The sequence below is a fragment of the Lissotriton vulgaris genome, unplaced genomic scaffold (assembly GCF_964263255.1).
Source record: "Lissotriton vulgaris unplaced genomic scaffold, aLisVul1.2 SCAFFOLD_303, whole genome shotgun sequence".
Classification (NCBI taxonomy): Eukaryota; Metazoa; Chordata; class Amphibia; order Caudata; family Salamandridae; genus Lissotriton; species Lissotriton vulgaris.
Window position 1 is genome coordinate 1,140,622 of NW_028246227.1, and position 72,089 is coordinate 1,212,710.

Here is a 72,089-nt window from a genome sequence, read left to right on the forward strand (position 1 = left end):
GCATACCGTATTAGTGTGGGAGTGCTCCCAGGATATCCGGCGCAGACTCCCCATCCAACCAGGTCTCCATTAAGAAGAGAACATCTGGCTGGTGATCGATTAAAAGATCAAAAATTTTGAGTCTATGTTTCGTTAGGGAGCGACAATTCACCTGTATCAGGGTTAATGTCTCGCCCTCCTTCTCATGCCCCAAAGCTTCCATTGGATTATATATGCAGACCTTGCACCTATGGGACATAGATTCAGCCCGCAACCCATGCTTACAGGCCGCCTCCATGGGCGGACACATAAGTTCCATCTGTTCTTTAGAGTACTTTAGTCTTATGGGAGCGTCAGAGGGTTTTTGGGCAGGGGTTCGGGCCCCTAGCCCCGTCTGGCCGCAGACGGGCTTGCCTTCGGTGCGCCATCGGCATGGCCGCTGTCTTCCCTGTTTAAGTAGGGGGCAGGACGGCGAAACTAGACCGCTAACCTCCTTCATGTAGACCCGGAAGTGATGGGCTCCTCATCCTCCGCAACAAATGGACGCGGCGGAACGGGGCGGGCAACACAGGCACAGTCAGACAAACCAGGTAAAAATTCCCAAAGCACCGTTAATTTCCCCACAGACAGTTGCAATTTCTGAGCGTTACAATTAAAAAGGTCATTAAAGTTTAAAAAGCGTTTCCGAAAGTCTCCAGCGCTCCCGCCCTGACACAGCTCATGGAAGGGACGGGGATGGTTCGGCAGATGCGAGTTCACACTAAATAAAAATAAAAATATATTAACGATTTTGGAATGTGGGACATTTTTTAGGACTGCCCATGCCTAACTGTGATCCCAATTCGACACTGGTGGCCCAACCACACCCAATTTTGGAGATTGATTCTTATTTTTCCTCCTCAGACTTTCATCCAGAGCAAGTGAGGATAAAACATAATAAAAAGGGGAAAAGACAAAGAAAACAGTGAGCAAGTAAACACTGTTGGAAAGGTCCCTGGAAGAGTGAAATAATGGGGACCCAGAGTGACAGGGGTGAATGAAAGGGGCGTGAGGTGGATTCAAGACCTGGCACCCTTGGTATTAGCCTTGGGCCCCGTCTTCTGAACAGAGCATTGGGCCCTTGCACCTATCCTATCACAAATTAAGCACTGGAAGGGCCTACCGTAGTGATGCTCATTACATGCGAGAAGTGGTTGGCTGAGTGGGTTGAAGTAAACAAGCCCTCTCCCCTAGCTAACCCCATGTGTTACAAGCTTCTGCCTGCTAGCCCGCTCCACTTCCGGTGGCGCTATTGTTTGGCCTTGGCACACCAGTGCAAACCCCCCTACCTCCCTAGACTAGTCCCAAGCCAGGGTGTATGGAGGACACCCCGACATAAGAACTGCCACAGTCTTTCAAATGACGGGCTCCAGCTCAAACAGTGACACCTCCGTGGCATTTCTCACACACCCTTCCCATCTCACTCTATGGGTGTGAGGTTTAACACCCGCCCAGTCTAGAGGCGGCTCGCCACCTTGGCAAACCCTGGCAGCTGATTGCCGCTGGAATAAGGTTATCATGTGGCTATCAGTACCACCAGCGAGCCTAAGCTCCAGTCCGGACCTCTCATTTAACAGCCTGTTGCATTCTGGGGGCCAATTTGCATCAATAGTGACCCAATATGCCTAAAGATTACAAGGGTTTGCAAAATGTAAAGGTGTTGATTAGCCACTGTGGCATCAGTAATGGGTCTTCACCAGAGAAGTTTGGTGCCAGTGTTATGCCAGCCTCTGGCAGCCATTGTGCCTTTCACCCTGTAACGGGGTCGGGACGGGAGGCCGGGAAGACTGGTGGACCCCTGATTATACATACCCTTCTGCCCTACAGACCGGAACATCGAGGGATGAATGGGAACCACAGCAGGAACCGACGAGGAAATGTTCACTGGTTCCTTTAAGTGGGCGTACGACGACTGCGGTGAGGCCCCGCCTACTACTGACGTGGACATTCCTGGATGGGTGAAGACGGGGGAAGCCCTATACGCGGTGTGTGACGTCACCGACGGATCGAGGAACGGAGAACGCGAGGAGAACCGAACAGAGAAGGAAGGAGATGACGGAAGACCCGAGAGCGAGGAGAGCCAGGAGGCCAACGACCCGGTGTTCCGCCGTGCCACACTCCAGAGGGAGGAATGTGGCTTAGTCAGGTACGGCGGCGTTGGGCGGCCTGGGTGGGGAGAAAGAGTGCCCCATGTACATAGTGCATAAAACCCCGTGTGTGACTTGCCTCTGTGTTTTCCGACCCCCGCTTCCCCTACCTTCCCCTATTCCTCACTTCATTCCTCCCCTCCCTGAGCACCGAACACGAGTGTGCCTGTATACAACACCGGTTTTCCCTCACAATCACTGGGTCCCATTGGGTGTAGAGCAGCGTCAGATAAGCGACTAACGGCCTCCCTCTGTCCGTCTTCTTTCCCTTGGGTACCTGCGACGCTGCACCTGGGAAGGCAACCCCTGAGGACGTCCCGAGCATAGTACCACCCGCGCAAAGAAGACCTCCACCACGGATAACCTAGACTTTGCCAGGGAGAGACTAACTTATCGAACCAGACGTACTATCAAAATAAAGCCAAGCTTAAAGAAGTATACAGGTCAGATTGTTACTGCTGCTGCACCTGTTACCATCCTAGAGAGTGTCCCCAGCCCCCCTCCCACGCCTACAAACCCCTCAGTCACCAAGTGAGAAGCCAGCGCCTCCTGGAAGTTGTTCTTCCGGTAATCAGGCCTCATCGACATCAGCTGCTGATAATCTGTTGAGCTCAGGGCTCAACTGCTAGCTGTTTTTAGATAGCCCCAGTCATCAACATAGTTAGTTTACTTCTGGAACGTGTTCTTTACCACTTAGTGGCGACATCAGGGCTCAATTAATAATGTTCTGGGAAACTTCTATAAGCCAAAATAGGGGAGGGGGATGGGAAGCTGTCAGGATCTAAGCCTGGACTTTCTGTCTTGTGGTTTGGAAGACAGAAGGAGGGAAGAGCACCTACAGCAGATTAAACAAGTGTATTACAAACGCATTACAGCTAATTACCACACAAGAGTCTTACGATGTCTTATTGCTCGGTGGTTAAAGGTACTCTCTTTGTAAAGGGGGAGGGCAATCTCGAAATCTGTCAAGCAAAGTATGCTTGCAAGTCCAAATGTATTGGGCATCGGCTCCAAAGACACAGACCGCATCTTTTACAGAAGGATCATGATTACCGCTTCTTAAGCAACAACACATTTAAAGACCGCCACCTTTACCAATATCATATGAAGCACTCTGAATCAAACGGCTTACAGAAAGTACAAATGAGTAAAAAACACCTTCCGAACTTTAGGGATGTTGCTTAGAAAAAATTATAATTTCCTTTGCTCCACAGCCAGCCCCACCCATAGCAGGGCCTCCAGGCATGTCTGTTTCAACACGTGGGCGGTGCATTGCTTCCCTGTGCCTCTGAATACATTTCCACTTATGTAAAGGCTCATGGCCCTTTAGCGACTTCCCTTTGTCCCACTTGTGCTAGAACACCTGTTACATTCTCTATTACCTGTACATACTTTCTCTATGCACCTGTTTATTATTATTCTGTACCTTTAATTGTCTTGCACTTCTTGTTATGGTTTGAGTTCCATTTAGAACTATACTGGCTGCTAGGCATCTGGTTGACTGTCCTTGCCTGAAGAGTAGCTGTCTTCACCTGTTGCTGTGCCGCTTCTAATAAAGCTACTAGAAGTCATCCTACAGTTCCTGTGTGATTTGTAACAAAATTTGGCGATGAGGGAGAAGAACCACCATTTAAGCGGCACAGGCGTGGAGTTTTTTAAATTTCATTATAATTCCGACATATATTGAATTAGTACGAAGGGTAAACGGACTATACTATCGTTTTAAGAACATTCTAGGATCTGTGGACTGGAATTCCCTTCTCTCTCCAACAGTGAAAGGCTAATTTTGAAGCATTTTAGGGTAATATGATTGCTGTTTACTTTCAAGTTATCCTCACCAGCAGCTTGAGCGAGATGAGGAGCGAGAGCATTCTTCTCTGCCAGATGTAGGTCACCAAATACTGGTCGGTAACGGCCGATTTTGGCCGTTACCGACCGGTATTTGGTGATTGAGATGTAGGGGGCCTATATTTGACAGAATCGGTAAATTTACTGATTCGGTAAATCTATATGAAGGTGGCACTGGAAACAGTGCCCCAGGCCTCTAAGAATTCGTTATTTACCATCAAATACTATTGCATGGTAAATAACGAATTCCTGTGTACATGCACATCTGTGCCGTGTGTCACATGGCACACAAGCATGAATCAGGGGTGCAACAGGGTGTCAAAGTGACACCCTGTCCCCCTTGTAAATTCGGTAATTTTACCGAATCGGTATTTACCGATTCAGTAATTGACATTAGTTTCTATGGGCCTCAAGGCCCATAGGAATCAATGGCAATTACAGAATCGGCAAATACCGATTTGGTAATTACCGAATGTTACAGATTCGGGAAAAAAATAGGTAAAAATACCTACATAGCATTTACCGATTTGTAAATACCGAATCGGTAAAATTCGGTATTTACGAATCGGTAAATGCCATTTACCTACATCCGGCCCTAAGGTCCTTATCTATACATTGCAATTTTGGAAGTGTGTGATGAAATGTTGAGAGACCAAATTATTGTTCATGTTAAGAATAAGAAAACGCAGGAACGCCTTTGGGAGTTAGGGGATCCAAAACTGTCTGAGGCCATTGTCATTGCTAAATCTTTAGAGCAATCTGAAAAGTGGATGCTGACAGTTAAAAAATACAGTGAGCATAAATCTGATTCTGCTGATTAAGTTAGTTTGCTTAAACATACACATGGTCAAGCCAGTGAAAATCCACATTCTGGTCAAAGTTCTACTAGATTTAATAATTCGGGGAACTATAGAAAATTTGACAAATCTATTACGTGTTTTGAATGTGTTAGTAGGGGGCATGTGGCTTCATATGCTGGTTATCGTGCAGGAATTGTGGAAGATTGAGACATTTTTCCACAGTTTGTAGAGATGTCAGGAAATTTGTTCAAAATCCCAGAAGCAAAATAGCTTATGTAACTGAAGAGACACCCATGGCATGAAAATGGACTTTTGGTAGTGGTATTGAGTGTAATGAGGAAAAGAAAGTATTTGTGGTTTTTCTGAGTGAAGGTATTTCCAATGTTAATGACTATTCGGAGGTTGATTCCATTAAGAAACCCATATGTGAGATGTTTGTTTTGGGGGTCAAACTTGATCTCATGGCTGATTCAGGCTCGCCCTGGACGATCATTTCTAAAGAATATTTTGTTGAGCGCTTAGGATCTGTATTGAATTTTGTGAATATTTTACCATCTGACATTTGTCCTGTGAGTTATAATGGTTCAAAAATTGACATGTTTGGTTTTTTATTGGTCAACATCACTTTTAGAACTAGGTGTGTTAATGTCATAGGTTGGAAGGATCAGTGGAAATTTGGGATCATGCTTAATCCCCGTGCTAAAGATCCTGTTTTGTTAGATGAAACAGTTGTTGTTGAAAATATTTCTTCTGTTATAACTGAAGAGAAAACTGAGTGTATCAGATCTGAGTTCAAAGATGTTTTTCTGATAAGTTGGGCATGATTCAGAATTATTCTCACAAGATAAAGCTTAAATCTGGTGTGATTCTGGTCAAACAGAGATTAAGGGGGGTGCCGATCAACGTTAGAGAAGAACTCAAGGAAAATTTGGAAGGATTAGTTTTAGAGGGGATCATTGAACCCATAGATTCTGCGGAGTGGGTTTCTCCCATTGTTTTGGTGAGGAAACCGGATAAAAGTTTGAGAATGTGTGTCGATCTCAGGGCTTTAAATTCTGCCGTTATTGTGGACTGTCATTCTCTTCCAAATATAAATGAAGTGGTTTCTATGTTGGAGGGAGGTAAAGTTTTTTCAACTCTCAATCTTAGGTCGGCCTATCATCAGATTCCGCTGACAGATGATTCTAAATGTCTCACAGCATTTATTACTCCCCAAGGCTTGTATCAATATACAAGAATAACGTTTGGCTTAGCGTCTGCGGCTTCTGTATTTCAAAGGGTTAGGTTTAACATTTTTAGGGACCTAGACCAATTTGTCAAGTGTTTTCAGGATGATATCCTGGTCTATTCAAGTACCAGTGAGGAACATCTCTTACACTTCCGCTGTGTATGTGAGAAGTTGAGGAAAAGTGGTTTGACTTTAAAGTCAAACAAGTGTAAATTGTTTCAAAACTCAGTAGAGTATCTTGGTCATACATTATCTGGTGATGACGTTGTACCTAAAAAGTCTAATGTAGAAGGTATAAGTGGTACTCCCTCTCCTTGCAACAAAGAACAGTTACTTTCTTTCGCAGGGATGTGCGAATATTATAGTAAATTTGTAAATAATTTTGCAGCTAAAATGGAACCTCTTAGGAAACTCCTCAGACATGGAACTTCTTTTGAATGGGGAGAAGAGCAACAGTCTGCTTTTGAGCTTATTAAATCAGAGATATTACATGCTCCAACTCTCAAGCCTCTCTGTTTAAATAAGACATGTATAATTACTGTTGATGCCAGCATGTATGGTATTGGTTCAGTTTTATCTTTGACATCTGGCAGAGTAGAATGGAATGTGTGCTCTGCATCACGTACTTTAAATGAAACCGAACGCAGATATGCAGTTATAGAAAAAGAACTTTTGGCTTGTGTTTGGGCGATTGAACATTTCAGGAACTACATTTGGGGCTGTAAAACGCACATCACTTGACACGTTTCCTGCTTTTCCAGGACTTAACCATGACAGTGCAGAATAGATCGCAAGCACTGTGACATCACAACATCGCTGCCACCTGAGGCGCTTCTTGCATCAGTCAGCGGTAAATGACAGCTGCTTCCAACCACAGTCCACCATGTCCCCTGAGCAGCCACAGACTACAGGATGAGGCAAGCGTGGGAGCCTGACCACGCATGCCTAGACTGGTGAGCAGCATGTGTGTGTTCATCCGTACAGAAGAAAGCTGGCTAGAAAGTGCATTACAGAAAACTATTAGCGAGGGTGTGAACCGATGAGGCGTGTAGAAAGGATGGATACAGAATAAAACCGTCCACTCTCAGGTAAGTAGTGCCAACAGCTAACGAGAGGTGCAAAATAAAGCTGACCAATCGCAGAAATACGAAGCCAGCTATTAGGATGGGTCCAACATTAGACCGCCAGAGCTGCCCCCCGCTGTGGTGTGTTTGGAAGGGTTCCATGCATGGGACGCTCCAGTGAAGCCAGCCACCTCATGCAGTGTAATGCTGAGCAGTCCCAAAGAGGTTCTGCCAGCGGCCAGGCCAGCCAAGACTACAGCTGAGCAAACAAAGTAGGATTCCTGACGTGTTACAAACATTAAAATACAAGCCATCTCCGTGGAGCCGACTGGGGAGTGGCGCAATGTGCGCACTGTGTGACGCCAGCCCTACACGGGAAAAGTGATGTGCACGCGTACGGAGTGCACATCTCCTGTCCGCCCGTGCCACCTCCTGTTTCCCTTCGGGACAGAAAGCGGCAGCAATAGAGTCTCGTTAGCGATGCAGCTGCGCTGCATTCGCTAGCAAGACTTAAAAACATTGCACTAGTACAGTTTGATTGCCCATTGCATAGGAAATCACTGCAAGCAGTTACACTGACTGTTTTGTATATTGTGTAGTAGCCCATCTTATACAGTGTGCATTCTACCTTATACCGTTTATAGTACATGTTCAAACTGTGACAAGCCGAATATATTTTTTAAGATATGAATTACATATTCACAGTGCTTTATGTCAGAGGCTAGAACTTCATTACGCTATAAATACGCACCATTATTCTACAGTCCACCAACAAGTATTCAGACCAATGTCCTTTCAGTTACACACACAGGCATCTGAAGTGTTTGCATTAACCAACTGAGCTTTCCTGTCAGCGCAATTGATTTCCCATGGATTATTTAACTTCCATTTATTTTCTATTTAATGTTCATGCATTCCATGTTATATGCAGCCATCCGTAGCTGAAGGTCAACAAAATAGTTAAAGAATATTTTGTTATTTTTAGCTATGCCCCCAATTAGTCTGGGGATCACAGTTATGACTGGTTTGTGCACATCGAACACTCACCCCAAAACTATTCTACAGAATGAAGTCCCTTAGTTGGATTTCTATTTTTAATACAAAACATCGTCTGCCATAAACTCACTCTGCAGCCCTCTTACCTACCACCCACTCCCTCTGGGCTGATAAGCAAACTTCGTTTCCCACAAATCTTTCTGCACTAGAAAATGGTTTTAAATCTGTGGCCTTCCTGTGCCCATTTAAGTGGCACCCAAATGTTTTCCTTCCCCTTGGCTCCTTCTCTAAACATTCTGCAGGGTCTAAGAGCCATACGACAATAGGATGACTTTCCAAGACAGCAAGCACAAACTCCTTCAAGGCACAAATGCATGACAGCACTGCTCCAGCAACCTTCACCCCTCTTCTGTCTCCTGTCTCAGGACATCTTAACATCCCCTCCCAAGCCAGGAAGCTAGGAGTACTAGTAAAGTCTAACATACAACTGGAATCCTGATAGCACCCACTGCCACTGGGTTGAGGATGGTAAACACCAACCATTTAAGTGGAGATTGCTGATAATCAGTAAACAACAGCAGAACACTTTATGTATGAAACCAATGGCGGTGCTTTATGTAAAGAGACTGCAATGGACTCGAGGTCTAGTGCACACATGATCATTTATTTATATATATATATATATATATATATATATATATATATATATATATATATACAGACGCGCACAGAGTGCAGCTCAATAGTTCCTTTTGTAAGTCTAGGCAGGGGGGCAGCCCCCAGGCCTCCTCGTAGAGCTGCACTCCATGCGCCCAGGTGCTCTGCCGCACCAGCACCCTCCAGACCGCTTGCGGGACCTGGGCGCTGTGGACCACCAGCTGGAGGCAGGTGCGGCCCTCCTTGTTGGTGGTATTTTCTATGGGCGCTCTGGGCCTCCAGGATGGCCTGTAGCGGGGCAGGGCCGGCCCGCAGGACCTGCAAGCGCTCCGGGTTGAGGCAGACGGTGACATAGATGCCCACCCGGCACATGCTCTTGCCCAGGGCCAGGTCCACGCGCTGCAGGGCTTGTCCTTCCGTGGCTGACGTCAGCCAGGCCGGGTAGTTCACCTGGAGGTGCAGGGGGGAGGCAAGTAGGGTCCCTGGAGCAGGCCCTCCAGCTCTTGGTAGACGGCATAGCTCAAATAGCCCTGGGTGGCCAGCAGTAGCCAATCCTGCACCACGGCCTGGTGTGCGCTGCAGGGCCACCTTGCCCGCCTGGCTGAGCGGCAGAGCACACGCTGGCAGGCCTCCTCCAGGGTGTTGCGGAGGAAGATGGGCACAGCCCAGGGGTCGGTGGGGGTCGCCGCTCCAGCCATCGAGAGGACAGAGGTGGTGAGGCTGTGGAGCACGAGCAGGCAGGCAGAGAGAGGTAGGCAGGCTCAGTCGGTAGGCAGCAAGGTCGGTCATCACGGAGGCAGGCAGAGAGAGGCAGGGTCAGTCTGCAGGCAGCAGGGTCGGCACGGTGCAGCATGAATGAAGCAAGTTCATCTGGGCCTTTATATGCCGGTAGAGGCCTCTTACACTTGCTGGTGCTTTTACTTTCAGGCCTGTCTCACACCTGCGGCGGCTTCTCTTCATTTCCAAGCCTGCCGTGTGATTGGCGCATTTCGTCTATAGCCGAGAGTTGCACTTTGTGCGATTGCTGTGCGGGGTACACGTGTGAACCCCAGGCCAGCTCCACCCGTGAAGGAGTGCAGTGAACCCTCAGCTCTGGATACTCTAGGACTGAGGGACCTAGAGCCCCCCTTGACTGGTGAGGAGGGCCCCAGACACACCTGGCCCCCCACAACCCTGGGACCAGAGACACCCAGGCTCCGAGACGCCCTAGGCTCCAAGACCCCCCCCCGGGCGTGTGATCTCCATCGAGCCTCCCTCGGCCGCAGGACGGCGGTCACCAGAGGTGGTAAGTGTTTTATGGAAAGACGGGGAGAGGCACAGTGAAAGCACGCAATGCTTGATAGCACCCACTGCCACTGGGTGGGAGAGGGTAAATACCAGCCATTTAAGTGGAGATTGCTGATCATCAGTAAACAGCAGAACACTTTATGTATGAAACCAATGACGGTGCTTTATGTAAAGAGACTGCGATGGACTCCGGGTGCAGTGCACACTCATTGTTTATTTTTGAACACACAAAGAGTGCAGCTCAATAAGAGTTCGCTTCACCAGTCCGGACAGACGGCCACGATGGAGCCCCCACCTCCCGAGGGCAGCTCACAGGCCTCCGCGTAGGCCCAGTTGCTGTGACGCACCAGCAGCCTCTGGACCTCCTATGACCTCGGCGCTGTGGACCACCACCAGCTGGCAGGAGCGGCCCTCCTCCTCCATGGTGACTTCTCTCAGGCGCTTGCTCGGTCGGCCTCCAGGATGGCCTGTACCGGGGCCCGGCCAGCCCGAATGGACTGCGCGTCCTGGGGGTTGAGGCAGAAGGGTAGATGCCCTTCCGGCTCCTGCTCTCGCCCAGGGCCAGCTCCAAGCGCTGTAGGTCTTGTCCTCCCGTGTTGGATGTCAGTCGGGCCGGGTAGTGCACCTGGAGGTGCGGTTGAGGCAAGTAGCGGCCCCTGAGCAGGCCCTCCAGCTCCTTGTGGAGGGCATAGGTGAGGCCGCCCTGGGTGGCCGGCACGGCTTGCAGCGCGGGCAGGCTGCGGACGGCCGTGCGCTGCGCTGCAGGGCTTCCTTGCCCTCCTGGCTCAGAGGCGCGGCTTCCTGGTGGCGGCGGAGCACCCGCAGGCAGACCTCCTCCAAGAGGTCCCTGATTAAGAGGCGTTGGCGGGGGTCGCCGCTCCAGCCATCTCGGGGGCAGAGGTGGTGAGGCTGTGGAGCGCAGATAGAGGCAGGGTCAAGGTTAGGGTCAGTCGGCAGGGTCGATCACAACGGAGGCAGGCAGAGAGAGGCAGGGTCAGTGTGTAGGCAGCAAGGCCGGCACGGTGCAGCATGAATGAAGCAGGTTCATCTGGGCTCGCGCTGGGCCTTTATACACCTGTAGAGGTCTCTCACACCTGCGGGTGCTTTTACTTTCCTTCCAGGCCTGTCTCACACCTGCAGCAGCTTCTCTTCATTTCCAGGCCTGTCGTGTGATTGGCACCTTTCATCTATAGCGAGAGTTGCACTGGGTGCGATTGCTGTGCCGGGTACACGTGTGAACCCAGGGCCAGCTCCACCCGTGAGTGAGCGCAGTGACCCCTCAGCTCTGGACACTCGAGGACTTAGGGCCCCAGAGACCCCCTTGACGGATGAGGAAGACCCAGGGCCCCAAAGACACCCCTGGCCCCCCACGACACGTGAAAACCCCCTGGCCCAGGCTCAAAGACCCCTCCCCCCGGCGCATGATCTCTGTTGAGCCTCTCTAGGCCGCAGGACGGTGGTCACCAGGGGTGGCGAGTGTTTTATTGAAAGACGGGGGAGAGGCACAGTGAAAGCGCGCAATGCTTGATAGCACCCACTGCCACTGGGTGGGAGAGGGTAAATACCAGCCATTTAAGTGGAGATTGCTGTTCATCAGTAAACAACAGCAGAACACTTTACAACTGAAATCAATGACAGTGCTTTATGTCAAGAGACTGCGATGGACTCCAGGTGCAGTAAACACACATTATTTATTTTTATACAGACAGAGAGTGCGGCTCAATTATAGTTCGGTTCACCAGTCTGGCCCGACGGCCACGATGGGGGCAGCCCCCAAGCCTCCTCATAGAGCTCCTCCGCGTAGGCCCAGTTGCTGTGACGCACCAGCAGCCTATGAACCTCCTGTGTGACCTCGGTGCTGTGGATCACCATCAGCTGGCAGGTGCAGCCCTCCTCCTCCATGGTGACTTTTCTTGGGGCGCTGGCCCGGCCAGCCCGCAGGGCTGGCACATCCTGCGGGTTGAGGCAGAAGGTTATGTAGGTGCCGTCCCGGCTCCTACTCTCGCCCAGGGCCATGTGCTGCAGCTCTTCGTGGAGGGGTAGGTGAGGCCGGCCTGGGTAGCCAGCAGGGCCTGCAGCCGCCACTCCCGCATCACAGCCTGGTGTGCGTGACCCACCATCTGCTGGAAATGGCGGGCCTCCAACTGCCCAGCAGGTGGCGCATCAGTGCCTGCAGCATGTCCGGGGGCAGCAGCCTGCAGCCGCAGACCTCCAGGAGCAGCAGGATGACGGCCTGGCACGGACAGCTTCCAGGAGCTCAGCGGCGGTGCGCTGCAAGGCCTCCTGGCTCAGCAGCGTGGCCTCCCGGAGGCGGCGGAGCGCGCGCAATGTTTGAGAGCACCCACTGCCACTGGGTGGGAGAGGGTAAATACCAGCCATTTAAGTGGAGATTGCTGATCATTGTTGGACTTGGCCCTTCTGGCAGGTTCACCCCTGAACTTTTTGCCTTGAATTATAGTGATTTCTGGTCTTTGCGCACTTTGACACTGTGGCGCAGTTTAAAGTGCGTGCTGTCCCTGAGTGCGTGTGTGAGGTTGGCCTGCCCTCCCATAGGAATGCATGGGGAATGTCTGTGTCCCTGGTAGCCCCTGATGCGTGAGGCGTGCATGCTAGAGCTTGGTATATGCAAACTTGTGCGATTGAATGTTTCGCAATGATGTATGTGGCATGCTTGTGTCTTGTGCGGTGGTGTCCCTTCTAGGAGTTGGCATATTAGTGTAAAATATGCCTGGCGTGTGATTGGCTGGAGCTGGCTGGGATGCCAGGCTCCATGAGTCTGTGTGGGTCTGCCCTGGTGGTGAATGGAGAGATTAGCATGCTGATGTGAGGGGAGGGGCTGCGCCTGTGTCCTGAATGAGGCTGGGTTTTCCCCACACATTGCTGGCTCTGCCCCCTGTGGTGCGACTGATGACCCTAGCCTGCCTGGTGAATGAAAGGGGTGGTTGAGCCATCAAGGGTGCTCCAAAGCCAGCTGCGACTGGTTCTCCCCCCACCCTGCACCTGAAGACAAAGGGAAAAGGTATATAAAAGAGGGGCTGTGACCCCATGAAAATGTTCTTGTTCTGTTTCCTGACTAGAATCTACCAGGGGCGTGCTGCTGCTTGGGCCCAGGGGAAGGCTTGCCTCCCTGGGCCCTGCCCAGCCCCTGGCTTTCTGTTGACTCCCAGTGCTTTAAATGGGCCGGTACTCACTAATACCGAGTACCGGCACTTTTTCATTTTCTCCCCTTGGGCACTTTTCCTAGCACAAAGGAGAGTACCGGTACTCATGGGACCCGACTTTAACCCGGGCAGCCCCTTTAACGAGCACTGCAGGGAATGAATCACTGGAGTTCTTGTCACCAGGACCCAGCGTGAGCTGCTTTGGAAGTCTTCAGAGCGGGGAGGGAGGGGGGGCTGCAGAGTGGTTATCTTATCCACTGATCTTTCACAGTGGGGCTGAGAGGGGGCTGTACAAACAAATGGGTGGCGGTGGGACGCACTGTCTAGGATAGAATATTCCGTGGACAGAACAAAAGAAGGTTTGCTAATGCTTTCACTACTGCCACACATGTGAATTGCCTACACTTTCTGTGTTTGTCTGTGGTTGAAAATGTTAGTCATCACTAACCAGCAGGCAGCGTTTCTTTTAAAAGTGGGTTTATGCTCCAACGGACCCACATGTTAAAGCACCGCACACCAAGCTCGCGACCTGGTGCTCACGTTATAAGAGGTAACTGTCGCTTTCTTTGTGGACTGTGAATGTGACACTCTTCACAGCCTCATGAATGGAGTGGGTGCGGTGAGAGCACTGATGGAAGCAGCGTAGAAGATTCTGAAATAGGCATTCATCCCGCGTTTGTTTTCAGCAGCAGCCATTTCAAGAAGCAGGTAGTTTCAAGGATTCTAGAATTTGTTGCATATTTTTTCTAGTCTTGTGATAAACGAAAAAAATGAAATGAATTCTGTTGTCCTGCGGGGGGGGGGGGCGGTTACTAATCGAAAGAGTTGCACTCAAAGTCGATATAGTGAGGGTTTTAAGCATATTTGAGGGGTGCAGAATGAAGGCTTTTTGGAGCACTGTGTTCATGTGGGCATGTTTTCTGCAGTGTGCGTCCTATCAACAAACTATTTGACTGGAAGAGATAGCAAGCCATTAAATGTGTTGCATGACTAGGTATGTGCGTGTTCTTCACACTCATGGTTGCAATTTATTGCACACAGTGATCGAATGCCAAAAGCAGGAAAACTTAATTTTTTTTATTTTGTTGTGTGCTCCCAGGTGATCGTCTGTACAAGTACAGAAAACATATTTAAATTGTAATAAGCCCCATCTCCTAACCAGGACTTTACATCATTGGCCATATTTTGATTCAGAAAGACCATCTTGCCATTTATAATGTGATTTAAACGCCTTTTACTTGTCTTTTTAATATTTACTTCATCCACAAATGCTAATGTAAGAATTAACTTGGTATTTAGTATAGCAAGTATATGAGGAATATAATATCAACTATTAGCTGAATTTACACGGCTGGGATCATGGTGTGTGTTTTTATTACAAACAGTGCAGCCAGATCAGCCCAGTAGATACTTTATTTTTTGGGATATCCCATCTGCAGAGTGTTTACTCCTTTCACCACTCCTTTTCAACCTCAGAAAATGGAATGTTGAAAGGGTGAGCCACCAACTGCAATATCGCTAGTGTCTGTGTGTCAGCATTTCTCATCCAGTAGCAGGGAGATAGAATATGCTGCTCACTAAAGTTATACACAGTATGTTTCTAAGAAAGCAACTCTTGTTTCCAGGTTTGACAGAAACACCCACTAGTAGCGAGAATGAAAATAGTGCCAGATGAATTCCTCCCTTTTTGAGAACCAGAAAACGGAGGCCCTTCCCATAAGTAAGTGAGCTCGGTGCATCATAAGTACCAATAAAGTGGATAACTCTGGAGGTTAATGCACTTGCTAGAAAGATCTGTGTACATTCTAACCAAGGCTTTAACTTAACCATAAAAGTGCATAGAGGAACAATGTGTCTGCTGGAAAGCACAGCATGCAACATGTAAGTCACAGATTCGTTTTTTTGTGTAGAAAGCTTAGTTTATGACTGCTTTTGATGCATAGAGCTGTGTGTAACCTGCAGGTCAAATGTTAACATCTTTGTAATGTAGCTCAGTGAGTTATGACCCTGCAGCAAGGACCTGCCTGCAAACAAGAAGGCACATATTTAGAACCTTGTTGTTTTTTCCTCAATTTTTCTTATTTTAAGGATGCTAAAAAAGGCTTTTTGGGTAGTAATAAACACTTATTACTAAGTGCCATGTACATAGTTATTAGTGAGATAAATAATGGATATGCATGCAGATTTAATGCATACAACCATGGCAAAGTCAAAAAGTTAACCCCGCCCCTTTTTGCACCATAGCACCTGCCTAAACTCCGCACACTGCTCCTTTTGGTGAGTACCTGCACTTATTTTTTTCCATTTAAAGCACTGTGGACTCCTGGTGGACCCCTTCTTCCTGGCACTGGAAGCCTTGCCCCCCCTACCTGCTGCATTTCTTGAAGGGCTCTTGCTGTACTTTTGGAGCCTCTAGCGCCTGGAAGCGCTTCATTGATTTTCTGCTAAGCGCTGGAAGCGCTGTAACCGTCCTTAAGCACTGGGAGCGCTTTACTTCCCCTTTCGCGGCTGCCCACGCCGCTTTTTGCAGATTTTAAAGTCCTCTGGCAGATGCCCACCCTGCCAGGAACCTTACCTCTGCTTGTGGCCCCCGAGCGAGTGCCCACCTCGCTTTATAATTTAATTGAAGCCGGTGCCCACCCGGCATTTGCCCCGCAAAGTGCGCAAAATTGTCCCTGTTGCCGCCCGGCCGCGACTAGGAAGTCACGCAGGCCGGGGGCGGGACTGCGGGACACCCCGTGACATCATTTCCCGGGCTACATTTAGGTTTTGGCGCAACCTGGACCCTGGACTTTTGATGGAAGTTCTGTGCCAATGTAATTTATGCGAAGTGTTCTTTGCTGTCCCTCTGAATGCGTTGTTGATGCATCATGTGCCTTGTTCCTTACACCTCTGAATGTTTTTAGGCATCATGTGTTCTCCTGTGCTGCACCTCTGAATGTGTTTTTATGCGTCATGTGCCTTGTCCTTACACCGCTGAATGTATGTTATGCATCATGTGTTTTCCTCCCCTACACCTCTGAATGTATAGTGATGCATCATGTGTAATGTGCCTATGCCCCTACTTGTATTGTGATACTTAGGTGGTGCTAGTGAGGTCATGGTTCCATGCGCGAACTGTTCCTAAGGTGGTTAGGATTGCGTAGGTGGTACTTACCGGTTACCAGTAGTTACTGGTTATGTGCTACATGATTATTTGGTGTTTAACTTTCTCCAAGGGCTTGATACTGAGCTCCCCCCCTGACCAGAGTCCCAGAACCAGTGGACTCTATTGTGCCTTCACTGACAAATTGCTGGGACTTGTCTGATCTCCCTGGGCCACTAGGGCCGCGCTGAAGTGTGCCTCGCTCACTCCCCTCGGCAGCTCGTGTCCGGCCGCCCGTCCAAGCCTCGAGCCGCGCCGCCCGCATCCTGCCTCCCCCTCCTCCTCTGAGCCGCACACATTGGTGTAGCTAGACGGCCGCCCGCTCAAGTTTACTAAGGAGATCACTCGCATTATTCCGCGCAACCAGGACGGAAGGTACAGTCCGATAGGCTTTATGTTCTAAGTTCTAGGCCTACAAGTATTGTATTCTAAGTTCTAAAAGTGCTGATTCCTGACTGTGGTCCATGTGGCCCTGTCTTGTACATGTCTCTTGTAAATTCTGCCCGTGCCTGTTGGCACATTGTAAAGTGTGTGTTTTGGTGTAATACAAAGGCTATTTTTATATAACCTTGTGTGGAGTTTCCTTTGTGGTGGGCCTTGGGTGTTGTTGCTGGGGTGCCTGCGCAAATACTTAATTCATATCGCCTCCAAGTTTAGCCTTGCTGCTCGGGCCACGTTACCTAGAGGAGTGGTGGTCTCTGACTGACTTTGGTGCAAGCCCTGGCCTGCCAGGGATCCCATTTCTAACAATCATCAGTAAACAACAGCAGAGCACTTTACAACTGAAATCAATGACAGTGCTTTATGTAAATAGACTGCGATGGACTCCAGGTGCAGTGCACACAGTATTATTTATTTTCATACACACAGAGTGCAGCTCAATAAGAGTTCGCTTCACCCTTCCGGCCAGACGGCCACGATGGAGGCCCCCACCTCCCGGGGGACAGCCCCCAAGCCTCCTCGTAGAGCTCCTCCTCGTAGGCCCAGTTGCTGTGACGCGCCAGCAGCCTATGAACGCGCTGTGGATCACCACCAGCTGGCAGGTGCAGCTCTCCTCCTCCATGTGACTTTTCTTGGGGCGCTGGGCCGGCGCGTCCTGGGGGTTGAGGCAGAAGGTTATGTAGATGCCCTCCCAGCTCCTGCTCTTTGCAAAAAACACAGTTGATGGACAGAATGTAGAACAATGTCATACATTCACCCCAGTACAAGGATCTGGGCCTAAATCCATCGTTTTTTTGCACTCCACACCACCCTGGGTTAGACACTGGCTATATGCAAATCAGCTCTGACCCTGTGCCCCATGGGAACAGTCCAGTCCAAACTACCAAGCCATGTCTTTCCCAGACCGGAATCAAGCATCCTAGGACCGGTTTCTGGTTATCAGCCGTCTTCAGTCTGGATAGCTTGACTCCAGTGGTGTGGAGAGCCTGGCACTCACGTCTGAGTGCTTGCAGGGCTTGTCCTCCTGCGGCGGATGCGGCGGATGTCAGCCGGGCCGAGTATTTCACCTGGAGGTGCAGGTGAGGCAAGTAGCGGCCCCGGAGCAGGCCCTTCAGCTCTTCATGGAGGGCGTAGGTGAGGCCGCCCTGGGTGGCCGTGACCCACCACCTGCTGGAAATGGCGGGGCTCCAGCGGCCCCAGCAGCCGAAGGCCTCCTGGAGCAGCGGGCTGTGGACGGCCTCCAGGAGCTCAGCGGCGGTGGGTTGCAGGGCTTCCTCACCCTCCTGGCTAGGCAGCCTGGCCTCCAGGAGGCGGCGGAGCACCCGCCGGCAGGCCTCCTCCAAGAAGTCTAGGATGAAGAGGCGCACGGCCCGGGGTCGCCGTTCCTGCCATCTCGGGGGCAGCGGTGGTGAGGCTGTGGAGCACAGGCAGAGGCAGGGTCCGTCGGCAGGCAGCAGGGTTCTTCACCACGGAGGCAGGCAGAGAGGGGCAGGGTCAGTCTGCAGGCCGGGCCTTTATACACCTGCAGAGCAGGCTCACACACCTGCAGGTGCTTTTACTTTCCTTCCAGGCCTGTCTCACACCTGTGGCAGCTTCTCTTCATTTTATAAAGAAAAGAGAGTACCCTCTGGACCCAAGGGAACTGGGTAGAGTAAGTCAAAAAATATTTAAGTATTCCCTGGGTTGTTTTATAGTTATCTCAAGAGACACTCTGTCTCCACATTCAACAAGAGGGCTGTCCCTCACACAGTCACTCTTAATTATTTATATACACAATGTTGGTATATTGCATCCCAAATAATAGTAGAACCACACAAAGGCAATAATAGTTTGGCATAGACGTATTTGTTAAAATTCATCAATTTTTTATTTTTATTTCTTACTTAAAAAACAGTTTATATGTGTTTGAACACTATGACCATCAACGTTGCAATTTTTAATACAGTGCCTAGTGCTCGTTACTTCCACATCACAAATGTACACAGTTTACACTACATATCAAAACAACTGAAAAACACAATTCAATATAAACAAAGTTTAAAAAGGCTTTAAAAACCCTAAGTCAGGGTGGCATAGACAAATAGGTCTATGCCAAACTATTATTGCCTTTGTGGTTCTACTATTATTTGGGATGTGGGGCGGATGTGGGCCGGGTAGTGCACCTGGAGCTGCAGTTGAGGCAAGCAGCGGCCCCGGAGCAGGCCCTCCAGCTCCTTGTGGAGGGCATAGGTGAGGCCACCCTGGGTGGCCAGCACGACCCGCCTCAGCAGGTGGCGCGCCGGTCCTGGCAGGCTGCAGCCGCAGGACTCCTGGAGCAGCGGGATGACGGCCTGGGGGTGGCAGGGGCTGGCAGGCTGCGGACGGCCTCCAGGACCTCAGCGGCGGTGCGCTGCAGGGCCTCCTGGCTCAGCGGCACGGCTTCCTGGTGGCGGCGGAGCACCCGCAGGCAGACCTCCTCCAAGAGGTCCCTGATTAAGAGGGGTCGGCGGGGGTCGCCGCTCCAGCCATCTCGGGGGCAGAGGTGGTGAGGCTGTGGAGCACAGGCAGGCAGAGAGAGGCAGGGTCAGTCTGTAGGCAGCAGGGCCGGCACGGTGCAGCATGAATGAAGCAGGTTCATCTGGGCTCGGGCTGGGCCTTTATACACCTGTAGAGGTCTCTCACCCTGCTCTAGGCCATCCTGAAGGCCGACTGTGTCTTCGCCCCAAGAGAAGTCCCCACGTAGGAGGGCCGCACCTGCCAGCTGGTGGTGGTCCACAGCGCCGAGGTCACTGGTGAAGCAAACTCTTATTGAGCCACACTTTCTGTGTGAATAAAAATAAATAATGTGTGTGCACTGCACCTGGAGTCCATCACAGTCTCTTTACATAAAGCACCGCCATTGATTTCAGTTGTAAAGTGTTCTGCAGTTGTTTACTGATGAACAGCAATCTCCACTTAAATGGATGGTATTTACCCTCTCCCACCCAGTGGCAGTGGGTGCTATAAGCATTGCGCGCTTTTACTGTACCTCTCCCCCGTCTTTCAATAAAACACTCACCACCTCTGGTGACCGCCGTCTTGCGGCAGAGGGAGGCTCGATGGAGATCACACGCCGGGGGGGTGGTTTCTCGGCCGGGGGTGTCTCGGAGCCTGGTCCCGGGGTGTTCACATGTTGTGGGGGGCCAGGGGTGTCTCTGGGGCCCTCAGTCCTCGAGTATCCAGAGCTGAGGGGTCACTGCGATCCTTCACGGGTGGAGCTGGCGCGCGGTGCACATGTGTACCCAGCACAGCAATTGCACCCAGTGCAACTCTTGGCTATAGATGACAGGCGCCAATCCCACGGCAGGCCTGGAAGGAAAGTAAAAGTGCCTGCAGGTGTATAAAGGCCTGGCCCGAGCCCAGATGAACTTGCTTCCTTCATGCCGACCCTGCTGCCTTCAGACTGACCCTATCTCTCGCTGCCTGCTGAATGACCCTGCCTGCCTGCGCTCCACAGCCTCAACACCTCTGCCCCCGCGATGGTTGGAGCGGCGCTTCTGCAGCGCACCGCGTCCAAGCTGCTGATAGCTGTCCGTTGCCTGCCCGCCCCTCCAGCCCCAGGCTGTCATCCCTCTGCTGCTGGAGGCCTGCGGCTCCAGGCCCTGGCGCGCCGCTGGAACTGAGCTGTTTCCAGCAGGTGGTGGGTCACACACACCAGGCCATGGTGCGGGAGCGGCGCCTGCTGGCCACCCAGGGCTATTTGAGCTACTCCGTCTACCAAGAGCTGAAGGGCCTGCTCCGGGGCCACTACTTGCCTCCGGTGCATTACCCGGCCTGGCTGGAGTCAGCTGTGGGAGGACAAGCCCTGGGCGAGAGCAGGAGCTGGGTGGGCATCTATGTCACCGTCAGCCTCGACCAGGAGCGCTTGCGGGCCCGGCCGGGCCCTGCTCCGGGCCAGCACGCCCATAGAAAATACCACCAAGGAGGAGGGACCCTCCAGCTGGTGGTCCACAGCGCCCAGGTGTCGCAAGCGGTCTGGAGGGTGCTGTCGCGGCACAGCACCTGGGCGCACACAGTGCAGCTCTACGAGGAGGCCTGGGGGCTGCCCCCCCCCCCCCGGAGGTGGGGTCGCCATCGTGCCCATCTGGCCAATCTTATAAAAGGAACTATTGAGCTGCACTCTGTGTATATATATAAATAAATGATAATGTGTGCACTACGCCTCGAGTCCATGGCAGTCTCTTTACATAAAGCACCGTCATTGGTTTCATACATAAAGTGTTCTGCTGTTGTTTACTGATTATCAGCAATCTCTACCATCTTCAACCCAGTGGCAGTGGGTGCTATCAAGGATTCCAGTTGTATGTTAGACTTTACTAGTATTCCTAGCGTCCTGGCGTGGGAGGGGGTGTGAAGAGGGGTGAAGGTTGCTTGAGCAGTGCTGTCATGCATTTGTGCCTTGAAGGAGTTTATGCTTGGCGTCTTGGAAGCCATCCTATTGTCGTGTGGCTCTTAGACCCTGCAGAATGTTTAGAGAAGGAAAACATTTGGGTGGCACAGGAAGGCCACAGATTTAAAACCATTTTCTAGTGGATGAACAGTTAAGTGCAGAAAGATTTGTGGGAGACGAAGTTTGCTTATCAGCCCAGAGGGAGTGGGTGGTAGGTCAGAGGGCTGCAGAGTGAGTTTATGGTAGACGATGTTTTGTATTAAAATTAGAAATCCAACTAAGGGACTTCATTATGTAGAATAGTTTTGGAGTCCTAAAAAATGTCCCACGGGGCGTGGCCAAGATGGCGACGGAGTAAGACGTGCATGCGAGCTCCTCCGGCACCCCGAGCCCTTCATAGCTTTGTGTAGCGGTACCGGGGCAATTAAAACCCCGGCTTTGATTCTCCTGGGTCTCCTGAGGCGCCCTGCATTGGTTTGTCCCTTCTCCCGTCGAGCTACGACACGGGACGGCGGACTTGGCCGAGGTGTTAACTTGGTGACGCACTTGCTCCGGAGCGGCCTACGGGGCTTTGTCTGGGCGGCTTCGACCCTTTGCGAGAGGGGACTTGAGACTTTGGCTGGCGACCGAGTGAAGCTTTTTCTGTGCGTGTCCCCTACATTGGCGCTGTGACGAGCCCGCCTGTGGTTCCAGTGGCCCAGCTGGCGACCATCGCCGTACGGAGGTGACAAGGAGGCGCCGTCCTGTCTGGGGCCTTGCTGGACAACGTCATCGGCGATCGATCGGTGCAGTGGTGCCATCTTGCCTCCTATCTTCGGCATTGGGACGTCGCACCATGTCGACGAGGAATCGCCTGAATAAACCGGGGAAGGAAGGTCCTGGGAAGGGGGCGTCTGGTTCGCCCCCAGGCCCTAGCAAGTCGCCGACGCTGACGGCCAGGTCACGAAGGCCTTCCTGATCGAGCTTTTTTCCTCCATCAAGGAGGATATCACGGAACTGAAAGCGCAACTGGCCTCCGACCTCCGTGAAGTCCGTCGTGATGTAGACGGCATTGGCGAGCGTGTGGCTACCCTGGAGGACCATGACTTGGGCCTCAGTGGGGATGTCCATCAGCTACAGCAGGACCTGCTCCAGCTTCGTGAGCAGGATCTGAATCTCCAGACCCACTGCGAGGACCTGGAAAACAGGTCCTGTCGCAATAACATTCGAATTAGAGCGGTGCCCTCAGATGGAGACGGTGTCAATCTGCGGGAATATGTGGAGGCTCTCTTTCTACACATCTTGGCGGAGGACGAACGCGACGAGATCAAGCTGGACAGGGTACATCGGGTGGGCGTGGCACGCGCTCGCCACCCCCCGACATCTTGGCTTGTGTCCACTACCTTCAGCTGAAGGAGACGATCCTGCGGAAGGCGAGGGACACTAACAATTTGCTTTTTCGCGGACACAGCCCCCAACTTTTTCAGGACCTGGTGGCCACCACCCTGCAGAAGCGATGGGACTTTCGCCCAGTCACGGCTTTCCTGAGGGAACACGGGGTGTCCTACTCCTGGGGTCACCCCTTTCGGCTCATCTTCCGATGGCAGAACAGATTGGTGCAAGTGCGAACTGTGGTGGCTGCCAGGGACTTGCTGGGAATGGAGGAAACATCTGCTTCGGCGGACGCTACTGTCTCACCGAGAAGACGTCGCCGCACCCGATCCCCCCCTTGGCGAAGAGCGGGCCGACAGCGCACAACGGAGGGGCCCTCCCCGTCAGCGAGCCAGACTGAGAGGGGTGATGCTTTGGCCTCGGTGGCTCAGGTGACTGAATCGAGCCGAGTGGACAGCTCCTCGGCGGCCTAGGCCCCGTCATCAGCGGCTAGTGGGAGCTGGAGGGCTCTACCATCTCAGGTACTCTAGGGACTTTTCTCCAATGGAGGGTTACCCCGGCCCTGGAATTGGGGGGGGCATTACCTGGGTCTTCTACCCCCGACCCTTACGGTCATGTCTGACTTTCATTTTTCGTTTTCCTCTTTTTATGGTTTGTTTTTGAGACTCCTGAGGGCTCCTGTGGGCTTGTTGGGGATGGACCCCGGTGTGGCTGTGATGTGTCTGGTGTGTCTTTAGAGTTGGGCTGCATTGATGGAAGCGATGGGTGTGGAGGTTGGTTTCGATGTTGCCTGTTACGATAGGTTCTTGGAACGTTAAAGGCCTTAACTCGCCTCAGAAGCGTCAAAAGATTTGGAAATATACTCTGGATCATCACCTGGATGTGGTGGGCCTGCAGGAGACTCATTTGGCCCGCAGAGATGAATCCAGGCTCAAGCACAGGCAGTATCCCCTGATTTATAAGTCATCTGCCACTACTAAGCACCGTGGGGTGGCACTTTTGTTCCGATCTGCCCTTCAGTTTCAACCTGTGGGGGGACAAAGAAGGGAGGTGGTTGATGGTGAAGGGGATGCTCATGGGTAAACTCTGCACATGGGTGGTGGTCTATGCACCAAATACGGGGCAGCATGGGTTCCTTGAGTCTCTCTTGAATATGATTGGGGACTTTGGGGAGGGAGCGTTGATTGTACTGGGGGATTTCAACTTGGTTTGGGATAAAGATTTTGATTGTTCGCATCAACAGAGAACTGAGACGGGTCTCTTTTCCCCGGAGCTGCGTGATACTTTGTTAAGTTTGGGCCTTATTGATGGCTGGCGCTCCCTCCACCCCCGCACTAGGGACTACACGTTCTATTCACATGTTCACCACACATACTCCCGTCTCGACCATATCTTTGTGCATCAATCTTTACAAGGTGACCTGCGGGATAGCAAAATTTTTCCACTTTCAGTTTCGGATCATAGCCTTTTGGCAACATGCTTGAACTGGGCCCCTGATTCGTCCCCTCATCGCAAATGGTATTTCCCGGCATCCCTCACGCGAGGTGAGGAATCCTGCAAGAAGCTTCGGGCGGCCATTGGGGAGTTCTTTGAGCTGAATAAGATTGGCGACACCTCGATCTTTACCCAATGGGACGCCTTCAAGGCGTCGACACGTGGTACATGCATTGCTCTGAACTCCGCCCTGAATAGGCTCCGGCGGGAAGAGAGGGAGGCGTTGGAGGCGGAACTGACCACGTTGGAAACTGCACATAAGCAGAATCCTTCTAGAAGAACGCTTCGCCCTCTAGCGGCGGTGCGTGGGAAGCTCAGGGCGCATTATAATAACCGAGCAGAATATACTCTACTACGCTTACGGCGCCTCTCCTACGCTCAGGGCAACAAAGTGGGGAAGCACTTAGCACGGCAGCTCCGTGATAAACGTGAGAGAGAATATGTGGGTGGTATTCGGAAACCCTTTGGGGTAGTGGAGCATAAGGACGCGGATAAGGCTGCGCTCTTTGGTGATTTCTATGCTGCTCTGTACTCGGCGGATCGCTTGGTGCCGTCCGCTCAACGAGCATATCTGGAGAACCTGGCGCTACCGCAGGTCTCCAAAGAGTGGAATGACCTTCTGGAGGCCCCGATTACTAGGGAGGAGGTACTATCTGCCATTCGGTCTCTCAAGCCGCATAAAGCACCGGGCCCGGACGGCTATACAGCCTCCTTTTATCAGACGTTCGCGTCCGAGCTGGGGGACCGCTTGGTGCTCCTCTTCAACGCCATTAGGGATGAGGGCCACACCTCGGGTTCTATGGCGGAGGCTATGATTTCGATAATTCCCAAGACGGGGAAGGACCCCTCCAGGTGTGAATCCTATCGACCCATTGCCCTCCTGAATATTGGTGCTAAGTTGTATTCTTCTATCTTGGCCGCTCGCCTTAATCCATATGCCAGCTCTCATTCATCCGGACCAATCAGGCTTTATAAAGGGTCGCCAGACCCACGATAACACTAGACGCCTAGTTCACCTGATTGAGAAGGCCGAACGCTTTCGGATCCCGGCTGTCCTGCTCGGCCTTGACGCCGAAAAGGCATTCGACCGGGTGGACTGGAACTTTCTCTTTAGCACTCTGCAGGCGTTTGGCTTTTCCCCCACGTTTATAACTATGCTTCGGGCCAACTATCACGACCCGCGCTCGAGGGTCATGGTGAACGGCCATGTCTCTCCATTTTTTGCTCATTCTCGAGGCACGAGGCAGGGCTGCCCCCTATCCCCCTTACTTTTTGCTCTTAGCATAGAACCTCTTGCTATTAGGATTCGTAAGGATCCGGATATTGTGGGCCTCCCCTTTTCCGGGGAACAGCATAAAATCTCTTTGTTTGCTGACGATGTCCTTCTGTCGCTAACTGACCCCGGGACCTCCATCCCGCGGGTGCAGGACGTGCTGTCCCAATTCGAAGCGGTGGCAGGGTTCCGTGTGAACCCCGGCAAATCATACATACTTAATCTCACGCTTCCGCCCTCTGAGGTAGAGCGCATCCGACCGCTCACTCCCCTGGCCTGGGCGGGCTCCTCCATTCAATATCTTGGGGTCCAGCTGACCTCTTCCATCGCCACCCTATATGCGGCTAACTTCCCTCCTCTGCTGTCTCAGATACAGGCTGAGTTGACTCACTGGAAGCCTATGTTTATTTCTTGGCTTGGACGTGTAAATGCCGTCAAGATGACGCTGCTCCCCAAGCTTCTGTACTTGTTCCAAGCCCTCCCCATCCCCTTGGACGGGGGTTTCTTTCGGCGACTGAAAACCATGATTCTGCGCTACGTCTGGCAAGGGGGCCGAGCCAGACTTTCCTTTCTTACGCTTCGCCGACCTCTGAGGAAGGGTGGGGCTGGCCTGCCGGACATGCTCCTTTACTATAAACCAGCACAACTCCGGGTGTTGGCTGAATGGACTCAAATGGAGTCGGAGAAGCATTGGTTGCACATGGACAGGAGTGTGGCGGGTCGCTCTATTTGGGACCTGGTTTGGAAGGCGAAAGGGGATCGGCCTCGCAACGCATACATTAGCACCCCTACTAGCACCACTCTGAAGGTTTGGGACTCGGTCTCTCATGATGAGCGATGGACTTCCTTTCCTTCCCCCTTCACACCTATTCACTTTAATCCTGCATTCCCGCCGGCGCTAGTTGAGGGGCCTTTTGATAGATGGAAGGCGGGAGGTTGCCATGCACTTACACACTTGTTTCATGGCTATGAGCCACTCACCTTCCACAACTGCATGCGCGATTATGGTGTGCCACCTACTGAACGCTACCGACATGCCCAGCTGCTACATTGGGCACTGTCTCCTGAGGTGAGGGACGCTGCGACGAGGCCTCCCACTGCTTTTGAGTCCTACATTACTCGCACATCCTCCATGAAGGGAGTGATTTCCTTTCTCTACGACTTGCTGTTAACCACGGCTGTTTCACCTCGCCCTAGATACATGGAGTTGTGGGAAGGGCACCTGGGAAGAGACATCTCCGACGCAGAATGGTCACATCTTTGGCGCGACCTACACACATTTAATCATTCAATCGATCTTAGGGAAGCGCATATGAAAACCATGTTAGATTGGTATCTATATCCGACCCGATTGAAAAGGATTTTTTCTTCAGCTTCTGACAGATGTTGGCGGGGCTGTGGACTTCTGGGGGACTTCCGCCATATCTGGTGGGACTGCCCCATCATACGCCGCTACTGGGAGGAGATACTGTCTCATATTAGGGAGATCCTGGGCTACCTGGTCCCGGATTCCATTGGCTTTGTGCTCCTTGGCCTTCGGGACCCGCTTCTGGAGCACCAGACCAGGGCCGACAAGCACATCCTATGGCTCTGCCTGGGGGCGGCTAAACTCACTCTGGCTGCCTCATGGAAAAAGAAGGAGGCCCCGGCTCTTTCCCTTTGGTTTGCTAGACTCTGGAGGCTACTGAGTGTGGAACGGATGGCAGATATCTTTAGGAACAACTTTAAGAATTTTGCTTTCAGATGGGGCCCACTGGTCTGCTTTCTTTCTCGTGGGTTGCCGTCTGCGGTATGCCCACCCACTATACGTGCTTTACATCTGTTTCAAGTGTGATCCGGGCCTGTATGAACGGTTGTTGTCTGGCTGCCACCATCGGGGGGGGGGTGGGCGCACTGGGGAGGTTGGAGTCTCTGGGGAGAGGGGTTTTTTCTTTTTTCGGGGTTTGCTTTTCTTTTCTGCCAGGGGATGTGGACGATTGCTTTTATTGTTTTGCACAATATGCTGATTTCCTTGAGGCCGCACTGCAAGGAGGCGTGCACGGACCTGGTCGACCTAGCCTCTGGATTGGATTGACTTGCCCGATACCATGCAGGCTTTCTCCTCCGGACTTCTCAGGGGGCTTGACGCTCTTCCGAGCTGCATTTTTTGGAACTCTTTCTTTTTTGCACCATTGCATTCTGCCCTGTGTGTTGACGCTGCTCAGCCCTTCATGAACGTTTCCTGCTGCCTGGCCTCTTTGCATTGACCCCTGCGTGGGTGCCTCTCTGTATGGACCCCTGCGTGGGTGCCTCTCTGATTCACATTGCCTGTGTCTTCATCCCCCCTTTCGTTCTATTGTTTCTGTTCCCTGCTGCCTGGCCTCTTTGTATTGACCCCTGCGCGGGTGCCTCTCTGATTTACATTGCCTGTGTCTTCATGAGCGTTTCCTGCTGCCTGGCCTCTTTGTATTGACCCCTGCGCGGGCGCCTCTCTGATTTACATTGCCTGTGTCTTCATCCCCCCTTTCGTTCTATTGTTTCTGTTTCCTGCTGCCTGGCCTCTTTGTATTGACCCCTGCGTGGGTGCCTCTCTGATTTACATTGCCTGTGTCTTCATCCCCCCTTTCGTTCTATTGTTTCTGTTTCCTGCTGCCTGGCCTCTTTGCATTGACCCCTGCGTGGGTGCCTCTCTGATTTACATTGCCTGTGTCTTCATCCCCCCTTTCCGTTCTATTGTTTCTGTTCCCTGCTGCCTGGCCTCTTTGCATTGACCCCTGCGCGGGTGCCTCTCTGATTTACATTGCCTGTGTCTTCATCCCCCCTTTCGTTCTATTGTTTCTGTTCCCTGCTGCCTGGCCTCTTTGTATTGACCCCTGCGTGGGTGCCTCTCTGATTCACATTGCCTGTGTCTTCATCCCCCCTTTCGTTCTATTGTTTCTGTTCCCTGCTGCCTGGCCTCTCTGTATTGACCCCTGCGTGGGTGCCTCTCTGATTCACATTGCCTGTGTCTTCATCCCCCCTTTCCGTTCTATTGTTTCTGTTTTTCTGTTTCCTTAATAAAATATCTTTTACAAAAAAATGTCCCACATTCCAAATCATTGATATATTTTTGTAGTTTTATATAGTGTGAACTCGCATCTGCCGAACCATCCCCGTTCCTTCCATGAGCCGGCCGGAGGTAGGTCAGCCTCAATATATGTTTGTAAACCCTGTAATAACAGCCGTTTAAGGTGTGCACTTGCAGTAGAGACCGCGATTGCCCTGGCTGATTGGACTGCTTAGTCCACCCTAAAACGACCCACCAACTGGCCTCGGTAACAGGCCCATCGGCTCATTTCCAATTGCCCGCCTTGTCAATCTGAGCCAGCCTGTAACCTCGCCTCAAATTAAGCACTGACGCTTTCTTCCTTGGAATAATAGGAAGGAACTTTAATTCGTGAAAAAAGACATCTGTTCCTTGGCAGGAATGAAAGAGAATTACCCGGACTAGAGGTCATGAGAGATGAGGCACCAGAGGACAGAGGCAAATAATATCTAATAACCTTTCCTAATAATATGGTGGGCAGAGTCAGCCTATTAATACGCGACTGACCTTACTCCAAACCCACTCAGAGCTGCCAAGTAGCTCGTGTCAAGTGTGACCAGATGTCACTTCAACACGACGTTTCTATTCCTATAAAATTGTACTATAGCTCCTAGAATGCACCGATATTTCACATCAAAACCTAGAACTGGAAAAGTTGTGTCACGGTGTGGAGTCATCTGGCCACCTTACCTATGCTCTGTGATGCATTTAGTCCGTCCTCACTGATTAGCAAACAGTGCTTTGCATGCCGGGGTGGGTAGTTTCGCTGTCTCTAAGGTTAGGCTTCTGCGTACAGAAATAACAAGCATTTGCAGTGCAATAGGTCTCGCATTTATGGTAGTTAAAGCCATTGCTATTGTAAATAACAATGCCTTTTATTTATGTTTTATAAACCAAAACATAAATAAAAGGCATTGTTTACAATAGCAATAGCTCAAACTTGTGTAATTGCGAGACCTATTGCATTGCAAATGCTTGTTTTTAAAGGTTTCCATTTAAAGGCCTCAGTCTAGAACTGATAGCCTCCAGTACCTCCCAAAAGGAACAGCTATTTGCCACCTTGACGCTCCACGTGATTATATCCATTAGAACCCGCATCGACTGAAAAGCGGACTTTAGATCTGCTGATTAACCAATTGCCACCTTTACATTTCCTTCAGGGTGGCAGCACTTCGGAGCGAAGGCTTGTGTCACCTTTAGCTGCCGGTCCCTTCTCTCACTTCACAGCATGGAGAACCCTTTGCTTCCCTTTCAGCTTGAGACAATTCAGGGTGGCATTAGCATCCACGCAGGAAATATATATATTTTTTAACCAAAGTATGGAAATCATTTAAGTGAAATCAAAAAAGTTAGGGAATGTCGTTCCTAGTAGATTTCTCCCACTTTGATCTCAGGGTTTGACTGAGGAGACGCAACTAAGGTAGTTCACTGATGTGGAAGAGGTCCAAAACACTTAAGGGCATCAGTTGAGAGACGTGATGCTCCCTGGTGCATGAATTTTGCCATTTGTATTCATTTGTGTCTTGAGGGCAATGGATTGTAGTTTGGTGCTGCAGGTGAGAGGCAGATGGAGAGCCGGTGCAGCTGGGATAGTGGAAGGTGAAAGCTGCCTTTGAAGAGAAGGTACATTCTTTTGCTGTTGTGTGGGGTAAATTGTTCCTGAATCTGCTGATGGGGCTACAGATTGAGGCAGCTGGAGTGTTCCTCGCAGAGTAGAGGTGGAAGATATATGAAATAGTGTTGAATTGGGAGTGGTCAAAGGGAGACAGCGTGGAGTGAATTGGAGAGGAGGATGAGAATAGGTAGACTGTCCTCAGATAGAGCACATGCATTAAATGACGAGCGATAACGTGATGAAATACGACTCTGGTCCAACAAGAGAATAAGATGTTGGAGCAACTCTAGTCTGGAGTCAAAGTGCTTGCAAAAAGGGATGGCTGGTGTTTGGCAGTATTAACATGTGAAGCTGGAAAGTTGCACTAGTGTGATGGGTTACATCTGCTGGTGGGAAGTGTGTAGGTCTGGTGGCTCAGTGGACCAGTGCGCGACCTGATGGTCACAGGTTGAAATCCCGGCTGGGTGCCTTTCATCATTCCGAGGTCTAAAAAATGAGTGCCATTGAGTTGGGTAACAAGACACATATGATATTCAGCTCCAAGATGCCGACGAGTGAACGTGTGCTATAGAAATACACTTTATGTTATGTTTAAGCCGATCCCAACAACTCGGATGTTCTTCGTATGTGGCGGTGCCAGTTTGTAGGACAGAAGTGCAGCTTTGTTCTTTGGAGTGACCTATGCTTCACTGATAGCAATGGAGCGAACAAGATGGAAGCGGGAGTACAAGTCTTAAAATTTGATGTTTTTATGCATGTAGTACCACTGATCCACAGTCCGCATGACACACTGAGATGGATATGCTGAGGAGTAGTATGCTATACTATTCGTTGCAGTGAGATCCAGTAACACCACTGTGGTACTCTATGCATTGCTGCGGGTTGCTGTAAAATACCTTGCAACGTGTGCAGTTAAACTACAGTAGGTTTTTATATCTATATTATAATTGACTTTCAGTATTAAATACATGCGGACCATAACTTGGATTTTGGGAATTTGACACATATTCATGACGGCTCAGATTAAAAGTCCTCTGACTCAGATATTGTTATACATTACCAATGTCATATGCCATGTGCTCAGAGGTGTCTTCCAAAATCCACAATCCACACTGAAGTTCATCTCCAGGCCTGCGAAGCAGCACACCCTAGAGCAACAGGGATCCAGTCGCTGCGACTGTCACCGAGGTCACATGAACCGTGACAAGGTTAGGGCAGTTGAACGGTGTAACCGCTCTGGGTACCTATATCGGGTGGGTGAGTAGTGTTTGCAAGTATATTATGGTTTTTAAAAAACTTGCTACCTCCTTCTTGGCCTCCAGCAATTTTCAGCTACAATAAGAAGGTCATGATAACTTCGCTGATGCATTTTCTTCCTAGAGAAAGATTGGAGTTTTGTCTAGTGGACGGGTTGACTCCTGGAAAGGTAGCACTGAGGGTTAATGTGCCTGCTGCAAGGAACATGTACCATGCAGATCACAAAGTGCAAATAATGTTAACTAGGTTAGTGGGTTACTGCTTTTGTCAGAGAGATCCTTTTGTTACTTGCAGTTTATAAGTTAAAATCCTAACATAGAACAGTGAGCTATTAAACTATACTGCATACTAGTGTGGTTGTAATGTGGCTTCTACACCTTGTAGTCCTTTGTCTTATGTAACATTTCCTATACAGGGATGTACACATATATAAATGATTGTCTCTGTGTAGTGTGTGTGATGTAAAGTGCTCTGACACCATACACTGGTATGAGTGGCACTGTAAATCAAATTAAATGCATCTGAGAAACAGTGTGGTTATGAGACTCGAGGGGGACTGTTAAAGGGTGGTAGTGAGGGAGTCCGAGGCGTAGGTGATCATTGGGGGCGCCACCAGCCATAAAGCCGGCCCTGCCATCAAGGCCAGTGCGCCTCACCCATTGGTACCTCCATTGACCTTGTTTCAGCAGTAGTAGCTGCAACTCACCAAGGATCGGCAATGCAGGATTTGCGCACACGCTCACTAAGGTTGCAAACTTCACAGTCCCTCTGCTTCATGCCACTGGAATTATGAGGCAATGGGGTAAAAATGATGCCGCAGCGTAATGCAATATATTTCTTATACTTTATTATTTAGACATTTTTAACATGTCAAGTCTCTGCAAAGATCCTGCCTCATTAGTATCAGTATAACATACAAATACAGCAGTGAGAAAGGTGATCAGTCAACCTTTGCAAAGGGCTGTCCACTTTGCAGCAATTCAAGTAAAGTTTTTTAGTTAAAAAAAATTACGGTTTGAGCTACAAAAATGATAAGTTAAAATTGTAAAATTATGCAGTGGATGATGTATTATGTGACAAATATGGCAGAGCCAAAATTATATAGAAAACATTGGCAAACTAAGATATTTTGCCATTCTTGTTTGACCTGCTCTTGTGGAAGAAGGGAGGAGAAGGGCTAATAAGAGAAACGGCATGGCTTGAAGACAATAGGCTTGTGAATCCACTTTTAAGCGTATTTGGGACATTGTGTGATTGGAAATATATCCCACTTTGTGAATGTATTTAAATGCCAACTTCTATTAAACCTTAAATAATAAAGTGTATCCTTTGGTTGAATTAAATAACACAATAGGCTGTAACTGGTCGGTGAAATGCCAAACAAATACTAAAAATGTCCTGCATCAAAAGGGGGTAGAGGGAGACCCTCGGGGGGTTCAGTACATTGGTAGCGACTCACGTTGGAATCATGGCCAAGCAAGTATCAACTAATTCCCCAGACATTTTGTGTGTCCTACTATCATCACGGGGGAATAAGCACTTGGCCATAATCAACATCTACTCCAGGCCAACGCAGGGTGGCCAGGAGTCCCTGGCCATTGAACAGCTAAGGGGATTCATTAAGTCCTTAGATCCCGAGGCTGGCATCATTATTGGGGGGGGATTTCAATTGCCAATTTGAACCCCTCGATAACTTAGGTACCGAGGATCCCGGCGAGGAAAATTTACATTGGAACATTCCGGAGCCCGCAATCACTACTGTAAAAGCATGGACACCGTTGGTATTGCAAATTCTCTCCCTTTCATTTGTCTTTATCAGTAAGGCCTGGAAATGTGACCTTTAACAGAGTGGGCCAATCGTTGATTATATCATGATCGAATGTAGGTCCTGGCACAAAGTCCAGGACTTCAAGATTTATTATCGGAGGACAGTGACCAAAACGCACTGGTCATGTCCTTGAAGCCTGGGAGTTGGGGTATGAGAAATTCTGTACCCGAGACCAACTCGCCCCGTATCCTCTACTCTTGCATAACGATAGGAGGAGAGTTAAATGGCCGCATATTGCAGGTTCCCCAACAAGGCAGTCTGAAATATATCGCCAAATCTTGCCCTACCTCAGCAAGATGGCTGATGTGGGACTTGAGGGGGCTGTAGTTGGAAGGGACAGTAGGCCGGTAGAAATTCACCAACAGTTAACCTCAATATTTTTAGAGGTCTTTTTTCCACTTCAGGTATTCAAGGAAAAATCCCCCAAGACCCATCCCTGGTACACCGCTGAATGCCGCAAAGTTAAAGGAGAGCTGGTCAAAGCAGTCACAGCAAAAGATGGACCCGAAATTAAGTTGTGAAGGGTGCTGTATAAGCATGTCCCAGAGAGGGAAAGAAAGACGTGGGAGGACGGCCAATGGGAAGATCTGAGGGAGGCACTGCAACGCAGAGATTTTAAATCGTTCTGGGCAATTGTTAGTTCGGAGGGCAGGGTTGTGTGACCTGCCGTATGTCCTAACATTATGGGAAGAACATTTTAGTGGCCTTTATGCTCAACGGGGCACTGGCGATTCTGGGTTGGAATCCCTGACCCTCCTCCATGAGTATCGATCGACTGGAGGGGGCCCAGGAGATATCGATCTGAGAGGTCGAGTCTGCCATTTCTAGGTTACTACCCAATAAAGCACCGGGGCTTGACAAAATCCCTGATGACCTGTACCCGGTCTGAACCTAGAATCTGGGCCCCTTATCTCTGCGTTTTATTCAACGCAATACTAATCAGTACAAGTCCCCCCGAGACTTGGAGAGGGGCTGAGATAGTGCCCCTTTTCAAAAAAGGTTGTCCCCCTGCAACCCTCAAATTACAGGCCTATCAGCTTAATAGATATTCCGCAGAAGGTTTTTGGGAGGATATTACTGGACATGGGAAGAGGAAAACCAAATCTTAAGCAATCTCCAAGCTGGCTTTACATCTGGTATTTCCACCATTGACCAGATCTTCCAGTTACAAGTCCTCTTCTGGAAAACAGTGATTGTGGAGGGCTGGAGTCTTTACCTCATTTTTGTGGACTTGTGGGCCGCGTTCGATCTGGTCCCCAGGGATAAGCTCTGGAAAGTCCTCCAGGATCTTGGAATGCCCAACTATCTATTGGATGCATTGATCAGGCTCCATTTACTTAACTTTGCTCAGGTCAGATGTGGAAAAACGGGAGAATTGTCAGCACGGTTCCCGGTGCAAAGGGGGGTACGCCAGGGGTGCCTGCTGGCTCCTACCCTCTTTTGCCTGTTAAACATCTCTTAGCCATAAAGGACTTGGATGTCCCAAAGTTATCTACTGGAAGAGTGCCCGCATTAATGTTTGCGGACGACACTCTACTACTGTCATCCAGCGTGTCCTTGATGGATTTGCTGATTTCTGAGCCTTAAGTGGACTGGAAATCAATTTGGCAAAAACCAAAGGCATGATTTTCAATCCACCCAGGTAAACGCGCCCTAATCCTACTCTGAATGGCATACCTCTGGAGAGAGTTAAAACGTTTGTCTATCTAGGTATTACTCTCAAGGGAGACCTGGGTTGGGATGCACAACTAACTAAATCCACTTTGAAATTAACAGACTGTTGGTGGGTTAACAAAAAGGTTTAGAACATCTATATTTAAGCCGGCTGCCCCTATTGCTGAGATATATACAGTCCAAGCTAGAGCTGCAGCACTATACGGGGCAGAACTATGGGGTCACTGTCGACTGAAAAGTCTGGTAAAGGCTGAAAACACATTTATGAGGCAGCAGGAAGACTGACTTTTGAATTCCTCAATGTAAAAATGGAATATAAGTGTCATATTGATATGCGTTGCATATACACTGTGTTAAGTTAGCATGAGCCTATTAAGAGTTTAACCATCATGGCTGCTGATGGAATTCCCCTCCTGTGCTGGAAATTGAAATACCCCATGGATCATGATGAGCTCAGCTCGTCATAAGCACACGACCAGTGTACTGCATGACGAGCTGAGCTCGTCATGAGCGGGAAGGGGTTAAAAGCCATTTTACCTTTCTGCTGCTTTTGCACATGACACACATCTGTTGCTTTAGCTTTGAGCCTTGCAGAGTGTTTTGATTCACGCGAGAATAATATGTTACACTGATATCAGCCTTGCTTGGTGAGCTGCGTATGTACAGTGAGTGCTGAAATCTTCAAGGATATCTCAACACAGTGGTTGTTGTGAGGTCTGATCTTCGCACTTTCCTAGACATAACATACATGCAACTGCGGCCAAGCTCTGGCTTTAGGCGCGTTTTATATTGCTTTGCACAGAGCGCGCACACACACACACACACACTTGATGGTGCTTCGCATGCAGAGAGCTGGTGGAAGATGATGTGATCCCTTACCACTAGGATCTTGAGGTATGGGGCCGCCCTGCTAAATCCCAGAGAGACCTTCTTAGATATAATATACTAGCAAGGGAGGGTGATAATTAGGTGTTGTATAGCCTTCTTCGTTCTAGCATTCTAACAATGCTTTCACCGTTTGTATTCTATGGACTAGTAACTATGCTGTTTGCTTGTATTAGCTAAGATACTGCGTTTGATACCACGGCATTAGAAATAAACATTTCAAATGTGCACGTGTCCTCATTTACTCCTTGTTCTGGATGGACATGATTGTTCATGCGTTCCACGTTACCTGAGGTGTACTAAGTCCATGTTCTGGTTTGTCTAAACATTGGGAGTTTGTGAGAACCAATGAAACACTGTAGCTAGTCTGGTAGGGGATTTGGGGTACTAAGGTGAGTTCTGGGACACTCTAATTCACTGAGGTTCCAAGTCTCTATGCACAGTTCTGTATGAGAATGGAATCCCTGCGACATGGCGTACAACCGTTGGTGGTCTTATTACATGACACTCGAGTAGTGCAATATTCAGTCCTTAACACCTTCACTATTGTTTCTGGTTAAACCTACCTATATTTACATAGGTCGGTCTTTTCAAGCTTGAATCTTTCTAAACGGTTTCCTTGAATTACTACCCAGTTGTGCTACAAAGTGTCTTTGTGCCCTTTTCTTTCTGTGTCACTATGGCCGCGGTGAACATTCCGCAACATAGTCGAATTGCGGTGCGTAATCATTTGCAGAATTATAATGTTCCCGTGGATGGCATGGCTGTGATAATGGTGGTGAGTGCAGAGGTAGCTTACCCGTAAGAGATCTTTTACTCATGGGTGTGGACGCAAATACCAATGTGTTCCACGAGTACACTGGAATAAGCTCCATATAGAGCACAGGAAGTTCCTACTGATGCGCCCTACCCCACTCTTTGACAGCTCCGAGGTTAGGTCCTTTGTCCATTCCAGGCGCGACTTGGCCTGTTTTGGCTGGATTTACACCTCATCCTCAGCACGGGGCATGTTCCGTGGTTGAGTTAAGACGACTACATGTAGTCGCAATTAGCGTGATTAGGTCATTAGTGCAATACATAACCCGGAATCTCCCAGGCAGGGCCCCAGGAGGTGCGGCGCTTCCTGCCGGACAGGGCGAAATGAAGCTTAGTCCTGTGACGGTCAACGCTGTGATGGGAAAGCGCCCCCAGGAAAAATATGATTTTCCGTTCTGGCAAGTTTGACCAACTGGAAGCTGTATTTCCTAACACAACTCCTCGTGAAAAACACAGGATTCTGACAATTAGCTTACCGAAAGACTTGACTCCTGAAATTGGTGACTGTGAGACCTGGGGTAAAACATTTGCAGCAGTCTACAGGAGGTGGTACGGCACTCCGTCTATGACTGTCCTGCCGACGGTCCTTAAGCGTGTTCAAGATGAGCACGGACCTGAGCCTGCGGTTGAATTGGGTATCCGCCTATGTGGCTCCTTTGATGTGGTTTCCAATCCCGTTCTTGCTAATGTCAAGGGGGATGCGGTTAACTTTCAGGTGGCCAATGCTTTGCTGGCGATTCCCGATGCCGAAAAACCCCAACAGTTGGCAAGGATTATTGTGGCGGCATATAAAACCGTGGGGCGCAATAGTAGGGGTCTCAAGCCATTTTCTACTAAAGAGAAATAACAACCCCAAGGGCAGAAGTCTGAAACTGAAGACCAGCCCAAGTCCAAAAAACAAAATTGGCCTAAAAAGCAAAAACAGGGAAAGCAACAACAACAGGAGTCTCGTCCTGCATCTCCTTTGCCTGCACCCCCAGAGAGAGTTTATGACTTGCGCGATCGCACAACGATTAAATCACCTGATCGTTTTCAGGCTTCTGAACAACGCTCTCCTCGTTCTTTTCAGGACTCATCCAGCAACTGGAGGAGGAGGAAGGGGTAGAGGTGGCCAGCAAGGATGCAGCCAGCCTCGCATGCAAGACGGTAAAGGCAAGCAGGACGATTCAACTCCGAAAAGACCCCAGTTTCAGAAAAAGAAGGTTGCCGCTTTAACAGCGAGATATGCCACAGATAGTGAGAACGCAGCTTCGAAATCTGACATGGGCTCTGACCTTGCTGGACAGCGCGGCGGAGACTACCATAGTGCGAGAGGCCCTGCGTCCGCGACTGATACATTTGTTGTTGTGGAGACGGCTGATGCTAGAATAGCTCCCCCGATAGACTTTATGAAATAGTCCTTTTCATTAAGGGTGACGTACAATCAAAGGGGTATTTTGGGAAAATCTTACGACTACATACGACATTTTGTTAGCAGAGTTCAAGATGAGCACGAACACCTTTTGTGCTCGCAGCTCCGAGAGTGAAGGAGGTAATCCTCCCTAGTTTCGAGCACACAGTCTCGAAAGAGCATGCGCTGAATTTTGCAGAAGAGTGGGCCAAGGCTCTTGCGCCGGCTTTGTACCGTACACACTGTGGATGGGATACATTTTCTCCACAGCACGAAATTCCTTTATGGTCTATGCCACAGCCTCAACCTCAATATCCTATCCGGCGAGAAGCTAAGGCTGCCGTTGCGGAAATGACTGACTGACTGAAATTCTTATTAAGCGCACGAATGCCGCGGCGTCTTGGCGCTGAGTACTAAGAAGCACAATGGGGCAGATTTAGGACTGGGTGAAGAGCCAGAATTTTAAGGACTTTCTAAAGCTCATTTTAGATTTTTGTGCGCACAACAGGGGGGCAATGAATTCCACAATTTTGCCGCTTGATGGGAGAAGGATTTGCCGCCCATCGAGCTCTGTTTATTCTGGGCTGGCCCACTAGGTCTTGATTGGTTGACCTCAAAGTTCTGGAGGGTACATAACGAGGTAGAAGTTTGATGAAATCATCTGGTCCTTTACCATACAATGACCTGTGTACCAAACAGAGGGCCTTAAACTGAATGCGGCGCCTAGTGAAGCTACTGAATGCCTTTAGAAGTGGGGTGCCGCTTGGGGAGATTAAGCAGTACTCTAGCCGCTGCATTTTGGATTGCCTGCAGCTTGGTCAGCTGTTTCTCTCCTGCTCCCAGGTAGAGGGAGTTACAGTAATCTACCCGGGTCATAACCAGGGCTCCCATCACCGTCTTTCTTAATGCAGTTGAAATGTAAGGCAATATTTTTCTAAGCACCTTAATGCTATAGAAGCAGGCAGAAGTCACCTGGTTGATCTGAACCTTGCCTGATAGATCCTTGTCGAATAGGAAACCAAGGTTCCTGACCTTATCAACTGGGGCAGGGCAAGACCCTGCCTCAGGAGGCCACCATAGATCACTTCAGATGGACGGCTTCTGGCCGAATTCAATGATTTCGGTTTTGTCCGTGTTTAATCTAAGAAAGTTGTGGCTCATCCACTTTCTCACCCCAGCTAGGCACCGACCCTTCCACATATTAGTCACCCCTATGGTAGGCCTGCGGGCAGGGTGCGTTGTAGGTGCAAGGTAGGACAAGCCCTGAGATGCGTGGCCTGTTAGGGTTATTACACCCTATAATCCCCGCAGGCTCAAGGAGCATGGTAGCGAGTCAAAAAGGAGGTGACAAGAGTCAAAATATTGCTGGTGAGGCCTAGAGTAACTAGTCTTTTTAGCAGGACGGAGTGATTTACAGTGTTGAAGGCCGCTGTCAAATCTAATATGATCAGGGCCGTCCGACCACCCTCGTCCATAGTCTTACGTATTTTTTCTGTGGCCATATTGAGAGCTGATTCAGTGGAATGATATGGTCTGAAACCATGTTGTGAGGGATCTAACAGTTTCTTTTCATCCATGTATTTCTTGATTCATGGCCTTTTCCAGGATTTTTGCAGGTAGTGGCAGACCGGAAATGGGGCGGTAGTGTTTAGGCACGGAGGGATCCAGATTCTCCTTCTTAACGATAGGTCTAATAGAGGCCTTCTTCCAACTGCTGGGGAATTCACCAGTATCAATAATCTTATTGAGTAAGGGTGTTAGCATATTCTCAATGCTCTCTGGAACCATATGCAAAACCTAAGGGGGGCAAGGATCTAGAGGAGAGACGGGTTTCATCTGGGTAAGCAGATCGTACACTTGCTCTTTCTCCAATGAAGGAAAAACTAAAAGGGATCGCGATGGAATGTTCCACCTCGTTGTCGACAGTATCTGTTACCATGGTGCTGAGCTCGTCATACACTTTTTGTACTTTAGTTTGGAAGAAGGTAGCGATACCACTCATGAAGTTTTGGTCTGGAGCAAAGATTTTGTCCCGTGGAGTTTTTTCTAAGTGAGCTACTACCTTAAAAAGCTACCTAGCAGAGTTGGACGACTTTTGGATTTTATTCGTAAAGTGGGCTGTTTTTGCCTGAGCAATTGTCAGTTAATACTCCTGTAGGCTTTTAGTATAATTAAGTTTGTTTTCCTGACTAAAGTCCTAGCGCCACGTCAGCTCCAGTCTACGACATTTTATTTTGACTGCCTTTACCTCTGCCGTATACCATTGGGCAGAGGCGGATCGCCTTCTGGGTTTCTTTGTTCCAATTGGGGCCAGCTCATCCACCGCCTTGTTAATATCTTAGCTAAGGGCTCGGGTTCAAGCTTTTTCCAGGGACGTGTTTTTTTGGGAGGGTACGAAATTCCTACCCTTATTTACAAGGTTTTTAAGTTGTGAATTAAAAAAGATGGCACTGTGGTCTGACCAAGGTATGGGAAGAACGGAGGTCATCTTAATATGGTAATTATTGGTGAAGATCCCATCGAGGATATGCCCCGGTCTATCAACTACCTGCTTCATTCCAAAACTAAGGAAATTATCCAGTAACATGACTAAGTCCAGATCGTTCTTCGCCTCAAGATGGAAATTAATGTCACCCAGGATAGTATAGGTGACTGAGTCTGTGGTACTTTCTAAAAAGGTGTGTAATGCTTTAATAAAAGAGCCTTTCAGACCAGGGGGGCGGTACACGAGCAGTCCTTCAAAAATCAGACAGTTATTCTCTTTAATTTTGAAGGTCATGGCCTCTGCCTCTAATTCCTGCTGGGGACAGGCATGCAGTTTAAAGTGTGATTTGTAAATTATTGCTATTCCCCCGCCCACATTTTTGGTTCTGTTTACAAATTCCACAGAATAGCCTTCTGGGGTGGCCATATTCCAGTCAGGTCCAGAGGCATCATTTGCCCATGTCTCGACCCCATGATCAGTTATCAATGCTTCGATCTCATGCTTGTGTTTAGGTATGGATCTAGTGTTCAGCAGGATACATTTCAGATTACTGCTTCTGCCGGTCACAGGCTTTTGATAATTGCTCTGAATGGTAGTCTACTGATTGTTATTTAATGCAGTACCTTCAGTTCTATCTCGAGGAAGCACCGGCATATTGGGTGGGATATTAGGGAGGTTATTAGGGATTAGGAATCCGCAAGAGGGGCATCTGGGATTAACATAATTATTCTCAAAATTGGCTCTCACCGGATGATCACATAGACGCTGGTTCAGGCCACACAGCTTGACTTTGGAGTAGCGGGGCCCCTGAAAACGGACAGCGTTTCCAGCGCTAAGCACGGGCCCGGTGCAGATGGGCGTGCCTTCGGCGCGCCCGCTGCACCCGTCCACTGCGCTTCCAGTGGAACATATGGCTTTGTAGCCTCGTGTCCCTGACAGTGCTAGAGCGCGTCCTGCACTCCCACCACACCTAAGATGGCGGCGGAAATCCTTGAACAATTGGAATATCAGGGTGTGATTGAAACTTGTGCTTTACCAATGAATAACCCTCTTTTTACTGTAACCAAGCCTGACGGGTCATATCGTTTGGTATTGGATTACCGGCATTTAAACTCGCATTGATGAACCTGTGCAGTACAGAATACTCACGGCTCTGCCTTTGTGGATAGTCTTGTGCGTAAGCGGTTCAAGACCACGCTTGACATTTCTAACGGTTTTTATGGCCACCATTTGGATGGTCTGAGTTCCCAATGGACCTTCTTTACTTGCGGCGGTGTCCAAAAGCAATTTCGGTGTTTACCAATGGGCTATAAAAAACAGTCCAGGGGTAAATGCTTGAATCTCACCTCAATCTTCATCTCTCCACCTTTCTGGATTCATCTGGGTTTCTCGACAGCTCCCAGCATGGATTCCGAAAGGCCCATAGTACGGAGTCAGCTTTGACTATGGTGGTAAATAACATCCGCATGAAGGTGGACTCAGGCCAAACCACGGTGTTGGTCCTATTGGACCTCACAGCAGCCTTTGACACCCTGTCTCCCTCTACTCTTACATCTCGGTTGAGGGAGGATGGGATTGCCGGTTCGGCTTTGAACCTTCTGCACTCCTTTCTACATCACAGAGAGCAGAGAGTCATGCTTGGCGAATTCCTTTCCCCTGTCAAATCCTTGCAGTGTGGGGTGCCACAAGGGTCGGCCCTTAGTCCGACCCTATTTAACATTTATGTGGCCCCCCTTGCTAGGTTAGTAAAATCACAGGGGATGGAAGTGGTGTCATACGCCGATGACACACAAATCATGGTGTCACTGGCCCACTCGGTTTCCACCTCCGCCACCAACTTCAGGATCTGTATGCAAACAGTCTTGGACTAGATGCTCCAGAATTCCCTGAAGTTGAATGGCGACAAAACTGAGATCCTGGTCTTTGGCAAAGACCAGGATATCTGGTCTAATGAGTGGTGGCCGTCAGCACTGGGATCCTGTCCATCGCCCTCCCAGTCAGCTAGAAACCTAGGCGTAATTTTTGACACCTCTCTGTCCATGACTCTACAGGTCAACCGAACTGTGGCTACCTGTTGGGGGGGTCTTAAAAATCCTTAAGAAAATCCTTCACTTTCTCTCTCCTTCATTACGCAAGCAGACGGTGGTGGCATTGGTGGGTTCCAGGTTGGACTACTGCAATGCACTTTATGCAGACTCCAACAAGGGACTCATTCATCGACTTCAGGTCGTGCAAAATGCGGCTGCCCGATTTGTCCTTGCACTTCCCAATGCATCCTCTGCTACAATGGCCAGAAAGAGTCTACATTGGCTCCCCAAACATCTGAGGATCTCTTTTAAAATCTTATGCTTAGCTAACAGAGCTCTGGTAGACGGGCCACTGGATCCTCTAGGTGCCCTGCTGACTCGTTACTTGCCCTGTAGATCTCTTAGATCCTCGGAGATGAATTTGCTGGTGGTTCCTCGTGCCAAATGGGTACGCTGGGGCAATAGGGCATTTTCCATTGTTGCCCCCAAACGATTAGGACCCAACCATCTTTGTCCCTTTTTAAAAAAGCGCTGAAAACCTGGTGTTTTATCAAGGCCTACCCACAGTAAGAGTATACTTTAATAGCTGGTATCATTTGGTTAGGCGCCTTGACGCCCATCGGGCTTAGTTGCGCTATAGAAATTTATTTTCATTTTCATTCATTTTCATATTGGCTGCCCGCATAATCTCTCTCTTGGAGAGAGTCGACCCCGATGCATGTTCGTATGTGGATGACATTTATCTCACGGACGACGAACCTTGGGAGCATCTGTGTCGAGTTGACAGCATAATTTCTAGCTTTGCGGATTTCGGTTACAAATTCAACTTTGCGAAATCGCACATTGCAGAGTACACAGTATTGTTTTTGGGCTACGAACAATGAAGGTAGAGGTTTGGCTCCTCACTTCTTGGAAAAGTGCGCACAATTGCGCGCTCCAACAACTCTGGAGAAATTACAATCTTTGCTGGGTTTTTTGAATTTCGGAAGAACATACATTCCGGAATATGCCCAGCGTATCAAGCCTTTGTATGCTTTGATACAACCGACTTTTACCAAATCGTGGTGGCTGCCAGAACACTCAGCTATTCTGCTCGCTTCTAAATACTTACTGACTCGTGATAACCACACCAACCTGGTGATAAGAATCATCCCTGGGACGGTGGGTTTGACATACTTTACTTTTAACGAGGGAGACACAGTACCTATTGCCTACAAGTCACACTTGTACACTTTGGCTAAAATGCGATTTCCCACTGTGAAGAAGGTTTTAACGGCTGTGCAGATGGCGATTCTTAAGGAACGTGCTCTGTCACAGGGAAAACGCATGTTGGTTGTTACCCCGTGTCCTGCTTTAGAGGCATTTACGAAAGCCAGTGTACCTAATTCTAAAGCTTTGCACCCTCGGTGGATACAATGGGCTGCTTCTTTGACATCTCCGGATGTCACGTTTGTTTTAGATGCCTCTTTACGGTTGCAGGAGTTTTTGCAGTATGAATTTGTTCATCCTGCTCCGTTGGCTATGCGGCCTTTGGAGGATTTCCATTGCATCATATACACTGATGGTTCGGCGCAGGTTGCGCGTGATTCTAAAAACGCCTACGTTTCCGTATGCGCCATTGTGGTAGGTGCTGTGGTAAACGATGAGTTCAAGTCCAGAGTCGTGCATACTCAGACTCTAGGGGACTGCACCGCACAGTTAGCAGAGCTTCGTGCTCTGATGCTTGCATTGGAGTACGCTGATCCTAGTGTGACGACTCTTATTGTAAGTGATTCTTACTACTGTGTCCAGTCTTACAATGAAAACTTGGTCTTTTGGATTCAGAATGATTTTCGTGATTCCAAGGGTAGCACAATAAAACATAAAATGATCTGGGTCCGAGTGGCTGAGCTTAAAGAGCAGTTGCCACTCGTGTTTGTAATTCATACTCTCGGTCATCAGCGCGTGGGGGTCCACGCTGTTGGCAATTCGCTTGATGATGAGGCAACGAAATCAGCAGTATCGACATATTTGGTTGCAGCAGTTACACGGTCCAAAAGTAAGATTGATGATGATATCTTGGCGGCTGTTGCTGCCACTGAGAAGGGAAGTAACTATCCTAAGGGGTTCCCTTCGAAGTACTCATACCACTTAAGTCCTGATAAGGTTCCTTATGTGAAAATACCTGACGTTGGGGAGAAATGGATTCCCAACTCGGATCGCAGTAATACATTGATCACAGCGGCACATGAAGGTGTTGCGTCTGCGTACGCGGGCGTTTCTGCCACTGTGTCTCAATTGCAACAGCGTTTTTGGTGGTGGGGACTGTACAAGCAGGCGCGCGATTATGTCCTTCAATGTGACATTTGTCAGCAGATTAAGCCTTCAACTGCTGCGCGTCCGCCCCAAACACAGCTGTTCATTTCTAATAAACCACTAGGTTGTGTTTATTTAGACCACTGCGGTTCTTTTTCTTCTGATACTGCATATAAGTACATCTTAGTCGCAATTGATTCATGCACACGCTTTGTATGGGTTTGGCCTCACTGCAGCGCTGATTCACGGACTGTCATTAGAGATTTGCGGGTCTTTGTAGGGATTTTTGCCTCTGGTACCTTCCATTCGGATCAGGGTCCTGCTTTCGCCTCTAAGACGTATAAGGATGCCATGGCTTCATGGGGTCCAAGTCAAGTTTTCGTCTCCATACAGGCCCAAGGGCAATAGTGTTGTGGAGCGAATGAACCGTGACTTAAAGAAATCATTGACGGCTCGAGTTATAGGCACTGGCTGGCCCATCTCAATGGCGTGCAGCGTGCTCTTAATAATCTCCCTAGAAGGTCTCTGGGTGGGCGGACCCCATACAAAATGCTCTTTGGTATCAAGATGTATGTCCCGGACCTTGACAGTCTAGACTCGGTGGCTCAAGCCGCCTTTTTTGACGTAGATGAACATTGCAATGTTTTACAGCCTCTACAAAAGACGAGAGACAGTCTTGCGAACGAACATTTGCCCTCCACTTCGGATGATGCGTTGCAGACCCCGGTAGTTGGCTGGCTACCACAAGTTGGAGAACTGGTTCGGGAAAAGATCTTGGTCCATCTTACCGAGCTCCGAAAACAGAAAATAGGTATATCTCCATTTACAATGTCAAGATACACAGAGTGGCCGATTCTTCTTAGCATGACACCAGCGGTCTCCTTTCCTTCGATTGTGAGAAATTTTGTTTTAGCCACTGCTTCAATTCCTGAGCCTGAGGTGACCCTCAAGATGCCTGCAATTTCTAGCCCTTTATTGAGTACATTGCCTGGTACTCGACTTGATGAAACTGACTATACTTGCCCAACTGACTTATCGATGCCTGATTTGCGAACTCGTTTGGCCACAGAATCCAGATTTTCATTTGACACTGTTTCGCACACATCAAGGAAGCCTTCAAGAATTGGAGTCTATGCAGCTTTATTTGAAAAATTTATTATATATTATTTAAAAAACATTTTTTGATTCCCCCTTGGACATATATTTGGCCGGTACTTTTTCTGTTTACCTTTTTATGTCAATTGGATTTGTGTTTTATTTTTTCAGAATTGTCAAAGAAAGAACATGCATTCGACATTTAAATAGAACATTGGCACCCCATTCCTCATCGCATACTGCACACAGATTAAAGAGAGACTTGGCTTTTGTTAACATCACTGCCTGGGATGCTGTCAAATTTCAAATCCATGGCCCCACTGAGGTTATTAAAGTCCCTAATGTGCTTAGAGTTAACATGGGGGATGTGATTAAACAAAACATACGTTCTGATGATTGGGATCTTCAGGCCGTAGAGGCATTGTTTGCTGATTTGAAATATTATGCTGCTTTTGATGCTGAAGATTTGTATTTAGAATCTGCTAATTATGGTGATTTATTTTGTTTCCAACATTTTGGCAACCATTACCTACATAAAACTAACTCCAGGAGGAGTTCTGTAAATTATACACAGTGGGAGCATTGCCCAGCTCCTTTGCTGGGCAGTTCGAGTACCTTTTAGAAAAAGTACACCTACTTTACTGACTTTAATCAGTCCAATCCCGTATCATTTTATTTTAAACTGACAGAAAAATCCATGTCCAAGGTTATACTTACGGATACTAAATTATTGTACTGGAAGTACTTTCTAAACCAGCTAGCTGTTGGAGGCTACGAGTTGTGGAAGGAAACATTTGACCTTAAATCGGTTTGGGGTTCTAAAAGTTGGCAGGTACAAGGCACTGAGTATTTGCACCGTGCATGTCTCATCCCGAATCATATGTTTTTGAATTCTACAATTTCACAAACAACATGCCTTGGATTGGCTACATCTAAAAAATTAAATACTCCGTCCTTCCCTGATTTGGAAGAATATTCAGGTTGGAGTAATACTACAAAATTTACGATCAGGGAATTGCAATCTCTATTGCTGAATTCATCCTTTAACATATCTAATTTGGATCCAAAAGGTTGGCTGCTTTGGCACAGAAGTGCTGACTCATGCCAACATCGTTTTCTGGGTTTAGCTGATGGCTTTACACCGGTCAGGGTAGATCCCCGTTTTGAGAGTGACCATTCTGTAACCACTTATTCAGTGGGCAAGCTATGTCAGAATTGGCTTAAACATTCTACCATGGCATCAGTTAAATTGCACTTGTCTAAGCTGACTGACGATGTTGACTTAAATGACTTCAAAAAAGGCCCAGTTAGGAGTAGATCTAAAAGGTGGATATATGCGGTTTATAATGAAATCTGGAAAACATCACAGATTGAAGCGGCTACCTGCCTTAGAGCTATTAATCAAGCTAATTTGGAAAAAGTGCTTGCTGTTGTGGATAATAGCATTAACACGCTTTCTTCTCGCATTTACACCTTGGATATTATTGTGTCTTCTGTATTGTGGCAGATGATGTGTCCGTATTGTACCATGGTCAAAATCAATTGCGTTCTGTTATGCAGTTTGCATGGACCTTGCAGACACTTTCAATGAGAGATGCATCTTTTTCTATGTTACACATTGAACGTTTAGAATCTTTACCATTTTCATTGGTCGAGGTGACTACTGCAACATTGCTAATAACGTTACCATTTGCACTTTTTGAATTTAAAAATTGTATGAAGTATTTTGCCATTCGTAGGTACGAGCCTCTTGGTAGCTCTTATCTACACGAAGCCTGGTCGCTTCCCTTTACACATAGATGCCTTAGGGAAGGTAAAGAAGTATATCTGAAAGGTGAAGAGTGCACCAAAACACCAGATCACTCATTAATGTGTCGACATATCCAATTACATGGCTCTTGCAATCAGGAACAGCCTAATTTAGCATGTGTTTTTAAAGGTACCCCCATGCCCGCTATTGTCCCCACATTCAAATTGCTAGCAAACGGTAGTTATTTATTTTTAATTGAAGAAGATTGCTGTGGGTTAATAATAATCATTGCTTACATCATTACAGTCAGTGAGTGTGTGGTTTGCTGTAAAAATGTGTTGTATCCACCCACGCATGGGAATTTGGATGTTTCCGTCTGGCCAAGGATTCCGACCTTGAAGGCAGAGTTCAATAAGATGAGTAGAATAAGAGCCCTATTTTCACAAAAAGAAGTTGCCCTGACATCTGCTTGTGAAACATTTGTCCTTCACGTAGCTAACACCCGCACAGAGGTGCATGCTTTATTAAATACTGACTTACCATTGCATTTCGGTGAGCTAATTCATACAACCTTTAACGCGTCCTCCACAACGGGGCTGGCGCATTTTTTTAAAGTTATTAGCAGTGGTCTTGTGACTTCATTTCAAAAGATATTTGGGGTCATTCCTGCTTTCTTTCATTCGATCTTTTCCAGCCTATTTGGTGGATTTCCCGTTTGACTGGCGCTGGCTGTGGGGGTTACTTTTGCGACTGGCACTGTTTCACAACCGGATGCTTGACTACTATGGGGCGCTGCCGCTTGCCACCTTAAGTGCATCATATGGATTATCTTTTCGATTTTTCTATTTCACATGTGTCCAGCCTGACTTTCATTGCCTGAGTTGCGATCTCGACTGGGCCCTGGATTTGTGTCTCTGCAATATAGTGTCTCCTGAAGTGGATTTCAATCTGCTCATGAGCCCCTTAGTTGCTCATGGGTTGCTTTGTTCTGACGGAGGGATTATGGCCTTTGCAACGATGAATGGAATACTGGTTCGTTGGAATATATTTGCAGCGGCGCAAGATTTCTTGGCACACAGTTTCATTGAAAACCCACCGAGTTGTCCTCTGATGATACTAGAGGCTCTGGTAATTGAAGAGCATGTATGTTCTTTCCCGCTATTGAATTGGATGGCTGAATTATTTGCTGATGAGAACAGTGACTTCCCTTTGGAAGCTGTTGCTGCTTATTTTGCATACTCAGTATTGGGCTGAGACCTATTGAGGCCCTTGATATCATGGACCTTTTTCGTAATTTTTATTTTAACAAATTATGATTACCCTTTTTAATTCTCAGACCTATTGACTTGGATTAAAGTTAACACTAAATTGTCATACTGGTGAGATTTTTTTTTTTTTTTGGCTGACAAATATATTTTTTCTTCACCTGCTCAAATTTAAACTGACTATCTTTTTTGAACTCTGCATTTCAAAAATGAGTCCCTTTTTTTAGATTTGCTTATCCGTGCTAGGATCATGGGGGGGTGTCACATTGATATGCGTTGCATATACACTGTGTTAAGTTAGCATGAGCTTATTAGGAGTTTAAAAGCCATTTTACCTTTCTGCTGCTTTTGCACACGACACATCTGTTGAGTGTTTTGATTCACGAGAGAATAATATGTTGTTACACTGATATCAGCCTTGCTTGGTGAGCTGTGTCTGTACAGTGAGTGCTGAAACCTTCAAGGATATCTCAACACAGTGGTTGTTGTGAGGTCTGATCTACGCACGTTCCTAGACATAACATACATGCAGTTGCGGCCAAGCTCTGGCTTTAGGCGTGTTTTATTTCTATTTCTATTTCTAGGTTTGGTGAAGCGCAGCAGCTACCCCAGCAATGGGGCGTCCCGGCGCTATGAGACAAGCACGCACCAGAAGACAGAAAAAGAAGGAGGGGAGGGGGGAGGGGGGCTTAAGGAGCAGGGAAGAGGTAGGTCTTGATAGCTTTACGGAAGGCTGAGAGGCAATCTAAGGAACGAATGCTGAGGGGGAGATCGTTCCATAGTTTGGGACCAAGGACGCAAAAGGAGCGACCTCCAGTTCGGCAAAGCCTAATCCTGGGGACGGTCAGAAGGAGTTGATTGGAAGAACGGAGTGCACGACCTGGGACATACGGTCGGGCCAGATTCCGCAACAGAGGGGGATTTCCTTGTTTAACGATCTTAAAGATTGTGGTAAGAGCCTTAAATTTGACTCGGTGTTCCACGGGCAGCCAGTGGAGCTTACGGATGGTGGCTCTAGCAGAGCATCTACGTGGTAGGCCAACCAACGTTCTGGCCGCCGCATTCTGGATACGTTGTAACCTAGCTGTTTCCGCTTTATAATGCTTTGCATAGAGAACACACACTTGATGGTGCTTTGCATGCAGAGAGCTGGTGGAAGATGATGTGATCCCTTACCACTAGGATCTTGAGGTATGGGGCCGCCCTGCTAAATCCCAAAGAGACCTTCTTAGATATAATATAATATACTAGCAAGGGAGTGTGAGAATTAGGTGTTGTATAGCCTTCTTCATTCTAGCATTCTAACAAGGCTTTCACCGTTTGTATTCTATGGATTAGTAAGTATGCTGTTTGCTTGTATTAGCTAAGATACTGCGCTTGATACCACGGCATTAGTAAATAAACATTTCAAATGTGCACGTGTCCTCATTTACTCCTTGTTCTGGATGGACATGATTGTTCATGCGGTCCATGTTCTGGTTTGTCTAAACATTGGGAGTCTGTAAGAACCAATGAGACACTGTAGCTAGTCTGGTAGGGGATTTGGGGTACTAAGGTGAGTTTTGGGACACCCTAATTCACTGAGGTTCCAAGTCTCTATGCACAGTTCTGTATGAGAATGGAATCCCTGCGACATAAAAAGGAGGAATTCCTTGACAAGATCTGCCCAGTCCAAGCCAGAAAGCTGTACTTACAACTAAGAATGGGTAGTTTGCCTCTAAGGTCACTGACTTGTAAATGGGATGTGAACAAATGTCCACAGAGCCCGGCGTGTTAAGATCCTATAGAAAATGAAAGCCATGTACTCTTCTTTTGCCCAGCGTATGTGTTGCCCCGAATGAGGTGGATTAAACCCGTTTGTAGGAATCTGGGCTTTCGTGAATGTGAACTCGGGCTTAGAATACTTAAATATGACACCCACCCACCGATTGTTTTTGCTGTGTCCCGTTTTTTAAACAGTATGTGGATCAAGCGTAGAACTTTTATAATGACATAACCCCTTGCATGCTGATGACGACCCCCCGCCGTCATGCACTACGGTGCTCGTGTGCTGATGACGGCTGGGGGCCGTCATAAACCCGCCCAGGCGCAGAATCACGGCCGCATGGAAGGGGGTAATTCTAGATCCCAGTATTCTTATAACAGTATTGCTGAATCATTTGATAACTACTTAGTCAGTTTAATTCTTATTTTTTAATCATGATCAATTTTTACTGTAAATTATGGGTATGAATATGAATTATGTTCTTAACTTATGTACTAAAAGTATTTTATTTTTCACTTTTATTATGATATGTACTTTTATGACCCACAGTGGTCGAAATAAAGTTATCAATGATGATGAATACTAATAATTCTGGCCACACTTCTGACTCCGCCCACAGTTCCCCTACTTTTTTTCCCCCACTTCGACCACTGGTTGTGGCTGATGTAATTTAGGGTGTTGGTTAAAAACACGTAATTAGAGAAACTGTGTTAGCATATTGTGCCGCCCGACTGATATTTTTCTGCTTCTGTCGTTGCATCCAGATATATGATACATGTAATATTACTGCTACAACAAGTCAGGACTATTTAGCTTTGTAAATGCTTATTAGTTGCAGAAGATAAATAAGCAACAACTATAGCTTTGTCTTAAAGAACATTGAAAATGCTTAAGTTGTGACATGGTGAGACTCTGGAAGAAACATAATGAGTATCTTTGAAGTTACATCAATGTCAGTGAAGAGGGCTATTACTCTAGGATTAAGAATTTTCATGGTGACGGTAAGGGCAAAAATGGATAGCCCGATAGAAACCCGTCTCGGCTGCTTTTAGAACTGCCCTAATAATCATTACCCCGAGATGAGAGGCCTGCTTTGCCCAACCCTGCAGCAGGCACCAGCCGCGGAGCTACAGACAGGCTCTGGTTCAGCGCTGAAAGCCCGGGCATCCGGCACAAACATTACCGAAAGCAAGTTGAGGGCTAGGGACCCAGCACGAGGGCCTCATACTCCAGATCCTGCCCCTCCCAGCTGCACCACATAGACAATTGTGTTACACTGACACCATATAATTGTGGTAACACAGACAAACAGGGTGGCAAGCGGCAGAAACAACGATTTATCTACTAATAGTGATAGTTTTCAGCCGAAAGCGTGATAATTGGCAATTCGGTGATTTGCACGCTGGGTGCTCAGGCCAAGAGTGAGCTACCCCCACGGCAATATGCCTTAGACTTCGGTCCAGGCTGCTGCTGTCCTCACGGACTCCTGGCAGTCGGGACTGTAAACTGACATGGTCAGTCATGGCTGTCCTTAACCCGTCCACAGCACTAATTATAATGGCCGGGCCATCACGTGCAAGCAACGGCGCTGCCCTATAATTATTTTCGGCCGCCTTAGTAAAGAATAAACTCCCTACTCTCTGATGGAGCCAGCAGGATGTGACACCCCTGCGGAGCCCTAGTAGCTTAGGCAACGAACGTTACGTCAGGCAGGCTGACACAGCCGCGCGGACGATACATTGTAGCAGAGAGCCAGGGACTGTCAGACACTTAGCTGGGATCACTGCCTCAAGAAGACCACAGAAGCAGCTCACAGGCCACACGCAGTGCCTGCCACTCAGGTTTGCAGCCATCAGAAAATATACATACACCCGAGACTGCCAATATGCATTATGCGTGACAATGAATTTCAGTGCGCAGAGCACCACACTGAAATGCGTTCGTGTCACGTCTGATGCGTTATACTTGGCAGGACTGGTGTTAAGTGAATTTTAGTTTATGTTGCATACAGTGAAACTAAAGTAGCGTTAATTGAAATTCTGCTTTAGGATAAATGTGAACAACACAAGCAAATGAGATAGAAAGTGGATAGACAGAAAGTCGTGAGGTAGTGAGAGTAAACAAATAAGCAAATGGTGAAAGAGATAGAGAGGTGAGGTAAAAAGATTAGCTTGAAATAGAGGTGGTGTAGATGAATGAGAAGTACAGAGAGATAAGATCAAACAATTGCTAGTGAGGGTGCAGTAGACGGCTGCAGTTATACATTACACAGGTACACACTTAGCACACTCTTTATTCCACAGAATGACCATTTCTCCACTTTTAGCTCTTCACTGACCTTAAGTTTTGGACGCATTGCGCCCGCACTATTGCCCACACTGCTAGTCTCTTTTATCTATTATTTGTTGCATTCAGTGTACTCTTAACACACTCTTGCCAGATTGGCGCCTCCCCTTTGCTCGCTCGTATATTGTCCACGCCGCTAGTCTCACCATTTGTCCATTGTTTGTTGTACTCAGTGCATCAGTAATGTATTCTCACCCGATTGGCGCCACTATTTTAATCTTCATACATCTGTTTAATTGCCCAGCTCTTCTATAGACCTTACTGTGCTTGCCTTACCATATACATTGTTATTTGTTTTCACGTTTTGTGATTTACCACGCCACTGGTACAGACATATTGTCAGCGGGTCAGGCGCATTCTATAACATCAGCGCGCGTTATTCTTGTTGCACCGCGCATAATCATCGCTTCCTGCCACCCACGGCATCGTGCTGCTCTTTTGTTGTATTACTTGCTGATCCACACTCCAGGACGGGCCCCTGATTTCGTGCTCAGTGGTGTGCACCCCAGCATCACGCACTTTCGCTACTGTACACCGCAGCTTTTTATCGTTCTCTGCTCCTTGTATTTTGCTCTATAATTCTCTACCAGAATCAACGGGTATCCACTCCAGCATCACGTAACATAACTGCTCAGCACACATTGTCTATTACACACCGTGCTCTTGAATCACCTTCTGCCCCCCATTGCTATGTGCCGCTCTTTCTGTTATACTCCACAGGAAGCCACTCTAGCGTTACGTAATGGTCTCTGTCACACATGGATGCACTTTTACTATCACTCAACAACCAGCATTTAGTTCCTTCAGCACAGCCAAGTATTCGGCCACTACTTACCGAAGCACTGCCACACTTCCAGTATCCATTGCGCTGATGCCCTGCTCATTATTAGCAGTGCATTAGACCAGTACCTACATTTCGTGTTTTCTTCTGCCAGATACATCGCTTGCTAGCCCTTATCACGGAGGCCCACGCAACGGCACTGTACGAACTCACTGAGTTTGTAATACGACTTAACCTTACGGTATGTACTCCTCTTGTTGTTTTCAGGGACATAAGGTCACAACGCTCAACTCCTTAGCCAACCCTCAGATCATACACTCTTATCTCAGGCTGGGAATTCATATGGATGTCTGATCCCGGAACGCCCATCATCATTTAGGTGTTAGACCATAGTGTGGGTCTAAACTTGTTGGAGCGATACTCTCACTATATCTAGATGCCATGCTCGGGGCAACACACCTCTAACTACGGCCTTGCACTGTAGGCAGCTTTCATTGTAGTGACAACTAATTATATGAGTCTAATGATGTTAGGATACAAACACTATATTCCCATAATCTTAACCACTGTGTATTTCCCTCTTCCTACAAACTCACCCCACTCTGTTCATCCCCCGCCGATTATCTTCCTGACCTGTCCCATCACCTCACCCTCACTGTTTCCCTGTTTTCACTTCTTACCTCTGTGTCATGTATATGATCGTGTATGTCTGTGTCCAAATATTTATATATTTTTATATTGAAATTGACAGCCCTGAAGAAGTTCATTGTTATGAACAAAACGCGTTGGCTGACTATTTACTTTATTTTGGATTTGCTTTCCAATAAGACTAATAAAGACAACTTAACAAAGACTAAAAGACTTATTGTACAAAAATCTTCTTACACAAAAGGGTGGTGCACCACTCCATTCTCTGGAATTAGAAGCCATATGTATGCCAAAATGAAACAACATTTGAATGATATTTAACAAATATATGATCGTGTTCAGCCTCCATTTTGTGATCGCCGCCCTCACTCAGGCAGCTCGGCGAACGCGATGTTTTTGTCGTTTCTGCCTTTTCGTGTCAGGTGGCTTCTTTGCTTATGTCTACTAACGAGTGTCAGGGTCTGGCCGAGTACACTAATTCCTGTCTGAGCTGATTAATCCCCGTCCGGACTACATATTGGTTCACACCATTGTTTCCTTTAAGTTATCTTATCTGCTGTCCTTCGCTACATGTCTCATGCATTCTCCTGTTTCATGACTGTCCTTCTACAACACGCAGCTGTGTTTTCTCTACTTGTAAATCGAACTGTGTGGATTCATTTGTAATTTACTTAAGGGGTCGAGTGACAAACGGAACCAGGAAACTTGAGTTGCTTTAGTCTTAAAACATTGTCTATAACGTTTGCCTATAGCTCATGCTCTTGTGTGATTGCATTTTTGCATTGTATTATATTGTATATAAACCTGTGCGCCACGGAGTTAAGTGGCAGTCTCTTTTGAACCTTGTTGTACCGACGACATTATAAGACCACTGTACTAGCTGCAGCTAACAAATACCATCTTCTACGCCAGACGAATAGTCCGTGTCTCTCTTTTTGACAAGGCAGGTGAATCCCGGGGATTTCAGGCGTACCCTGCGCCGCCGGGCCTTAAGGTTGCAGTTCTCCAACTGGCGCCCAATGTGGCGCGACTTCAGCGGTGACGGTTGAGCCCGAGGGTCGTGAGGAGCCCCGCAAGAAAATTCTGGAGGAAGCGCACCACGTGATCGACCCCTGTATGTCGGAAGTGGACCGAAGGCCTTTGACAGTGTGGCTACTCCTCTCCGACGGCTGCTGACGACTGCTGCCCTGACTGTCGCCCTGCCTTGGACCCTTCTGATGATGTTTGGTAAAGCGAGACGATAGACGGAACTTCGCTGGTGTAGAACGATCCTTAGTTAAGTATTTGGTGGGTTGCCCCCACAGACCTTTGTTTTGGGGTTTTTATTCAGGTATTGCAATAACTGAAGCCAAGGGGTAAGAACGATTGTACTGTTTCACTGATCTACACCCCTTGTTTTTTATGATCAGTCTAGAGAAGTGACGATGCCTGGGCTGAGTAAGTTTAAGAGATTTTGTTGTTTAGGTTGTACGATGGATTCCCAGTTGGAGGAATCATGTCCGATCCCTCCAGTTGGAACTCCCACTTATGAGCTCTATTCCAAACACGATATTGGTCCCATTACCTTTAACGAGACATGGGTTCGATAAACGAAAAATAGTGGAGTTTTGAGATGGCCCCAGAATGGTAGCTTTGACCCCGCTATACTAGACAATTTGGAAACAATTTTGTTTAGAAAAGAAGCCAAACAGAAAGAAATCAAACAAGCAAAAAAGGATAAGAAAGCACAAGACATGTCGATTTTACAGGCTCCCCAGCAGTTTAAAGATAACGAAGTAGATGGTGCGAAGGAGGTACTAGAGAGACAACATCGTATGGCGATAGATAGATGCTATCTGATGCTGCCTACTTCCTCTTCAGATAAAAATAAGGAATTAGAAGATGCCTTATGTCTTGTTTATTGAATTCACCTCCGCCCTATGTCCAAAATGCTAACGCGCCTCCGTTACCCCCTCCGGTTGCTCAGTTGCCGATTGTCCAGCAACCGGCTCAACCTATTAATGCTTCTTTGCCTGCTTCTGCTCCATCCTCACAGTCTGTAATTAAGCCCCCACCTTCTCCCGCTCTTACTCTTCAGTCTGCTACGTTTCAGTCTCCGTTGCCTTCTACATCTGTAATGCCTCCTATCCTCTTGAGGGATTCTCCTACTTCACAGAGGAGGATAGCAGATGCTGTTTCAAGTTTCTTTTCTCCTCTTCTTGGGTCTTTAAATGTGTCTCCAGCTTTCTCTAAACGACAATCTCGTTGTCAACTTCCTCTTACGGACGAGAAAGTAGTTTTGGGTTCTCTCGCTCGTAAATGGATTGAGCATGGACTAGAATATAGTACCGAAGATGATATGAGTTGCTTCTATCAATGGGTAGAGCCCACGCAGAGATATGTTTTCAACGTTATGTGTCAAACTCTTATTAGAGGTTGGGAAGATATGGAGTCAGATACAGTTCCTTTGGAACTACTGAAATTACAAGCTGATTTTGATAAAGGTTTTATAGTAGGACATCGAGTTGAAGAGGCAGTGAATAGACTCATTGCGTTTCGAACAATGTTTTTGTCCCTGTCCTTTTCCGAGACTGATCCCGCCAATAAACAAGGTTGTAAGAATTATCCAATGCGTGAAGTTCCTCCCGTCTGGAGAGAAGCGGTGAATGATCCACCTCCTGTCGCTGTTCATTTCCAGCGTATATGGGTCCATGAACCCTGGAAAAGGTCTGAAGTATTGGCGGTTAAGCAAACTCTTCCGGACCCCTGTAAAAATCCTGCTGGATATTACAAAGAATTGTCTCAAACAGTTGACGCCTGTATTATGCTATTTGGAAATGTTGTTCCGCAAGGCATATGGGCACGGATTCGTAAGGAAAATCATGTGGCTGAATTAGGTGGTGATTGGGCTGCTTTCAGAGCTGCGGATACAAATCAGGTGGGTGGTGCGAAACCCGAGGATTTGATTACGGCTCTTCCAGGTAGAATAATTGAATTGATTAAGACAATGATGCCTGCGGTGCGAGTAAATTGGGATAAGCTGGCCGCATGCAAGCAAAAGAAAGATGAAAGCGTCTTGGATTTCTTCACTCGCTTTGAAGAGACGTTTATTGACTACAGTGGTCAGGATTTGAGTGTAGAGGGTGGTCAGCGAATGTTTGTGGACAAGTTTGTATATAATTTGCTTCTTGAGTTATCGAATAAATTAAAGAGTTCTGAAAGTGCATGGGCTGTCTCTTCCCCTGCTAAAATATTGGCTACTGCACAGTATAAGGAGGAGAAGGAGAAACATGAGAAGAAAAACAAAGATTTGAAAACAAAGGTTCTTTTACAGCAGGCGTATCCGCCTCGCTCGAATCAGCGTCGGCAGCCTCCACAGTTTCAGAGATTGTTGCAGAAGCCAGAGTATTTTACGCCGCGACCTTCATTAGGTCCTAATCAATGTGCATATTGTAGGGAAGAAGGACATTTCAAGAATAGTTGCCCGGTTTTATTACAGCGTAATAATGGGATGTCCGCTCCCCGCGGTCGTGGTAATTTTCTGACAGGATCTAGAGGTAGAGGACGAGGTGTGTCCTCTCAGGAGCAGCGTTCTTTTCCTCCATCTACCTCAAATTACTTTGACCAACAGACAGTTCCGTCCACACAATATTACAATGATGATTATCATGTTGAAGATGGGGCTGATGATTTTCAGATTGAATAGGACAGCCATGGGCGAAGTAAGGGAGTTGTGTCGATTCCAGTAGATCAAAATGGGCTGTATGTCACTGTCAATACTATGGGTGTTTCAGAACCGTTTCTTTTGGATACTGATGCGATGAGAAGTTCTATCATTCATTCTAAACTCCCTGGGGCACCTTTGTCTGGCTTAATGAATACCTCTGTGGGATTTTCTGGCGCCCCAGTGTGTAATCCGGTTTCTTGCCCCTTGCCTGTCTCGATTGGTCCTTATGATTTGTATGCTTCAACTATCCTGACAACTGGTTGTGGTGAGAATTTGCTGGGTCTGGATTTGTTGAAAAGACTGCATGCAACATTGTATTGTTCCCCTTCTGGTGTGCATCTTACGTTGGGAAAGAAATTGATGTCTTGATTGATATTGATTGATAATATTGCGGCGTGAGCGTGTTGTGTGCATTACTGCTTGGGGATTTTAAACTTGTCTCATTCAAACGCTGTTTTTAAAAAACTGTCTGAATTTGCACTTTACTATTGACAAATACTGTCTGCGTTTGCACTTTACTACTGACAAACACGTTGATTTTAAAAACGGTTTGCATTTGCACCTAACTACTAGGCGCGCTGACTCCCCGGTCCACCGCCGCTTTCATTGCGGAGGGAGGAATAGCGCTGGCACTTCCTGGTCGTTTCACGATGGGCGGCCATCTTGTCAGGGTGTCGGTCTAGTCTCCCACCCCTCCCAATCTACCGTCTTTTCGCGCAGCGGTGACGCGCAGCGGGAGCGCCGAAGAGGCGCCTAAGAGAAGCCAGTCTGCGCCCAGACGCTTCCAGCTTCCTACACTACACTCAGCCTGTCACCATGGTAGGAAATCGCCTCTTTTATAGTTCTTCTTCTCTGCATTCGTTACGTCCCCCCGCCAACTCTTTGTGCCTTCACTCGATCCTCTCGTCCAATACTGGGTCTCATTGTACATCATGTGACAGGAGTTTATCTACCGCATACATCGATAAACCCCAACCCTCACATAAATGGAGAATGTTTCTCCTTAACTGTCGGTCTCTACCAAAACACCACACAGAGCTTTCCATGTTGATAGAAGAGCTCAATCCTGAGGCTCCCTTCTTGACAGAAACATGGCTTCAGCTGGAAGGCGACCCCTCAAGGCTACACCATGAAACGCCTTGATCGCTAGACTGGCAGAGGTGGCGAACTCACCATCTTTTACAGAGACTCTTATAAATGCCGCATCACCTCTTCCACTATACCTACATGTGAGAGCTTTCATTTTACCCTAGAGTTCTCGCCCACCACCTCATTTTCTGGCATGTTGGCCTATCGCCCTCCTGGCGCCCTTAGCAACTTTGTTTCTGACTTGACAGATATTGTCGCCAGCGCCTTGTTTTCCTCAGCAAATTTTACTTTGCTGGGTGATCTCAATCTGTGCCTGGACGACCCGTGTGACACCTCAGCCAACAACCTCAGGTCCAACCTTCAGGCTATTGATCTTTGCCAAAAGGGTTTCCTTGCGACACACATCAAGGGACACCTTTTAGACCATATCTATAGCAATTTAGATAATCTAAAAGTTGGGACCCCCATTCCACTTCCGTGGACGGACCATTTTCTAATACCTTTTATTTGGTCCATAAGTCCCACCCCCTATTTGTCATAAACCCAATAAGCGCGGGGGAAGGAAATGGTCCTCTCTTCCGTTCCCTGAGTGGTAACTGGCCCTTACTGAACATCCTCCTCAGAGGTCCACTAACCCCAATATTGCCACGACCAACTTTGACAACTGGATCTCCAGTACCCTCGATCAAGTTCTTCTTTTAGCCCCCTAAAATCAATAACAAGATCTAAGGTTGCCCCATGGTACACACCCACCCTTAGAACCATGAAGCAAACATGTCGCAAACTCGAGAGAGCTTGGAAGCAGGACCATTCTCAACAGAGGAAGGCCGACTACAGAGCCACAAAAACTCTATAAAAGGTAAATTTATGCCACACAATCCCGCTTTTACGATGTGAAAATTAATATGGCTGCTAATGCGCCCAAGGAGATATTTAAAATAGCTAAATCTTTAATTTCCCCACCCCCGGAGCGTCCATCAGACGGCCCACAAACCTGGTGCAACAATCTTGCTACTTTTTTTTCCCAGAAAATCCAGGCTATCTACTCTTCATTTACCACCGGTGAACCCATCTCCCCTCCACCCCCTGTATGCTCGATAAATTTCCACTTCTTGACCCCTCCTCATTAGATAGGCTGATCACCTCGGGATCTCCTAATGACCATGCACCCCCCCAGACTCTCATTAAGGTCATAGACGTTATTCGTCCGGTCATCTTAGATGTCCTTAATGCCTCCATCGCTTCCAAAACCGTTCCGCCCCCTTGGAAATGTGCGATGGTCAAAGCTTTGTTGAAAAAGCCTACTTTGGACCAGGACAACCTGGCCAACTACCGCCCCATCTCCTTACTTCCTTGGATGAGCAAGCTACTTGAGAGGCACGTTAATAACATCTTAGTGGACTATTTCGAGTCCAATAGCCTGCTCCGTGCCTCTCAGACAGGGTTCCGCCCTCAGCACGGAACCGAAACCGCCCTTTTGGCGGTAACGGAAGAATTTAGAGCTGTGTTGGACCAGGGAGGTAAGGCTGCCATCATACTACTCGACCTGGTCAACCACTCTACACTATTACATCGGCTGAGTGGTTTGGGCGTGTCGGGCGCGGCCCTGGAATGGCTTACCTCCTTCCTGGATAATAGATTCTTCCAGGTCTTTGAGGGTGAGTCGGTCTCCCCTAAACATCCTCTCAGCTGTGGAGTGCCCCAGGGCTCCTCCCTGAGCCTTACTCTTTTTAACGCCTATATGGAGCCCAGTCCATCCCTTCGGTGTGCGTATTGTCACCTACGCAGATGACACCCAACTGGTGGTCTTCCTTGACCACTCTGCGGGATCATCTTCCACCTTGGGTCCCTGTCTAGAAGCTGTCACCAGATGGATGCAATCCTCATACCTCAAGCTTAATGGGGAGAAAACAGATATTATGCTGTTGGGCAACCCCCCCTCCATCTGCCCTAGCATCCATCTGGCCTCCATCTCTCGGCCCCCCTCCTCTTCCTAAACCCCAGATTAAGAGCCTGGGAGTCTGGCTGGACAAGGCGCTTGATTTTTCAGCCCAAGCTACAAAAACCACCTCCACTTGCATCGGGATGATGAAAATGCTCTGTAAGGTGCTTCCCCTGCTCCCATTCCAGGCCAGGAGGATCATGGCGCAGGCCCTGATCCTCTCCCGCCTGGATTATGGGAATGCCCTCTATATGGGAGCCCCAGCTGCAGTGACCCATAGGCTTCAGGTCACACAAAACTGTGCTGCCCGCTTACTGTACAACATCCCCCGTTGGCAGTCAGCTAAGAAAGCTCTGAAAGAGCTTCATTGGCTCCCAGTAGCGGCCAGAGTGCAGTTCAAGGCCATGTGCATTGTGCATAAATCTTTTCACCGCACGGGCCCAGCAATCCTGCACCCTATAGCTACACCCTATGCACCGTCCAGAGCCTTACGCTCTAGTTCTCTGAAACTGGTAACCGCCACCAAAATCAACAAAGCCCGTTGGGGTGGTCGTTCCTTTTCTCATACCGCGGCCAGGCTTTGGAACTCCCTCCCCCTCCGAGAAATTAATACTCACCTGTCCTTCAGAAAGGCTTTAAAAACGCACTTGTTTGCAAAGATGTGCTGATCTCCCCTGAGCCCGCCACCAGTATTCAGTCTAAAGCGCTGCGAGGCCTCCGGGTAGTTGCGCGCTATATAAGTGTGTGACGGGGTTGAAGGGGGAGAAAGAGGGGCACGGAGACCAGATTGTGGAATAGAGGGTTTTATTTTTATAAAGGTTTTCTTTCTCCTCAATGAGGTTCTTTCTCATGCCAATATTGCAGGGTTTACTCTTTGGGTTCCTGGTCTGGGACTGGACGTGCTTCTGTCTTCGTCAGAGTCCAGGACTTCATCGGTTGCTCCACCGAAGTTCATGCGGGACCGTAAAGAAAATAAACGAGGTCTGACGTTAGGAAGGGGGTTTTAACACATATTTCCCATGGGGTAACCGGGGAGTGCAGGGATCACCGTGTAGCAACACTCTCTCTAACGTGCAGGGTGCTGGGATGTTTAACGCTAGAAAACCGTCCTATCTAGGCGTTGTCTCCCCTCCTCCCGAACCACCCAATAATGCGCTGCCGTACCTGGTGTAGCCACACTCCCTGGTGAGTGTGGCTGGGCGGCTCACGGTATCGTTGGCCTCCTGGCGTCTCTCCCGTCCTGGACACGGGCCAGACCTTCTCTCCGTCTTCCTCCTCGGTGCCAAGTGCACCGCTGCTCTCTTCCGCTTTTTCTCCGCTCCTGCTCGCCATCCTCTTCCAACCGGGCGGTCCTCCTCTCTCCGACCTGCATTCGGTGATGTCACACGCCGAGTTCGGTACTTCCTCAGTATTTACCAATCCAGTGGCATAGACGTCAGACTGGGGCGGGGCCTCTTCCGTACAGGTCTCGCAGTTCAGTTCAGTTCAATAAACTTTATTCGGTTAAAAACAAATAACCATAAAAGTAACAGACATAAAACAAAATACAATGATTACAATAATTACAATAATTACATCTCATGATTATTGGTTCAGTGAGGTAGATCAATAGGAGGTCTAGGCTATTTCAATTGACATTTGTTTCCTGAATTTAAAAACACTTTTTAAATAATTTAAAATCACAGTAACAGTTAAAATCGTGTCCATTTTCTGTACTTCTAAAAAAGCTGGGCGACATCTGGTTAAATTCATGTTTTTTAAAAAAGGGACAATGATTTTCCTACGTAAGGCACTATAAAATTTGCAGAAAAAAAGGATATGAATATCAGATTGTTGTGACGTACCATCACACAAACAGGTGGGCAAAATGTGGTTCCATGAGTTCATGCATGGAAAAGACACTAATCTAAAAAATATACAAAATCTAAAACGAGTTAAAAGAAAACGGTCGTAGTTAGTCATGTACAGTGTTGGTCTCACAGAGAGTAGGAAGGTGAGAGTGTACTGAGGGTTTCAAAATTTCCACTCTCTTCCTCTTATCCACCAGGTGGTCCAGGCAGATGGTTTTTAGTGTATTCCTGGAAATGGTATCCATTGAGGTTGGGTCCGAAAAATATGAATGTAATCCAATCTCGGTTAGAAAGTGCTTTACATAACCCAGCCATTCCATTCTATCCACATGGTCCAAGCTGAGGGTGTCACGTAACAGGGCCCGGTTCATAACGCATTCATTAGTAGTCCATACCCTATGCCACAGTAGGATAGGTTGAATTTTAATAATGTCCGTTATGTAAGGTTGGCCAAGTTCAGCGTGACAATTGAATGTGGCAGCACTCTGTGGAACTGCTAGGACTCCCCTCAAAAATTTATTCTCTACCAGCTGGATTTGATCAACATTTGCATATCCCCACAGACCTGAGCCATACATAGCCACAGACAAGCATGTAGCTTTATATATGGTTAACATTTCTTTTATCGGCTTCCTGCCCAATTTTTTGACGAAATTCTGAAAGGCCATGATCGTTTTCATAAATAAAAGAGTTCTAGCCTTAATTGCACTTGTCCAGGAACCTGACTAATTGAATAAAATGCCCAAATAAGAGAAGGTTGGGGTGTTATCCAGTGGCACATTGTTTAAAAACATACGCTTCATCGGTTTACCTGGTTTTGGGCCACAATTCATTGTAAAAGTCTTACTACAGTTTACTAGTAGGTCCAGGTTCAACATAAATTTCTCAAAACTAACTAATAGTTTTTGCAGAGCGCGAGGAGTGCGTGCCATGAGTACTGCGTCATTCGCATACATGAGCGCAGGGATTTCCCTCCTCCCCACCCTGCGCATATCCCTACAATCTTGCATCAGCTGATGCTCGAGCCCATTAATATAAAGAAGAAATAAAAAAGGTGCCAATACGCAACCTTGCCGCACTCCCCGACCTACACAATTGTCTGGAGCATTCTCCCCCCCTGCCGTAACGAACAGAAGCTGTGGCTCCACTGTAGAGTTCCCTCAAGAAGCAGATAATGTTATTGTCCACTCCCAAACCTTTCATTATACCCCACAACTTAGAGTGTGATACACAGTCGAACGCTGATGAAAGGTCGACAAAAGTAAAATATAGATGTTCGGATTTTATCCTCATATATTTATGCTGCAAAAGCATTAGGTTTAACCCTTGCTCAATTGTGCCAATCCCTTTTTGAAAACCAAATTGCAAATCACTGATAATATCGTTTTCCTCTGCCCAGCTTTGGAGTCTTGCCAACACAACACGTCCCAAAATTTTTACTGAAGAGTCAAGAAGGGAGATTGGTCTGTAACAGGCACAACTATTCCTCTCCCCCTTCTTGTAAATCGGGACAATGACTGAGGTGAACCAGGATTCTTTCAGACCCATTGAGAGAGCTGCATTAAAAAGTTGTACCAACATAGGCCCCCAGATTTCAGTATTAGCTTTAAATAGGTCTGCCGGAATCCCATCAGGTCCGGCAGCCTTACCGCCTTTGGTAGATCTCAAGGCTAGAAGTACTTCATCAAGTGTTACAACCAAGTTGTAACTCTGCTGTGCATCCAAGCTAGAGTTAGGACCCCCACCATGGATGTCTTCCTGTGCCTTATAAAGATTTGAAAAATGATCTACCCATTTATCCTCGTCTATTGCAATCTCGATTCGCGCCGTATGGGTTTCATATGGGAAAGGGGTGTTAATTACTTTCCAGAATGCAGAGGAATCTTTAGATTGCGAGGCCTCACAAAGGGAATCTATTACCTCCCTATTTAGCGCAGTTTTCCTTACTTTCAGGGCCTGATTATATGTGGACTTGCACTCTCTTATTTCATTTTTATCCCTGGGGCATCTGTGTACTGCCTGTTTTAGATTTTTCAATGCCCTAGTGCATGCGTTATTAAACCAACTCTTGGGTCCCTTACCTCTACGTTTTGCCTCCACCCTTAGGCTACTTTTTATGTTTATAGCTATTATTCCAAAATGCTCAATAATTTGATCATTAGTGGAGTTGTCACTCAGGCAAATCCGAAAACTATTTGAGCACACCTCCCAGAGTTCGTTAAAAAAGTTTGTGGGGATTACTTTGCTCCACTTAAGTGTGTACCCATTTTGTCTCCCGAGGACAACATCAACCGCTGTCTCAACTAGAGGCGCGGCCGTTGACGGGTCTGGGAACAAATCTACCACCTTAAGACATTGCGGAAGGTGGTCACTTATGGGTAATTGGATGTTCGTAACCCCCAACAATCTATGATTAAGATTACTGGAGGCAATGATGAAATCAATGGTTGTCGCTAAGCCTCTACCAACAAAAGTCGGTGCAAAGGGTGTGGGTTCTAGGGCAGATTCATTTGCAAACCCTTGTTTGCAAATGTTAAAGTTAAAGGAGCCGTCCCTGGACCCGTCCTCCGGCCAAAAACTCCGTGAGTCAGTAGACTGGTGTGGGGAACAAGAGGGAGGGTCATCGACAGCACAATTCCACCACTCCTCATTAAGTGTCTCTTCCAGTGTAGGCAGGGACCCCCCGCTACAAAGTGCAATTTTCATTTCATTTCCTTTCTTCCATGTATTTGTCCCGAGGCCAGTTTCCACCGAGTTGCTTTTTCTCCCGGAAAGTCTTTGGGCCAAGGGCCCAAATGACGTGGGTCGTCTTGCGATCCCACCATATGTTGTCACAGTTAAAGATAATGTTAGAATACCACGCATTCCTCAATATCGCATTTCTAGTGATAGAGAGAGCACTATTGGCTATTGTTGATGATTTTATTCAGAAAGGTGTGGTCGAAGAAACAAGAGGCAATGTTTTTAACAGTCCTGTTCTTCGGATCCTTCACAGCCTCCTGTCTATCGATTTGGTATTGACCTGAGAGAAGTCAATAAAATCGTGGTACCACAGTTCCCTGTTGTTCCGGACATTACAGCTTTGTTAACAATGATTCGGCAGTTTAGTTTTCAGCGATTGATTTGAAAAATGCTTTCTTTAGTATTCCTATTGCTGAAGAAAGTAGGGACATCTTTGGTTTCTCTCTGGGTGGCCGAAGTTTCAGATTTAAAAGAGCTCCTCAAGGCTATTGTGAGAGTCCCTCTATTTATAGTAAAGCTCTTAAGTCTCATCTTGATGCTTTTACCTTTGCCTCCAGGTGCTACGCTTATTCAGTATGTGAATGATTTACTGGTGGCTGCTGATACGGAAGATGTGTGTAAGAGTGTGACTGTTGCGTTGTTGCATCATTTGTCTGCTTTGAATCATAAGGTGTCACCCTCTAAGCTGCAATATGCCCGCCAAGAAGTGACCTATTTAGGTCATCTCTTGTCGAAGGCGATTGACCCCAGAACGTATTAATGCTACTTTACAGATGTCTGTACCTACGACACAGAGAGAAGTGCGTATCACTTCCTACTGTAGACAATGGATTCCCAATTTTTCACTTTTGGCGAAACCATTGGTGGCACTAACGTTGGACGGATGAATGTCAGAAAAGTTTTGTTGACTTACGTACTGCCCTGTGTTCTGCTCCAATGTTGGGTACCCCAGATTATAGTAAGTCCTTTACATTGTACGCTCATGAGAGAGAAGGTTGCGCGTTGTCAGTTTTGACACAGCAATTCAGAAATAAGCAGAGGCCATGTGCCTATTTCTCCGCTACATTAGACCCAGTAGCTAAAGCTTTGCCCAGTTGTCGCAGAGCTACGGCAGCTGCCGCAATTTCTATTAGACAGTCTGCCGGATTAGTGTTGGATAACACACTCATTGTTATGGTTCCACATGCAGTGGATACCTTGCTGAATAGAACCAAGACGCAGCATCTCACGAGTGCTCGTTTGTCTGGTTACGAGCTGATACTTCTAGCGAGCCATGTACATATCAAAAGACGTTAAATCCAGCTACACTGTTGACACTCCCAGATGAGAAAGACGATCAGGAAAAGCATGATTGTTTTCTTCGAAAAGAAGAAGACACGAAGGGTAGGATTAATTTAAAGGACACTCCGCTCAAGGACCCGGACGGGATCCTATGGGTGGACGGTTCTTGTTTTAAGCTTCCAAATGGAGAAACTACTTCTGCCTATGCTGTCACCACCTTATGCACAATTATTGAAACAGCACATATTAGACATAATTCAGCCCAAGCAGCTGAATTGATAGCCTTGACTAGAGCGTGTGTGTTGTCGAAAGGAAAGAGAGTGAATGTGTACACAGATAGTCAGTATGCTTTCGGTGTTGCACATAGTTTTGGTAAGTTGTGGAGGGAAAGAGGATTCTTTACCTCCCACAGGACAAAGATTCAGCATGGTCAGTTAGTGACTGATCTTCTTGAGTCACTTACTTTACCTACACAAATAGCGATCATAAAGTGCAGCGCACATAAGAAAGTTACAGATGATGTGGGTCGTGGAAATGCGTTTGCAGACGAGGTAGCAAAAACTACAGCTAGAAACACCACTAGTCGAATGTATGTGGCAGGTCCTGCAAACTGGGGTAGGGAAATTGGAATGTGTGAAGACACGGTTGAGAGTGTGAAAACGATTCAGGGAGAGGCTACTGAGAAGGAATTGAGTACGTGGAAAGAAAGTACGGGAATGTTAGATTCGATGGGTTGTTGGACGGAGTTGTCGGAACAACAGCGATGGTTGTTACCGGACGCTTGTGTGTTACCGGTCGTGACTATAGCTCATGGTCCAGCTCACATTAGTGCAAAAGGCATATGTAAGCTCTTGGCCCCGGTATGGCAGAATGGAGGAATTCCGAAATGAGCAGAAAATGTGGTTAAGCATTGTATTGTTTGTCTAATGCATAACCCAGGAAAGGGTACCCCAACTCCGGCAGGTCATTTTGCTCCCCCCTCATACCCTTTTGATTGTGTTGCAGATAGATTACATTCATATGGATCGCTGCAACAACCTCAAGTATGTTCTGGTGGTGGTATGTGCCTTTTCCCGCTGGATAGAGGCCTACCCCTTGAAAGATAACACTGCTCTGTCGACTGCTAAAGTATTGATTAAGGAGTTCTTCCCCAGATTCGGTTTGCCTTGCATTGTCTGGAGTGACAATGGAAGTGAATTTGTGGGCCAGATTATGCAGAAAGTATGTTCTGGTCTTGGTATTAGACAGAAATTCCATGCGGCAAACCATCCACAGTCAGCGGGTTTGGTTGAGTGTTACAATGGTACACTCAAGCTTAAGCTGGCCAAGATTCAAGCCAGTACGGGTCTTGCTTGGCCTGATGCCTTTTCCCTATCTCTTTTGTCAACCAGAATTACTGTGCACTCTCGTATGGGACTTAGCCCATATGAAGTGGTATTTGGACGCCCAGCTAATGTATGGGGAGTCCCACGTCCGAAAAGATATTCAGACATACCATATCCTTTGTTAATTGACTATTTGCATGATTTGACTACTAAATTAAGTGTTATTCGCCAACAGGTACAAAGTGTTTTGCTGGAGGCCTCCACAGACCCAGGTCACACCATCTTGCCCGGTGACTGGGTCTGTATAAAGAATTTTCAACGGACTAAGAATTTGGAGCCTCGCTGGTGTGCGCCTACGCAAGTTTTGCTCGTTACCCGCTCGGCCGTGAAAGTGGTTGGCAAGCGTAACTAGGTGCATGGCGTGCACTGTTGACGTAAATAATTAATTTACTCTCTTAATTTCTATGCAGGTAAGTACTTAATCAATAATAACTCAATCAGAATGAAAAAAGACAGAGTCCGTGGTGTTAGAGTTTCTAAGGGTTTTATTCCTCATAAAGGAATCAGGATATCATGTTCTGACCACCACAGGGGTGTCAGAAGGGATAGAGCGCTGAATTTTATTAACCATACATAGCTTATATACTTGATTTATACCATAAAGAATAATGTAAGAGGCGTAACAGCTGAGAGAAGACAAGATAACAGTATACACGTGGTACTAGTACATCATCAAGAGGCGTAAACTAGGCGTGAACTAGAGGTGTGTGCTAGAAACGTCACTGATAGGTGACGCAAGTGGGTGGCACCAGGGGGTGGTGCGAACAGAATGTTGCAATGTCAGCAGAAATCGGAAGCTTGTGTGCGCGCGCAGCTGCATGACGTGTGATTGACGGGGTGCAGGGGACTTGATATTCACACTGACGGAAAGAGACAGGAGTCTGGCATGTCAGATCAACTTGTACCTCTATCATATCTGATATCTGATGTTTAGGAACTATACTATCTGGGCGGAAAGGTCTCTAGGGCAGAAGCTATTCTATGCTAACTGTGGATGCGTGTATAAGCGCCTGAGTGTCTACATGTGAAGCGTGGGGCACGGGGCCTTCCATGGAAGCATGGCAACAGAGGCTATGATTTACTTGCGTTAAGACAGGTCGGCCCTTTGGCTCTGCAGCTGAGGAGGATGTTTACAGGATCTAGTAGGCAGGAATGTATTCTCGGGGAGCGGAACAGATAACTCGAAGGTTATAGTCAGTCTTGGCAGAAAGCAGGCTTGAGCTGAGCGCGAGGGGCCGCGCTGAAAGTAGGACAGAGTTCACGGGTACAGAGGTAGCCTGGGCAGAGTCAGGAGCCACAAAAGAGGTTCAGATGGCAGGAATTCAGGGCCTACTCTTGCTAGAGCAGGAAAAATACGAAAAGTGTACCACAAAAAGACGGTGGCATAGCATACTTAGGAACGGACTATATAATCCATTCATGGTGGATCTGAAAGAGGACATGTTAACGTTGGACGCAAATGTATTTGCGTCTTCATAGCTGGCACAGGAGGGAAGTTACATGCACTTTAAGCTGGTACATGGAGTCGGTGGGGTACGCGCTAGGGAACACAACATGGCCAAAATTTAATTTTCCTCATTCCCTCCTTGTTCCCTACGGACCCTTCATGAAATATCGATCCTCATGAATCGATCAGTCTGTTCTTGTAACATCATTTGTTCTTCTTTCTTTCGGTTACGTTTTGAGTGAAAACTGGAATGTTCAATACAAGAGGTGGCACACAGTCCACAAATCGCTGGCCCACACTGCAGGCACAGGCAGCAACTGAATACTAGGACTAGGCCAATGCCTAGGAAGGATAGGATCTTCCATCCCCAAGCTGTTAACGTTGTCCAGAACCAACCGGACCAAGTCCAGGTGCCTGGATTCTGATGTACCTGATTTGCAATTTTATGGAGACGGGTGATAGCTTGATATACAGATGGTGCGTTTTGTGGAATGAAAACACAGCAACTTGACCCGATGACCTTACAGGCTCCACCTCTATCTGCCAAGATGACGTCAATTACAAGACGATTCTGAAGGACAACAACCCGCATAGCGGACTGCTCTTCTGTTAAGTTACCTAAGGCGGATGTAGTTTCATTTACTACGGCTTCAAGTGTTCTAGTTAATCTGCGTATTAATTTACTATTCTGAACAGGTCCTAAAAAGAAAAAGAATCCTTTATTAAAGTCAGTGTACTGTTCCCATGCCGTTTCTGTGTAGTCGACAAGTGGGACATCTCTTCTGGGTCTATTCTTTACTAGATTGCTATTTCTATGGTAATCAGGAGGAGCTAGAAAAACAGGTGGCAGGAGGAATGCAATGTAACAGGTACCATCCCAATCTGGAGGTAGACGAATGTATGCGGTATGACCACAAACAAAGTAAGAATGACTGATAGCTTTGAAAGATGATTTTCCATCATCACTGAATTCGACCACAGTAGTGCATTTACTATGACCTAAGTGTACTGAACCTTTCTTCTTGATACATAATTCACCAGTGACTGGCAGTACTGACATAATAGGTAGAACTGGTGTGACTTCGGATTCGACAGTAAGAATCATAAGGCTAATTGTATAATTACCTAATCCATACACTTCATTTTCTAGATCAGTTCCTATTCTACTGGGGAGTCCCTCCTTATCCGGGTAACAGACGTCGAGCAGGACCAAGTTCAGGTTTCCCCAAACCCAACCCCCATCGAAAACAGCAATATCGGGATCTAAAGAATTAATTATCTTAAACCATGCTCCACAGGAGCCATTGTGAGTGAACGGGTACGGAAAGAGAGGCAGAGCTCCCTTGTAATTCTGGTAGGGAGGGAGTCGGCCACATATCCAGCAATTTGTAGCATTGTTAGTTTGATGAGAATGATGTAACATACTAATGAATGTATTGTTGCGCAGCGCGAGTCTGTAGGAAAGCTCATGAGGAGGTAACTCACTAAAAGTGTGTTCAGCAGAGACATTGTAAGCAGATTGTTCACGCTTGAAAATAGGATAGTAGATAGGTAATAAGATGCTAGCAATAATAATTAAAACACTGAGAATAAACATTATTATTAGTGTCACTATGCAGTGACTACGGAGTGATTTGCAATATGTACGTTTCTTTGCTTCTCTCTCTCTATCTCGATCTAGGGGATACATGTCAGAAACTATTTAACCGATTCACCTAGGGGAGGACTTAAACAATTAAACTGTCTGACTTGCTAGATCGTAATTTCATGCGGTATTGTTCTTGAGGAGTCTTTTCTCGTTTAGATTCGGTAAAGTCTTTGGTAACACAGTCTTTGGTGGGGGTGGACGAGTCTTGGTCAGGTTTCAGTCCTGGGAATGTTTTGATATGGCTCAGGTGGACCCACCCCTTTCTGCCTTCCAGTTTGACTGCGGTCCTCGTGGTAAGAAGAACGGTCTTCGGAGACTTCCAGCGGGGCTCCAACGGACTTTTTCTGTCGAAGTGGCGAACTAGGACCACATCACCAGGACGGACGTCGTGAGGCTTTACGTCAGTGTTGTCAGGGAAGGCTGCGGCAACCTGTGAACGACATGATTGGAGTGCAGACATCAAGGAGGCAAGGTAATCTGTCAACATATTAGAATCAACATCAGTAATCTTTTTAGGAATGGGCGTCCCCCACATATTCGGTGGTCTGCCAAAGACCACCTCGTACGGAGATAGCCCTGATCTCGAATGGGCGACCATTCTCATATAGAATAGTGCCACTGGCAGGGCGACTATCCAGTCGACCCCTTTTTCCTGACATATTTTGGCAAGGCGGA